This window comes from Cryptomeria japonica, chromosome 11 (assembly GCF_030272615.1).
Source record: "Cryptomeria japonica chromosome 11, Sugi_1.0, whole genome shotgun sequence".
Taxonomy (NCBI): domain Eukaryota; kingdom Viridiplantae; phylum Streptophyta; class Pinopsida; order Cupressales; family Cupressaceae; genus Cryptomeria; species Cryptomeria japonica.
In genome coordinates, this window is record NC_081415.1 from 660,368,959 (window position 1) to 660,441,047 (window position 72,089).

General features: G+C 35.6%; 1 protein-coding gene and 1 pseudogene across 4 annotated transcripts; both read left to right on the forward strand.

Annotated features, from left to right (window-relative positions):
• The first annotated feature begins 22,462 nt into the window (after window positions 1–22,462).
• Window positions 22,463–54,646, forward strand: LOC131065118 (uncharacterized). Of its 4 annotated transcripts, XM_059213957.1 has the most exons (16): window positions 22,464–22,714; window positions 22,792–23,229; window positions 23,323–23,389; window positions 23,476–23,542; window positions 24,157–24,222; window positions 24,668–24,714; window positions 24,827–24,872; window positions 24,956–25,036; window positions 25,197–25,239; window positions 25,532–25,581; window positions 28,375–28,456; window positions 28,566–28,615; window positions 33,266–33,339; window positions 50,412–50,463; window positions 50,574–51,167; window positions 51,303–54,646. In XM_059213957.1, the coding sequence occupies exons 3-16, from the start codon at window positions 23,373–23,375 to the stop codon at window positions 54,048–54,050; spliced, it is 4,017 nt and encodes a 1,338-aa protein (XP_059069940.1). In that variant the 5' UTR covers window positions 22,464–22,714; window positions 22,792–23,229; window positions 23,323–23,372; the 3' UTR covers window positions 54,051–54,646. The 4 variants fall into 4 exon arrangements, with proteins under 4 accessions (XP_057855515.2, XP_057855517.2, XP_057855516.2 ...); XM_057999532.2 differs by lacking the exon at window positions 23,323–23,389 and having other exon boundaries at window positions 22,463–22,714; XM_057999534.2 differs by lacking the exon at window positions 23,323–23,389 and having other exon boundaries at window positions 22,463–22,626.
• LOC131859819 (uncharacterized) lies at window positions 34,996–37,690 on the forward strand (annotated as a pseudogene).
• Window positions 54,647–72,089: the final 17,443 nt, after the last annotated feature.

Below are 72,089 nucleotides of genomic sequence, written 5' to 3' on the forward strand. Positions count from 1 at the left end.
AAATTTATCTAAAAGACAACTAACTTTGGTTTGTGGACAAACCCTCTCTATTAGACTTTTGTATTTTACTCTTGAAATTCATCAACTTCATTCTCAGACATACGAGCTTTGATTTCAATTATTTTAAAAAAAATTGTACTATTTTTTAATACTTTTTGATGGTGTGAGTATTTTCTATTTTTGATGTATAAATTTTTTCTAATTTTTATATTTTCAAAAGTATCATGGTTCTTATTTTGGGAACTTCTAAGATTATTTTAGGTTCATGTACATGCTTAAATTTTGAGTGTAATATTTTTTTAGCTTTACATAGTACTTCTATTGGTTCTTTTTTATTCCTCTCTATTTGTAGTTTTAGTAGTACAACCACTTTTTAAAATTTTCAAAGCATTGAGATCAAGTTCACTATGTGATATTTGTAATTGGAAATTATATTGGCACTAAATATAAATTTCACAAATCATGTTGTGTTGGAGGTTTCATTATTATGTGATTTTTTTAATTAATTTTTTTTTTTTTTTTGGGTGTGGGGGGGCACGAGGTGATGTGATTCATTTACCTTTACTAGTTTGATAGATGATCCATTTAAGTTTGGTAGCCTGATATTAGTTTTATTCATTTGAGGGGACAATCACATGTATTGGAGTTCATCCAAGTCTATTATTACCTTCAATAGAAAAAAATATAAGTTCAAGTGAGATGGCTTCATCTCTTGCCACATCTCTATGGAGATGTTCTTGAACTAGGTTCTTATTGCTAGAAGGACATTAGGGTTGAAAAGAATGCTCACATAATATGATAATTGGTTGTTATATCAAAATTGACACCATGATGGCCACCTTACACATTGAGTTCCATTGTGACCTTTAGACCAAAATCTAGGAGGTGCATGAAGACTCAAAAAAGAACTCCATTTCTATAGGATCTTGTTATATATTGTCTTATACCCCTTGATTAATTTCTACCATATTCTCAAAATATAGTTGATAAACTTCATAAATAAGAAGAGCTTGAACTTCATGATGACATTTAAAGACTCCTATTGATTCTTCTCCTCCTCTACAGTGACTTTGGCTTCTATGAATCCCTTAATGGATTCATAAGGTTCATCCTCTTTATCTCTGAATTAATATCTTGAAGTTGAAGACTATTATATTATAATATTTGTTAATATATTTAGTATGGACACATCATCTAAGGATGATTACAATAGTTGGATGACACATATTGAGACCTCATCTCCATCTTCTTCTACTTCTTTTGATTTTGGTGTTGCTTACAATGTGGATTCCAATGATTTGATGTAGTATGATCATATTCACTGTCTTTTAAGGATAGCTCATTGAGGAAATTCCTTTACAAATATTTATAGTTTATTTTATGATTCTCTTCTTGAAAATTTGTAGGACACCATTGAGGACTTCATATCCCTCTTTGATGATAGTTTCGTCATAATTATTGTCTCATCTTCATAATTGGTTCCTATTCTATATTTTTTGGATGACTAATTTCTTCAATTATGCGTGTGACTCTTGATTTGGTTGTCACTCTTTTTAACGCTAAAATGGTGACATTTGAGGAGTTTCTAGAGAATTGAACATCATTTTGGAGTGGGAGCTTAGTAGAACTATATGGTCCCCTTATTCTAAAATAAATATCTATTATTCAATATGGATGGACTTTATTTATAATTCATTGTGAAATCATCTATGCTTGTAGTCTATCTTTTCTATGTAGATTTATTAATATTATGATGGGCCACACGATCCTTCACTCTTTCCTCTCTTTTTTGGGCCTACATCTATTAAGCATTACTTAACTATTTTGACTCTCTCAAGGAGTAAACTATCTTGAAAACACTCCATTCCATATGAACACGACCTCTTCCATACCAAAATGCTAGTTCCACCCTTATGCTTTGCCTTTAAGTTATCTAAGATACTAGCACACTACGCTCCTATCCTCTTAGATAGGATCACATTGATGTCTCTTTTGAATTCAAAATTGCCTTTTTATTCTTAAATACTTTCCTTATTATAAACCTTGTTTGTAATTTATTTGAACAAATAAATTGGCCTAAAGAATGTTTATTTTAAGTGGTTTTTGCTTGATATGCAAGGAGAGATAGCACTTCTTGCACACATGTAGAATTTTTATTTATTTAGGGAATTGGAATTTTTCATCACCAATACAACTTGTACCTCCATATTCATAGATCATTATGATTGTATTTGCGGCCACACACTCCAAAAAAACTATTCAACTAATTTTGTTTGATCAAGACTAGGGATCTAATTGAGGTGATCCCATAGAGGTGTCACATGCACCAATTTTTTTGTCTTTCAACATTGATAAGGACTTCAATAACTATAAAGGACAATGATTAATGTATAGGTTTCTACTAGTAGGCATAGAGGATGCAATTGTGCTAGTATCAATGGCCTAAAAGGACACAAACTTGAATTACTCAATCTCTAATAAAACCTTTATAGAACCCATAATTATAACTCTAGTTTAATAGAGTAATCATCTACCACCTTCCTAAACAGAACAATTAGTAGTAGAAACCATATACGACTCTTATCCCTCGTCTTTTCACATTCTACTTATCCCACTACTTCAACCCCAACTCCTATGCTCATTTGTTTATATCAAAACATAAAATTATTAATAACTTTATTTAGGGTAAAATAAATATTTTAAGATAGATTAACATAATTATATTTATTTAGGTGTTAGTTGTATAAGTGGTAAAACCCAGCCCTAAATTTAAATTAGACTTACAATGGGCAAGGGCATACAAAAGAAAAATATTTTAAGTATATATAAATAAAAGAGTTACACAAAAATGAGATAAATGTAAATACCACTATCATCAGTTAAATTCCTAACAAAAAATTTAAGGATTCTATACAAGAATGCTTTAAGCCAAAACAACTAAGTCAAGTATGGAGAATAATGTACCTACATTAAAGTTTATTCCAACATTCATTAGATTAAGAATTCATTTGAAGCAATGAGAATATTGTTGATGTGAATTTGGATCTACTCCTCTTTATAGTGGTAGTTAAAATAAGTATAAGGTATTTGAAATCAATAAGAGGTAGAGGCATATACACTAGACACGAGTAGTATAATTAAGGAATTTGTACAAGTAGTTTCACCAAGTTGCCTTCCTATAATATTTAAACTTTCTCAAAGAGTTAACACCCATGATGTTTGAAGTATAATAAAAGAGGGTAGTCAACCTTATATCATAAGAATAACTCTTTAAATGTTCCATTTGATAATAACTACCTCACAAAGAGAAAGGGTGAAACACCTCTAATCTCATTATTGAAAGAATTTATATAATATAATCCCTAAATCTATGTATAAGAAGCACTATGATCTCGCCTTAGTTTTATAGTAGTTAGTGTATTTGAAATTGAAGTTCTAGTTGGCCTTTAGCATTTAAAAGGGGAGAAGAAATATCACATATTCTCTATAAAGTAGGGGCATGGTGGTATGAGATCACACATGGCTAGTCAAAATAACCCTCCATTGTATGAGTGGGAACATTGGTTTATTACATCCTTCACAAAGATAAGGAGTGGGGGGAGGGTAGAATGTTTAAGCTAAATTGATATTAAAATATTAACACTCTTTGAAGGGCAGGTCCAAATAAGAATCTCTTTGTGTGTTCACAACTTAGAATTCTAATTTAGATGTCACTTTAAAAATTTGAACCTTAATGTCTACAATAATAACCCATCTCTTTAACCACTCAATCTTGTTAGAATAATGAAGAAAAATATCTATCATCAAAGCAAAAAATCTTCTACAATAGAGAACTACATTAAAGACTTTCTATATTACCACAAAAAGTCAATAGTATAATAAAATGTAATGAAATGATCTTGTTATAAGGCTAAGGATAAAAACCCCAAGGCATACTAAAATCACACCATGTGTCTAAATCATATAAAATGAGATAAAAGAAAAAGAAAAAAAAGGACCAAGTAAGCTTAAGTGACAAGGTGTGAATAGCTCCTCATGTCTAACTAATTGGATAAAGTATTTTTTTCACATCAACACCCTCCTTACGTACAACTTAGGGAGGCATAAAATAACTTTTGAAAAGAAAATATAAGTCCCAACAAATAGGATTGATGAGGTACCCATGTATAAAGCATATGTCTCACAAACAAAGAAAATAAAAAAACCTTACGGGAATGAAATCCTCTCCAAAAGAGAGAAACAAGCATGAAAATATGGAGGAATTAAAAATCCCCCCCAAATAAAAAAATCCCTTCACCTGAAGCATTAACCATAGTTGAAGATAATGAGGTAATACTAAAGGTTCCATGAAAGTTGTCCACAACCTACTCCTCTATAGGAAAATACTCCAAATTAAGAAAACCATCTTGGATGGGTTATCATACGAAGTGCATGTGAATCTCAAAAATCTTAGTTAGTTGATGTTATATTGAGTTGTGTGAAATGTGAATGGAATTTTGATTGTTACACCAAATAATGGTAGGACTATTAGGAGGAAATATAAAATTGATCAACAACCATAGAACCCAAAGAACCTCCTATCTAGCCAAAATTATTAGATGATACTTGTCCTCTATAGATAATAATACCATAGTAGATTGCTTCTTGCAAGACCATGTAATGGGACAAAACCAATGCAAAATAAAAAACCCAAACTAAAATTTCTAACATCAACATCACCAACCCAATTTAAAAGTTGGTGAATCCAATAATCCAAGAGTCTTCTATTGTATAATGAATACCAAAATGTGAGCTCCCTTTAATATATCTCAAAATATGTTTCACAATATTTTAGTGAATCTCATGTGGATTGTGAGAGAAATGAGGCATCAAGTTAATCATAAAAGAAATATCAAGACATGAATGTGTTAGATGCAAAATAATTCTAATCAATTACCTATACAATATTGCATTAATTGGAGGAGCAGAATAGTTGAAATAAAGTATAATATTTGAAGAAAATCAACAGGATACTTATGTTGAAAAATGCCAATCCCATTTGAAGACTAAATAATGTATAAACTAGGAAAGTAATGCAAAAGTCCAAGATCTATCATATCAAATTATTCCATCAATGCCTGTTGAACTCTCTAGATCATACAAGATGAATTGGCTATAAGAATCAAGTCATCCACGTACAACACAATAATAAAAAGATCACATTCTTGTCTCTTAAGTGTAAATTTTAGGATCATAATGACATCGTAGAACCCAAAAAAGAGAAATAATATATATTATTACACCAAGCCCATGGGGATTATTTGATATCATATAATGAAAGATGAAGCTTGCAAAAAAGTAAAGATTTCTACCCAAATCCTAGAGGCTTCTCTATATAAACATCCTCATGTAAATATCACCATGCAAAGTGACACTCTTTACATCCATTTTATAAGTATACCATCACTATGATGTACCAAGTGTAAGTACACAATGAATTGAATCCATCTTGACAATACAAGCAAAGGTCTCATAATAGTAAATGCCTTCAACCTATGAATACCCCTTTGTAAGGAGATGGCCATTGTAGTTATTAATAAAACCATCAACTATATAATTGGTGCAATACATGCACTTACACTAAACCAACTTTCTTCCCTTAGGAATATGTATATGATCCCAATAACGATTCTTAATCAATTGAGAATAACCCTCTACCATAGTTGTATCCCACTCAAGAATGCCTAGTGTATGTCTATTTTGTTATGATTATTCAAAGTGGCATGACTCAAAATACCAATACCTAATTTTTGTGAACTTGAGTATTATAGGAATCTAAAGGATTACTAAAAAAAGATCTAGTTGCATTAAGAGACATGCAAGTCCATTGGGGAAAAATCAATATTATTGGTAATTGTGGATCTAGAACAACATACTCATCCTTGAGAACTAAGAAATCTTTAAGAGATGAATAAGGAGTGGATAATGAGGGAGAAGTTGGTGATGGAGAATCTATTGAAGGAAAAGTCTCATCAAACTAGATATCACACTTCAAAATACATATTTGGAAACATGTTCAAATAATCTAGAAGCCTTGAATATTTAAAATAACCAACAAATATGAGTGGTCATCTTTCCTCTCTGTGGATTTTTTACTGAGCATTTGGAATAAATGCCCAACCCTCACTACCAAATACTCAAAATGAAGATACATCAAGATTGATCTGGGACCAAGCCTCCTTGGAAGTCATATTTTGTACTACCTTATATGACATGTGATTCTTAATATAATTAACATAGTTGACTTCTTTAGCCAAAAATGTGGAATCTATATTTCATTATTGAACCATAAATTTATATACTTTTTCTTAGCTACACCATTCTTTTGAGTGTGTAGGGAAGTACATGCTAATGTTTAATATCACGCTCATTGTAAAAATATTTGAAAGTTTTTGACTAAGGATCAAATAGGTTTTGAGGGGACCTGAAACACATAACAACAAGTTTTGAAGGGACTTGAAACACTCGGATTTTGCACAGATTCAAAACCCAAATAAGAACACTGCCATATGATACAATATAGACAACCAACAACCTATCATCAACCTAACATCAAAGTGAAATCATTGAACAACTAGCTAAAAAAGAAGAAGCCTGAAGTCATTCTCTAGAAAACTTAGTCAACCATGACCATAGGGGTTTTCCAGGCCCCCTCAACCTTAATAATGGGTTTTGAAAAGGCTCCCATAACCTTAAACTCAAGAATGAACAATATTGCGATCGTCATATCCTCCAATCTCTCCACCTAAAAAGGAGATAAAGGAAAGAAATCAGTAAAAAGACCAGCCTTAGTTACCATACAACCAAGAGATAACACACCATCAGACCCCCAACACCACCTTCCAACATCAACCACAACATCCACCTTCACCTCAATAGAAGATAGGTCATCTCCAACACCTTCCATCTTCACCTATAAAGAGGATAGGGCCACCTCTATAGGAAGATCCAAAGAAAACTAAGGATGCTAAGGCCAAAGCAAAACAAGAAGGGGGAAGCCAACAAAAGGGTCAAAAAAGATATAGACATCCAATACAACCCACATAGAAGGTATTGCAAACAACACTTGGGGGACCAAGCCACTCAACCATCCCATCAGAGAAAATAGTATGCAAGAAAGGGTGAAGACATGAAAGAGGTAAGAAAGAACAACACCCTCCAAGAACAAAGCAACAACTTTGGGAACAAGAACAAGATCTCCAACTTCCCAAATCTCCACCTCAATAGGAACCGCAAATACAACAATGAGGGAACCACTAAAATCAGCAACTCCATTACTGCAAGACACATCTTCTCCTGCTAGACCTGTCTCCTCCTTAATATGAACTAGGACCACCTCCAAAGGAAGACTAGAAGAAGAATCCTTAAAAAGTTGCCAAATTACAAAGAAGCCCACCAACTCACTCTTCACCTCTAAAGGAGACGCAAGGGTGAGACCATTGGAGAGAAACAAAACCTCCTTATGGCTTCCCCAGAAGAAAAAGTCGCTGATATCCATGAAATCCTCCAAGATAGTGCTCTTGAAACAAACATGATTGACCAGAAACAGGCCAGGGGAGCCATGCCCACCACCAACATAAGAGGAGATCTGAAGCACCCCAAAGCCAAAATAGATACCAAGAACCCATGGGAAATAAAACCCCTCTGCAGAAAATAGAGTTCTCTACTCATGAAAAGGACACAAAGAAGGGCCCTCCCCATGATCAAGACCGCAACCTTTCTGACGAAAAGAGAAACACTTCTCAAAGAAAGACCCAAAATATTTGAAAGTTTGATTGACATATTCCCCCATTATTTATGCATATCCTCCACATAAAAATAGTATAATGCTTCTCCACAAATGTCTTGTAGGTCTTGAAAGTATTAAAGACCCTACTCTCATACTTTAGAAAGTGAATCCATGTACGTCTAAATAAGTCACCAATAAATCTAAGCACATAATTTAACCCTAAAAATGGAGTCATAAATGACATGAGATCATTGTGTACCAACTCTAAAGGTGACTTTTCTCTCATGGCTTGATATTTGGGAAAATACTATTAGTGATGTTTGCCAAATACATAACTTCGATAAACTCTATTAGTATAAGAAAATTTAGGGTAGACTTCTCATGAATTTTTGCATGCTCATATATTGTAGATACATATAATTGATATGAGCAAGATGTTCATAAGAAATATTTCTCAAGGAATTTGTAAGAATATGTTCGAATTCTGCCCTCAAAATTTTTAGTTTGTTGGGTTTGACATTTCGTCAAGCACTTTGCATGTATTGTCTAGTTAACTAATTTCTTGTTTGTTGTTTGAATTTGAGGCTTTATATTTGATGTCAAACCACATAATAATGCATATAAATGGTGACCAACACTTGCATATAATTTAAATGATATAAACTTAAATAAATTGCATCATGATAAGCATAAGCATAACTTATTGTACACTAAATTATGACTGTTACACCAAGTTTCAAATTGAATTTTTTATAAAAAGAGTCCTATTCATGCATCAATAAAGCATAATCATTATTTGCATACCCAAGGTTTGCCTCATACACATTTTATGGAAGGTGGGCTCTATACATGATGAGAGGATAACAAAGATGTTGATGACTCCATTCTTCTATCTATAAATCTGGTAGAGGTATACAATAATGCTCCACTCAATGAACTGCGGGCAACCACCTATGCATCATATCGTGGCAAGGGAGAAATCTTCAAAACACAAAGAAACTTGTTTCCTCTACAAAATTGTTGATGATGAATGAGGCACCAACTCTTCGATTTTGAATCTATTCTTACACTTGTGTCATTCCTCGTAATGGAAATCACCTATGAAGGGAAGACATCTTTTCTTGGGCATTGCTTATGGCTCTCGAATCACCATGAACTACTACCCACGTCAAGGCCAGACTCTGCCAAATGAATTACTGCATTCAAGACACTTAGGGTTTCACCCAACCATTCACCACACTAGGGTTTTTGTCCTATGCAAGAGAAAGAACATGCCCTTCTACTAGTTTGATAAAATAAGAGAAGGAAATAACATGAATAATGCCTTTGACCCCAGACTTTCCTCCTTATATTTTCACTCTTTCATGTATCAAGTTTTTCAAATAAAAGAAAACATTTTTGAAGCTATCATATTTACCGAAATTATATTAAGGAGATCACCATCAACAAAATATAACCATCGGGCCATAATATAGTCCTCAATTATAAGCGATTTTGACATATTATGAGTCACTTTTAAGAAACAAACTAATTGGCCAAGGAAAATAAGTCGCTCCCCCATGTGATAAAGTTGGCCTAGGAAAAATTCAAAATATTAATTTAGTGGCCCATTTAAATAACTAAATATGAAATATTAAACATTTTGGCTTTTGTCCCTTCATATTTAATTATATTTTTATTCCCTTATTAATAATAATTTTTTCTCTATTCTTTGAGAATTAATTAAGGCTAGCAAAACTAACCATGATCGACTCTATGTGAAAGGGGACATTACAATCCTCCCTTCCTATGATTGCTAGTCCTCTAGCAATCACAAGTTAGAATATTGTAGAATTTGTTCACCTCCCTGTTGCATCCTAGACTAGTAAGTTTCTCCACCTAATGAGATATTCATGGATCACCCTGTTTCTCAATCTTCTCTCCCTCGTATCAACAATACTATCGGGAACTAAAACTAAATCCCGTTCCTCATCGAGGGATGGAAATTCTGGAGATGAAACTATATGCTAACCTAAAGCTTTCTTGAGGCATGAAACATGGAACACATTGTGTATTTTACTGCCTTCTAGAAGCTCTAGTTCATATGAAACCTCCCCAATTCTTCTTAGTATCTTGTAGGGCCCATAGAAACATGACTTAAGTTTTTTTGCACCACTCTTCTTCAGTGTGGATTGCCTATATGGTTGTAGGCACAAGAGTTTACTAAGTCCCCAACCTCAAAAGATCTCTCAACACGATGTCTATGTACATACATTTTTTGCTAGTTTTGAGTGTGTTGGAGATTTTATTTCAATGCTTTGAGGATATCCTGATAGCTTTGTATTGTTTCTTTTGCTCGAAGGACTTTGTTATCATCAAAGGCCAAATCCATAAATGATAGTGCATCATACCCGTATAACACCCTAAAGGGAGCCATGCCAATAGACATGTGTTAGGTGGTATTATAGCAATACTCACCTAAATATAGCCATTTGATCTAATCTCACTATTGCCCTACGACATAATTCCATAGGTAGTGCTCAATCCATTTATTCACTATCTCTGTTTGACCATGGGTTTGAGGATAGTAGCTCGTGCTCGGTGTCAACTCTGTACCAGCTAATCAGAACAAAACCTGCCAAAACATATTGAGAAACATGTTGTCCCAGTCACTAACAATAGTTTTGGGAAGCTTGTGCAACCTGATCACCTCTCTAAAGAATAATTATGCCACTCGAGGTGTTGTGAAGTCCATAGGTACAACGAAGAAATTTACATATTTAGTTAATCTATCAACAACCACAAATATGCAATCTCTCCCTTGAACATGTGGAAGTCCTGTAATAAATTCCATGGATATTCCTTCCCACTTCTGTTTAGGTATTGACAATGGTTGTAGAAGGCCTACAAGGAATGAATGTTCAGACTTGTTTTACCGACAAGTCGAGTACTGTCTGACATACCACAAAACATCATCCTTTATTCCCTTCCAAGTGAATCTCTTTTGAATCTGTTGGTAGGTTTTGAAGAAACTTGGATGTCTTGCTAGAGGTGCATCATTTAACACTCTCAAAATTTTGGCTTTCAATCTCAACCTTGGTACCAGATAAATTTGTTCTTGTAATAAATGATGCCATCAATCACAAAGTATCTTTCATCTTGTACCTTTCCATCAATCAAATCACAAGCAAATGAATTCTTTGAATATTCAGATAGCAATTGAGATTTCTAGTCATCTGAAATCTCGGTGAGAGAACAAAGGGTTGGTTTTTTGGACATCGCATCGACAACAACATTTTTATTCCCTTTAATTCACTCCACATTGAAGTTGTAAGTCTGAATATTTCTCACCCACTTCTATTGCCATTCATTTAAATTCTTTTGTTCCAAAAAATACTTAAGACTGTTGTGATCAATCCTGATCACAAATTAAGTCCCCACTAAATACTGTTTGAACTTAGCTAGTGCATGTATAATTGCTAGCATCTCATTGTCACATGTGGAGTACGATCTTTCTATGTCTCTTTAATTTCCTTTTCTCATATGCAATCAAATGTTGATTCTACATCAGAAGGCACCTATCCCTTGGCCTGATGCATCACACTCCAAGACGAAGGGTTGTGTAAAATCAAGAAGCGCCAATACTAGACACGAGCTTGTGACTTCCTTAAGCTTATCAAATGTCACCTGCGCTTCATCAAACCCATGAAATGCCCCCTCTTTTGTGAGGTCTATAAGTGGTGATGCCAATTGCAAGAAACCTTTCATAAACCTCTGGTAATAGTAGCATAGGCCCAAGAAACCTCTCAACTCTGAAATGTTCTTAGGTGGCGGCCAATCCTGAATAGCCCAAATCTTCTCTTGGTATATCTTAACACCGTCACCTCCAATCACATGTCTAAGGTAAAGAATATTTGCCATCCTGAACTTACATTTAGAAGCCTTCACATACAATGATTGAGCCCCCATAATACCCAACACCATATACAAATGATGAAGATGGTCATTCCAAGACTTACTATATATTAGGATGCCATCAAAGAAAACCAATATGAACTTACGCAACTGATTCAGAAAGGTGTGGTTCATGCAAGACTGGAGCATCGTCAGTGCATTGGTGAGTCTAAATGGCATGACTAGGAACTCAAGGTGTCCATAGTGACAACAAAAAGCAGTCATATGGATGTCTTCTTCCCAAATTCGTATTTGATGGTAGCCTGAATAAAGGTCAATATTAGAGAAATACATGGCCATATGCAATTCATCAAGTAGCTTATTGATCCTGGGAACGGGGTACCTCTTCTTAATGGTCTTCCTATTCAAGGCTCTATAATATATTCACATGTGCATAGTGTCATCCTTCCTTCTAACCAAAACAACTGATGAAGTGAATGGACTGGAACTAGGTCGAATGTGACCCATGCTCGATAGTTGTTTGATTGTTTTCTTAATCTCTTCTTTAAAATGACATGGGTGTCGATAGGGCATAGTGATAACTATCTTGGCACCCTCTTAAAGCTCTATAACATTCTCAAATCCACCTTCAGGTGGTCTTCTTGGGGGAATTTATCCAAACACCATACTATGCTTATCCAACACTATCTGGATATCAACATGATACCATGACTCACTATTGGAAGTAGGCTAAAAGGAAACAAAACACTGAATTGCTTAATCCATATCTCCATGCTTGAATAGAGCCTCCATCCTCTTGGCTAAAACCACTCGAGAACCACCATCAGACATAGCCTTAAGCACCACCTTCTCACTGTCAACCATAAATTCGAGCTGCATATGGCAAAAATCCTATACATAATGCTCAAGTGACTCTAACCATTAGAGTCCCAATAAAACATCAATATTACCAAGTCCTACAATATAGAAATCATCTGGTAGAGTGTAATCTCCCAACTGAATGCTAACTTGGGGTACCACCCTGGTGCAACTCAGCTGAAATCCATCTATGATAGTCACACTGAATCTTTGAAAATCTTCGACATGTAGCCCATGCTTCACCACTAAACCCTCATCGATGAAATTATGCATGGATCTACTGTCTACCAAGAAAATCATCTATTTCCCCTTAATGACACCCCTCAATTTGAAAGGGCGACTACAGGGAACTCCTGACAAAGTGGCAATGATATTACGAGGGGTTTCTTTAGCTTCAATGTCCTCTAATTCCACCTGTGGTGGTTGATCCTCATGATCACTATCATTTTCCACACTAGCCTCTTGCTCCTCATGCCCTTCATCATCATATATGACCTCAATCAATTGAACTTTGCCTTTTCCTAGGAATAAATGTTTAGGCTCCCATGGTTCCTGACATGAGAAGCATAACTTCTTCCTTGTCAACTCATTCATGTATTCTTGATCTGCTTTTGGTAAAGTGTTCTTTTGCTAATTAAAACCCTTTTTATTTGGTTTCCAAGAGCTAGAATTATTCTTTTGTGGTTGAAAGGATGGTGTAGTCTCAAGGTCAAGAGCTAATCTAATGATGTCACACAAAGTGTTAGGTTTATGTGCCTTGACCAATCCCCTTAATCTGTCACTCAGTCCTTCCATGAACAATATGGTGACCCTTCTTTCTGACATGTTGGGAACCATGACCACAATATTTTGGAACTCATTAATATATGCGTCTACATGTCCAACCTATTTAAGTTGAGCCAAGTCTCGGTAGTAAACCTTAATGTTATTCTGATCAAAGCAAGAAATCAACTTACTAGCAATTTCTTCATAGGAATGTATCATGGCATGATCTTGTGATACTAAACCATGGTGCCACCAATCATATGCTACTCCTTCCAAGTGCAATGTGGAAAATTGTATAGCCTTATCCTCATCCATGGGTCTAAGGGAAAGAAATGTATCAAGCTTGTGCACCCATGATCTGGCACTAGTCTTCTCTCTTCCATCAAAGGTGGGTAATGAGACCTTGTTTAATGCATCCTTATACTCTACAGGTTGAGTGCCTTACCTAATTTTACTTCTAGGCCCCCTGTATTTCCTTTCCAATTTGTATCCGAACTTATCTATTTGTTGATTCATGAACTGAGTCGAATTTATTAAAGTCATAACTTGCTCCAGAAGTGCCACATAGTGGTCATAGGCAACCATGACGTCATCTGTGGTATGCGTTTCTTGAACCTCTTCATTAGGAACCTCTTCCGCTTCATTTCTTCTTGGTAGAAATGTGGGCCTAAGTGGCTGACCAAACATTTTATTTTTCGTTAGAGGCTGCTCCAACATACTTTTCGTGACCTATCTCACTACCTTCTCCATTTTGATTATGCCTGTGGTTGCACCCTTAAATTACCAAATGCATTTAGCAGTTGTTGTTGTGACTGCATGAAGGTTTGCATCATTTGTTGTTGTTGTTGAGCCAAATGACTTGACACATCTTGTATGTTGGGTTGACCATTTCCATCCTCATTCTGATGTTCTACCATGATCAAGGGATCTTGTTCTTCTACTACTTCTTGTTCATGTTGTTCTTCTCTATGTCTAGTGTACTATCTGTGTGGGCCAAGTTCCTGTGGGTTCATAGAATCAAATCACTGCAATGTCTTATCCCTAGTTTGCATTAAAATCTTTTCCATATTTCCCTTATAGTCAGTTGTAATTCCATCAAATAGTTTGCATACAAATTGAAAATGTAGTTTAATTTGCAGATTTGTAAGTGATCGGTTATGTATTTGGTTTCTCTGCTGAATTCCCAACAGGCTGGCAAGATCACCAGCTTTGATATGACTATAAGAATCCGTTCCAATTCTGCTTAAAATTTTTAGTTTGTTGGGTTTGACATCTTGTCAAGCACTTTGCATGTATTGTATGGTTAACTGATTTCTTGTTTGTTGTTTGAATTTGAGGGTTTATATTTGATGCCAAACCACATAATAATGGTGACTAACACTTGTACATAATTTAAATGATAGAAACTTAAAGAAATTGCATCACGATAAGAAATTATTGTACACTAAATTATGATTGCTACACCAAGTTTTCGACTGAACTTTTCATACAAAGAGTCTTATTTAAGCATCGATAAAGCATACTCGTTCTTTGCATACCCAGTATTTGCCTCATACATAGTTTATGGAAGGTGGTCTCTATACATAACTAGAGGATAACCAATATGTTGATGACTCTATTCTTTTATCTATAAATTTGGTAAAGGTATGTGTAGTATCGTAAATTGTACACCCTTGCTAGGGTGGTACAATTTCACACTTAGGTTAGCACCTGCCTTAGTGTGTTTGTATCTTGCATTGTTATTTCCCTTTAAGAATTTAATTAATTAATTAAATTAAATATAAATTCATATTTCATCACTTCACACATTATAAAAATGGGCCCTTTACCCTAAGTGTGGCCCTTTTTATTTTATTCCTCCAATAAATCATTTAATCATAAACCCTAATTATGTCCTATTTTGACCTTTAAGGCCTGATTTCTCATATCAAAACACCTTGAAATTAGCTATAACTTTGGTATTATCTCTAATATCATCATATCTAACAGCCCTAAAAATTTGGTGAAAAGTTGGCCGAACCATGTGCGTTCCCACCACGGTCCTCAACTTTTTTCCTAAAATTTTGGGAGCACAATTCTATGATATTATAATGATTAACCCCAAAAGATTGGTGGGAAATTCAATTCCTAGGTCGGCCTAAAGGCAAAATTAAGTCAAAATTAGGATCTAGGGTTTCCATACATAAAAGCTCTCTTTATTCATTTGAAGGCATCTCATAAAATATAGGAAAAGGTTGTTGGAGTGAGCACAAGGAGACTTCTATGTAGTGAAAGAGAAGTCTACGTGGATTCTTCAACAACATTCAACAACATTTCATCAAGCATTCATCATCAATTGGGAGCCTTGAAGACATTGAAGAGTAATAGGAGATCTAGTGGCAATATCTCTCCCTTAGGGATTGGTATGATTTCATGTTATTTTTATGTCTTTATATGAGATTCTTTACATCAACTTGCATATTTACATTCATGCTGTAGATCACTTTGCATCATTGATTTAGAACATTTACTTTTTCAATTACAAGCAATTAGGGTTTACTCTTTAAAGGGTTGATCTATATTGTTTACTTTCATTTTAGGATCTTGCATGCACACAAGGTTCTAGCACACACATTTTCAGTACATCATCGGCTATTTGTGGAGGTGGAAATCACCAACATAGGGGCTTGACTAAGGCAAAACACTATATAGCCACCCAAACCTTTCCTTTTCTGTTGCAGGTGCAGAAATAGGTACTCGAAGGCACTTTTAGCTTAGTAAGAGGCACATGAACAACCCAGAATCATCAGATCTACCCTAATCTACCTGGGATAGGGGCATGATGCCCTAGTACTTCCTAGGACAGTGGTGTGGTGCCATGGTCCCTCTGCTTTTCAGTGAGTTTTAGCAGGTTGTAGCTTCAGGTCATCAGATTTGCAGTTTTTTAGTTGCAGCCTCTTGTCTGCAGAAACAAGACAATGGCGTGGCACCTTGGTCCAAGTTAGTTTTGTTCAATTTGTAGCATCAGGTACACATCCATAATCCTCCCCCTTTCATGCTTTCAGTATCTCAGTTTCTGATCTGCAAGTTTGTTTAATTTCAAGTTCATTTGTGCTTCATTCTGTATCTCCTAGTCTAGGTGATCATTCAAACACTATTTTTTCTCATCATTTGCAACAAGAGGAATAGAAAACCCAAGAAATAATCCTTGGCTCTCTCTTTCCAACAAGAAGTAGCCAAAGTGATCTATCTCCGTAGGCTCTTTCGTATTCCCAATGTGTTGGAAAAAGTAGGATTAGGTCCTAGTCACTCGATCTCGCTTTTCCTGCTCCCACAGTATGTAATAATGCCACACTCAATGAAGTGCAAACAACCACCTATGCATTATGTCATGGCGAGAGATAAACCTGTTTCCTTTGTAAAATCATTGCTGATGAATGAGGTGCCAACTCTTCGATTTTGAATCTATTCTTACACTTGTGTCATTCTTGGTAATGGAAATCACCTATGAAGGGAAGACGTCTTTGCCTGGGTGTTGCTTATAGCTCTTAAATCACCATAAACCGCTACCCACGCCAAGCCCAGGCTCTGCCAAATAGATTATTGGATTCAGGACACTTAGGGTTTCACTCAACCATCTGCCATGCTAGGGTTTTCATCCTATACGAGAGAAAGAACACACCTTTTTGCCGGTTCAATAAAATAAGAGAAGGAAATAACATGAATAATGCCTTTGACCCCCCAACTTTTCTCCTTATATTTTCACTCTTTCATGTATCGAGCTTTTCAAATAAAAGAAAACATTTTTGAAGCTATCGTATTTACCAAACTTTTATTAAGGAGATTGCCATCAACAAAATATAACCATTGGGCCATAATATAGTCCTCAATTCTAAGCAATTTTGACATAGTAGGAGTCGCTTTTAAAAGAAAACTAATTGGCCAAGGAAAATAAGTTGCTCCCCCTTGTCATAAAGTTGGCCTAGGAAATTTTCAAAATATTACTTTAGTGGCCCATTGAAATAATTAAATATGAAAGATTAAATATTTTGGCTTTTGTCCCTTCATATTTAACTATACTTTTATTCCCTTATTAATAATAATTTTTGCTCTATCCTTCAGAAATTAATTAAGGCTAGCAAAATTAACTATGATTGACTCTAAGCAAAAGGGGACATTACATAGTTTTCATGTGTTACATGAGATAATTTTGTTAAATTATCAAAATTACCAAACTTGTATAGTCAAGATGCATAATCAACACTCTTGAAGTCAAACAATATTAAGATTTTTAAGCTCTCTAATAGCAACATCATGAGGTAAAGAATTAATTATCCTATTAGTGTCAGAGTGATAAATTTGACACATAGAGAGGAGGTTGGGTAAAAGATTAGGAAGAAAAAGTACATCTTAAATACAACCATCCTCAAGCTAGATAATACCTAATCCCAAAATTGAAAGATGTGTAGAATCCTCCAATATAATCTATAAAGACTACAATATGAAAGTGATATGAAAATATCTCATTAATGTGTCATGTGATGAGAAGCACTTAAGTCAAGTATCCAACTCATTAAATAAGACAAATCTTGTGTAGAAATAGCTTGGACTTTACTTGTATTAGTGGAAGAAGGCTTAGAAGACAAAATGTGATGCTACTGCATGACTTATTCTAAAGCCTTTAGTATCTTCCAACATCTAGCTATGTCATGTCCACATTTGCTACAAAAATGTAAGGTTCTATTAATTTCCTTTTTATCTTAGATGAAGATTCACTGGACTCAAAAGATTTATCATTTACAAAAGTGGGTTGTTTTGTGTCTTGAATTTTATTTTATCTTGGAGGGATACTCACCACTTGATAAAAACACTATTTTAGTATTTTTTTTCTTCTACCTTTTCTTTTTGGATGATGATGCTACTAATTCTTGATTTTTGGAATTAGAAATGACATATGTTTGGACCAACTTAACCTATTCATATGTTAGACAATCAACAAAAACCTTAAAAGTAGGCATGATAAAAGTATCACCCAATGCATCCATAGTAGAATACAATATAAAAAATAAAACCTAAAAGGGTCCTGTAAGATTAGGAAAAATCAAGAAAATTCTTTCTATGTTAATTTTGTCATTTGCACAACCCTGCAATAGTGACCTCTGTTGGCATCACTGATATTGCGTAAACTGGTTAATCTAGTGAACCAGTATATTAGCTGAGATTTGTCATTGATGACTAACACTAATCGGTGGAGTGGTGTATCTCAGTAGCAAAGGTGATGACTTGCAAACAACATGGAAGCAACATTGGAGATAGATGATCAAGGTTCAATCGAATCAAGGGAAGACAAACTAAGCTAATTGGTCTGCCATTCAAGAAGATCGGTGTTAAGGTCAGATCTTCAAGTTGGCTGTTATGATGATGATGAAGTCACAATTAGGTGACTTAGGCAAGAAGGCTTGAGGTCTTATGAAAATCAGAACCTCATTGGCAAACAAGAAAAGAGGCTTGATGAAAGTACTGCAAACCGGTATCAAAGGATGAATCGGTAGTGGAGAGTGTAGTGGTATAACAGTAGACTGTTGAAGCAGAAGGAAGATAGGTGGTCACCATAAATATCAGAGTGGTGATCGGTTACACAGTTGCAATGGCGAAAGGTGAGTTTTGAGTTTGTGTCAACGCCAAACTAAAGGTTGGTGAAGTCAACTTCAGCCATCATGCAGTTAAGTAATGATTACTTGTAGATTTTTTGGTTCACATTTAAAAGATTGAACTTGATCCAGAAGACGCTATTTTTGGGGGATGCAGTGGCAGATTTGGATGAGTAGTTGGTGGAATTGTTGTAGGGTGCACAAAGAAAGAGCAAGAAGATTTGAATTTGAAATCTATCAAGATCTATGATTGAATTAATTAAGGAAACACCTGAATGTGACGACAGAGAGAGTATAAAGTGTTTTGAGTTCATACAAAACATTTTGATCAAAAAATTTGCTAAGTGCAAATCCTGTGAGAGGTGATCCAAAGTGCAGAGTGAAGAGTGAGGAAGTGCTAAATGATTTAGCAGAACAAAGTGTGTGTGATGTAGACTGGCAGAGTGCATAGCCGAGGGTATGAGCAGATGATCGGTGTAGTGCAGAGCAGACACAACCAGTGCAAACAAAGTATGAATTTCATTGTGATCTGATCAAGCTATCAGTAGCTATTCCAGTAGATCAACTTCTTGTTGCTTTCTAACCATTGCAACTCAAAATCTCTTAACCGGGTGGACTTTAATAGGTCCCTTTGTAAAACCCCTTAACCGAGTGACATCTTAATTGATGATCCTAAGTCCTTTAACAAGGCTACCTCTAACAAGGTAAAAGCACTAACAATATGCCTTATATAAAATCCCTTAACCGGGTGGCACCTAACAGTGTCTTTGTAATCTCCTAACAAGGATGGCTCCTCACTGGGCATACTCCAGAAGAGTGCAAATTTTGCGAGTTTCTACTCACACCATGGTTTTCTCCCATTTGGGTTTCCACGAGATAAATCTTGGTGTTATTGTGTATCTTTTCATGCATGCATGTTTTCTTGCAAATAACTGCTTGTATTGATGAATATTAAGTTAGTGCAAACTTGAGTAAAAATGTTTTGATTTAGTAAAACTGGTAAAGTGCCAACTCACCCCTCCCCTCTCGACACCGGTTGGGACTAACAACCTCAATGACCTAAGTTTGACTAGAAAGTCCTTAATGGAGGAGAAGGAATCAGATGCAAGTATAATCAAATTTACCTCAATCTGAAGTGCTCAAAACTCATCAACTATACCAAATAGATCCCCGTGCTTGTCCCAAATTTTCTTAGGAGTTTTGCAAGATCAATGGGCAAAATAGAATGTCTAAAAAATGTAGTGAAATCAGTCCCATGGCCTCATTCATCTTGTTCTTGTATGCATATTTCTCACATTCTTGAGTTAACTTGAGTGTTATATTATCCAAGATGGATCACAATTCCTTGGGCATAATATTTTTGGTTATTTAAGGTTTCTAGGTGTACTAATTATGTTGCCTAAGACACTTAACTAGAAGAGGTTTCCATCTTTTTTGGTGATGTTTGATTATTCAAAATTTGGCTAATTTATAGAAATGAAATATTTTCTAATCCCTAAGCATGCTTTAAAGAGAAAATTAACCCCCACAACAATAAATATAATCCCTTTTCATAACTTTTACACTAGTAGAAAATAAGAAAGATTTCACCTCAAATTAAATTTACATGTACCTAGAAAATAATTAAAAAAATCCAAGCATATGCCTATTTAGATTATAGAGTTAACATTTTGGTATTTATCTATATTAAAAAATGGACATCGTACACTTAAGTTATGCTCATTTTTATGAAACCACTCCTTAAAAAATACATTCTAAGTTTAAGCCTTAATCACCCATGTGACCAAGTGTTGAAGCAATAGGGAGCCAAGGATTGAGAATAGGACCTTAGTGATCGGTGATTTGAGGAATTTGGTAGGTGACAAACTAATAAAGCCATGTTTGAGTTGTGGTGACACGACAACTATGAGGTGGTAGCTAGGTAAGGAAGCATCATTAGATGCACTACTGAGGTAATTGAAATTAGTGATACACTACTTTTTTTGTGACAAACAAGGTTAACACTATCGTGTTGGTAGCGTCTTAGTCTTATTGGGGAGCAACGACCATTAAAATCACCACTATTTATATAAAAATGTTAATAATTTAGAAAAGATAATAGGCTATAAAAAAATATTGCTTTACAAATATAACTTGTTAGTAGAAAATTAGTGGTTATTGAAAAATGCACATTGCTAGGAAAACAAATACGAAAGATTCGCTTAAGGATATCATATGTTGTATGGATATGTATAATTGTATACATATTTTTGGTAAAAAATTATAAAAAGATAAAATTTAAAACACTTGATTCAATGTTTGGACATATGATTTTAGGGTTTTGACGCCTTCTAGATGTAACAACTTGAGATTTGTTTCACTTGAAGATGGTTCTTGAAAAAGTTAGTGATAGAAACCTTAAAAGGATGAGTAGTTTGTTGATTCAAAGCTTTGATACCATGTTAAAATAATGAAGAAACATATAAACATAACAATTTATTAGTTAAGATTAAAAACCTCTATATGAAGAGCTATAAGAGATAATTGCTCTATTGCCACAAAACAATAAATTACAATATAACATAGTCTAATAAAAGAACCTTGCTATAAGGGCATAATAAAAACCTTCAAACATACTAAGATCACATTGTATCTAAATCCTATGAAAGTTTCTTAAGTAAGCTTAAGTGAGAAGATGTGAATAACTGCGTTTTTTTTTTGATGGAGGCCCAGACCTATGAGCACGACAACCTAGCAAGGGCATGAAGCCCATGAGCCACCCACCTAGCAAGGCCTTTCACGAAGCAATTTTTGCCACCCGATATGGGGGCACTGAAACCTCTTCGACTAAGAGCCAAGGACTGAGGGGTATCCATTCTACCAAATTTACCCGAGGCACGATCCCGACCTCATCCCTTATGATGTCAGAACCTTTGCATTCAACAAGACTTGATCTAACTATCTAGATAAAATACCTTTTCACAGTAACAATATTAATCGCTTAACACAATACTTCTTACTTTACATATTATTTGATAAATTTTATATTTCATATGATAAATTCTCCTCAATTTGAAAAAATCTGATCTCATTACCTAAACCATTAAGTGAAAAAGTTTGGGGAAAAATATAAAAAACAAAAGGGTTAGAGCAAACTAAGTGGCCAACTTGAAACTCTAACATTCCACCTAGATAATCAATTAAAAAACCAATTTCCTATTCCCACCTAGATAATCAATTAAAAAACCAATTTCCTATATCAAAACCAACTCATGTTACGGTCAACGGATTAACGCGGATCGAAGAAAAATACAATTATAAGATTTTGTAACAACTTAATAAAGCTCTGATCGAAATTTGGACTTTTTCGAAGAGTAAATCTCAGACTGAATCTTTTTTATCATTTGTTTTTGGAAAAAAAAAAACTTGGAGGTAACCGTTTTATATTGAAAGATAGAAGCGGCTACGCTGGCCCTCCATAAAACCGGTCGCTTATGAGATAACGACGTTCTGTTTCTGTTGTGGCAATTAAATACGACGTAACGGAAAAAAATTACGGTGTTATTCAAGTAAGGGAAGTCTCTGGAAATGTGCAGCTTGGCACATGATAATGAAACATGAGGGATCAAGCGTGGGGCCCGCCATTGCTAACGCAGGCTTAATGTTCCCCATCTGCCGGGCTTTATACTCTCTGCTTCTTGTGCAGGATTATCTGAGCTGCCATTAGAGCAGGTACACTCAGATTTTAAACTCTTGGACCAGAGTTTTTTGTATAACCGTGGTGGCGTTAGCAATGCATGAAGTCTTGAAGAGATTAAGTGTAAGTGTAGTCCAAATCCAACGTTCTCACACAAGAATGGCTGCAATTAATGTTGTTTGCTGATAATTTGTTTGCAGAAGAGGGGGTGTTCGATTGTGTCGGAGGAGAAAAATGATGCCGGAGGTCCCGTGTTCGATTCGCAGGGAGCAAAATGATGCCTGGATTTAAATGCTTGTTGTTGCTGGTGTCTAGGATGAGGCTTTAACATCTGGCTACTAATTTGGCCCGCATTGCGGCGGCTCGGCCGGTGATAGTCCGCTGATGTCGCCGCTGCTTTCAAAATCATTGAACAACTTTTTTTCTACATGTTGCGGAATCTTTTGGTGGTTTCTAGGGACACAGTGAAGTGAGATCGAGTGTTAATTGTTGAGGATATATTACTTATAGGTGGAGTAGAGATAATATAGATCCGAGACAATGGAGTCGAGGATGGACCAGTACGAAATAATGGAGCAGATTGGACGGGGAGCTTTCGGGGCTGCGATTCTTGTCCATCACAAGACGGAAAAGAAGAAGTGAGACGTTTTGGCCTTTAAGCTTGCAAATTCAAGCGTTTTTTTTGTCTGGCATTTCGCTGTTTTAAATTGTATTGAAGACAATTCTCTTAGGCTGTTTCTGAGCGAAATCGTCCGACACGGTTTGTGGAAGAGAGAAATTTATGCGACTTTTAACAGCGTACGCTTCTCTTTCTAAACCAGTTGGCGATTCGGAAATAAAACTGAAATTTAAGGAGTGAATGTTTTCTATATTTTTTAATGCAGGTATGTTTTGAAGAAGATCCGTCTAGCTCGACAAACTGACAGATGTCGACGCTCTGCACATCAAGAGGTATAACATTTGCACTATTTGTTTTTTTTATTTTTGAGTATTTTTTATTATCCCTCGTCGATGCTCGGCGTGAATCGTTTTCGTTTTCTTTTCGGAGCAGTTGCTTTTCTCAATTTGTGTTCATTTATATTTTGATCTGATGCCATGGTACTAAAACTCCGTTTAGCCTATACGCTGCCTTTTTTCCACCTACTTTTGATGTCCTGTAGGCCAAAGTGGTCTGCAGGTCCAGTCAAAATGCTTTTACCGGTTTGTAAGATTGTTTCTACAGGAGGTTTTCAGTTTTAAAATGAATTATCTAAGCTTCAGTTTAAGACATTAAGTATATGTAATTTTGTCTTGATTTAAGGTTTCAATGTACTAGCTTATGATTGCAACTATGTGTAATTTGTTGCATTCTTTAGGTTAAAATGTTTGTTGACCTGCGTAAAGTATTTTAATTGTCTTTTTGAGAAATTAGTTTTCTGGTAAGATGTTCATATTCTGTCTTAGATTAGCTACAATGTTGGTTGGATTCACAAACTTTCTTGCATTTTCAATATGCAAATGGTCTTATTTGAAATTGTAGTTTGAGATACTTTTCTTACAGTGATAATTCAACACAATGCCTGCAGATGGCTTTAATTGCACGCATTCAACATCCTTACGTTGTGGAGTACAAGGAAGCTTGGGTGGAAAAGGTATGCTCCATCCAACCAGGATTATCAGTTTGAAATTGCTAAAGATTTGTGATATATCATCCGTGGAGATACGCTCTGCACCTAAACCAGCGTTAAGATGTGGACAATAATGTATTCCAAATAGTACCGTTATCTTAAAAATTAATTCCTATGATCTTTGTGTAATGGCATTTTCCAGATGCTTTTTGTCAATCCTAAATGTGCTCTTTATGAAGTGTATGATCTTTAATGTGTTCCTCATGAAGAATTTCATATACTGAATATTGCATTGCTTGGAGGGGATTTCAACGTTTTGCAGCTATTGCATTTGTGTTTCTCACCATGTTTTAACCAGTCTGTTTACTATATTGAACTACTATGGACTGTTTCTTCACTCACAAGAACATCGTGTATTGTGATAATGAACTCAAGGCTACCGTGTAATAGTGTTTTTATTGCATTTCAGGGATGTTATGTTTGCATTGTAACAGGATATTGCGAAGGTGGAGACATGTAAGTGAATATGCTAGTTTAAATTGAGCAGTTCATTCGTTTTTTCCTTTTTTAGCCCATGGGACACCTGCTGCTTTATTAAAATTTACTTTTGCCATACATGCAATTGCAGGGCAGAGATGATTAAGAAAGCTAATGGGACAACTTTTCCTGAGGAGGTAGGCTTCATTGAAATAAACGTTATTGGAGATTTCTACAGCTTGCCAATATTCTACTGACTTATTCTGCTTCTTTTCTTCAGAAACTATTGAAATGGTTTACGCAATTGCTATTGGCTGTTGATTATCTGCACTCAAACTACGTTCTTCACAGAGATTTGAAGGTGTGTGGTTCTCATAATTTATTATATTGATTTCCTAGAGGTATTTCTGCCATAAATGCTCTTATAATCATCAATCTTTAGGAGTTATAGCTGCCTTGGCTTATGGCACATTGTAGACCATCTCTGTATGAATTTGATTCTGATGCTTTTTTTGGTACAGTGTTCTAACATATTCCTAACCAAGGATCAAGAAGTGCGACTTGGTAAGTGAAGTTTATGATGATGATTGCTAATCACCTATTATTTGCATTATGTAGTGCCTAAATGGAATGGTTTTTCGTTTTCTGAGAGAGCTAAATCCTTTCACCATTATACGACAGCTACAGAAGCCACAGCTGTAATTCATAAAGTACATATTTTCTTTTTAGAATTGAAAAGATGAAGCACAGAGTTAAACAGTCTTCCGATTCTGTTACCATTTATAGGGATACGTATCTATGCTGTTCCAAGTTTCCAGAAACAACAATTTTTTTATAATTTGAAAAATCTATGCAGGTGATTTTGGACTGGCAAAAACTCTCAAGGCAGATGACCTAGCTTCCTCTGTAAGTTCTGCAATACAAGTTTTTAGTCTAAATTCTATGCTCATTCTATCAGTTTGTATGTTGCACAAGGTTTATTAAGTTTTTTTCTGTTTATATGTTGTACATAGAAGCAAACAAGTTGTTATATGGTCTGATTTCTGTATAATTCCATTCTCAGTCTGATTGCAGACTTAAAGAATGATTTTAGAAATAAAAATAGATATTATGCGAGGTTGATCTAATCAGTGCTATTAAGTAAAAGTGCGTGGAAATTTGTATGTAGGAGAAGCCTACACGTATTGTAATATGTCAAAAAGGTCACACAACATGCAATTAAGATTTCTAGTTTCTAGCGATAGATAGTGAGAGTAGTCAGTGATTGAGAGATGGTTCTTAACAAAGCCAAAGACTTGCAAAATACTGCAAGGATGCATTTCATAAATCAAAAGCAACTACAGAAGCTATAAAGTTAAACGATTACTGATTCATTAATGAACTTTCTAATCTATGTTCACAAGGATGCCTATGCATTTCATAACTAAATAGTAACCACTGCAACTATAAAGTTAAATGATTACTGATTCATGAAATGAACTTTCTAATGTATGTTCACGAGGATGTCTTGTGGTGGCCTGTGAGAGGATTTTTGGAAATGTTTCCAAATTTTTGGTCTTGATCAAGAGGTAGTAATATCCAATCATTTAATAGTATGAATCCTTTGTCACTTGCCTTAGCACATTTTCTGTGAATCTAATGAAACTTTTCAATATGCTAATTTTATTAAAAAAGTTTACTGGATTGACATTTAGATGATATTAATACTGATACTTGAGCTATAAAAGAATTTCTTCTGATGTGATCTTTTTAATCGACTAAGATGTGGATAATTTCTATACTAGGAGGCAGTAATATCCATTCATTTAGTAGCATGGATCCTTTGTCACTTGCCTTTGCACATTTTCAGTGAATCTAATAAAACTTTTCAATATGCTAATTTTATTTAAAAAGTTTTACTGGATTGACATTTAGATGATCTTAATACTGATACTTGAGCCATAAAAGAACTGACTAAGATGTGGATATTAAAGCATAATTATCAAGGGAAGTATTGTGAATTTTTTGAATTGTGCAAGATGTTGAACTGCAAAATCAATGTTACTGATGCTGTGTATATCTTGTAAGACAAAAGTCTAATACAAGTAGAATGGAAGATATATGGGACATGGACACCTTGACAATATAATCTGAAATCAGGTTACTTGAGCTATAAAAGGTTCTTTTCTTCCATTTCTGTCTTTGCTTCTCTGCGGTAATTGCTTTCTTCTCATCTCCCGCTTCCCAAACTAACCATTTGTTCCTTCACCCTGATAGACTAAAATGTCCTTTACCTGCTCGCCTACCTAGCATGCAATTCCTTTCCTCCCATTTAGCAGACTATACTAATGACCAGTTCCTCATAGACCGCCCCTGTTTCCTCTCCTTCCTTCTCCCTGTATTCAATATCATGCATACATCCTTAGTAATATGCATCTTTTCTTCTTGAGTATGTCGCTTATCCGCTTGGATCTATTCTGTAACTGGCTTTAAACCATGCCTTGTTATCTCCCATCTCTTAAGCCCTACTTCATGCTTGTTCCTTGCATAAGATTTATTACTACTCTTTCACTTTTTAAGAATTAACCGTGCTTGCAAAATAACCTCCGCCTGTCATTTTCCATTAATCCTGCACAGTCGTTCCACCAAAAGATCATATTTTTTGTTTGTCTTCTACGTTTCTCATGCCCCTTCCCTTTCTTCACATAACATCCTACATATATAACCTCGATCCTCTTTCACTTTGTTCCCTTTTTACCAACCTTGTCTTCATTCCTTGGTAAACACTATCTGATGCCATAGGAAAGATCTTGATAAATTTGGTTCACATTCTTAGCATTTGTTGCAATGTTGTACCATGTGCTTCAAAAGTATCACTACTGTAAATATATTTTACTTGTTGCATTATTGGCCTAGAAATGAAGCTGTGAGGTCAAGATTGAGAGTATTAGTTCCAGTTATGCAGGGAAAGGATGAATGAAACATGGTCTAGGTAAACCTGCTTCTAATTATCCATGTAGGTAGTGTGGAGATAGAAATATTGAATAATATTGATCAGCTCGTCTATGTAAGAGACAAATCAAATGTTATGTGAAACAAGCGATCCATTCATTTATATGCAATGAGTTGTGGGTAATAAGGTCTGCTGCTGAGATTTGATAGCTTGGTAAATCATAATAGCTTTTAGTTTTTTCCTTGTCTGAATATGGTTTTAGTGCTTGCCATGTATGTAAACTGCTGTATTAAGTAGTTAATGTTTGACCAAAGGATTAAGAGCATTGAAGTCGATAATGTACAGTGAGGAAAAACTGTTATAGATAAAATGTAAAGATATATGTTAACGATCTTGATTGGTACATCTAACTAAGAGACTGAAACAATTGTTTACTAAAGCCAAATGGTAGAGAGTCAAAGTGGGGTCATTCATGTCAATTAACATTGCAAATAATTTTAACGAGTAGGTTACAATGTAAAAACTTGAAAACATCGTTTCTTTAAAATTGATGAAGTGCTAATGATGTATATAATAGTTTTGTTAAGAAGTTTTGTCAACATTTGGAAGTAACTGACCACTTTTCTTATCAGAATCTAGCCTGTGCATATAAGTTTGTGTCCTTATATATCAGATAGTGGAAATCAATTAATATATAGATTTTAGAAATAAAAAGATACAGAAACAATTTTTTTTTCAGGTTTCTGACAAATCTCTGAGTTCTGCAGGTGGTGGGCACCCCAAACTACATGTGCCCAGAACTTCTTGCCGATATTCCTTATGGTTTTAAATCTGATATCTGGTCGCTAGGTGATGCATACTGACTTAGTTTTTGCATTCTTTAAGCTTTCTTATTCTGCCTATTTATTATAGGTACTGGGCAATTTAATAAAATGTGATTACGACCATTCTTGAGCAGGTTGCTGCATGTATGAGATGGCTGCTCATCGACCTGCATTTAAAGCATTTGTAAGATTCTCTTTGTAGCAACATAGTATTAGTAATTGATGACTGCTAATTTTGAATCTTGTCTAGCAGTATAATTCTGTTGTATATTTAGACAGCATGCTGAAATTTTGTGGTTTACCATACTACTTGATGGAGCAAATTGAGATTTCCTCTCTGTATATTTTATTATAAACATAATCTCTGAAATGTTTTACTAATGAGAGGCATCTCATGCTATGGTGGAAAGTTATTGTTGAACACGATCCTTATTTTCAGGCGTTGCTCTACTTCTTGCAGGCATTGCTTGCTCTTTTTAGCAGTTACTAGGATGATGATTTTTGCATTTGACTTTCTTAAGTATATTTTTAATTTGTTAACATTGGTCTAGTTATCACTTACCATACATTTTGAAATATGGTTTGGATTTTTCAGCAAGGACCTTGGTTATGTGCATTAAAAGTGTTTATGTTAAGAAAGTTTTTGATGGCACATACCTGTTGCTTTGCTGCTACCTGCAACCTATGGTTTTGTTCCTTCATTCTGATTACTTATTCTTTTTAGCTTGCATATTCTTCTGCTTCTTGCTTACCTGATTCTTCTGTCTTGAGACCATGAAGTGCCATCTCATGCTATGGTGGAAAGTTATTGTTGAACACGATCCTTATTTTCAGGCGTTGCTCTACTTCTTGCAGGCATTGCTTGCTCTTTTTAGCAGTTACTAGGATGATGATTTTTGCATTTGACTTTCTTAAGTATATTTTTAATTTGTTAACATTGGTCTAGTTATCACTTACCATACATTTTGAAATATGGTTTGGGTTTTTCAGCAAGGACCTTGGTTATGTGCATTAAAAGTGTTTATGTTAAGAAAGTTTTTGATGGCACATACCTGTTGCTCTGCTGCTACCTGCAACCTATGGTTTTGTTCCTTCATTCTGATTACTTATTCTTTTTAGCTTGCATATTCTTCTGCTTCTTGCTTACCTAATTCTTCTGTCTTGAGACCATGAAGTGCCAAAAATTCCATTCATTTGCTTGGTCTCTATTGACCTAGTTTTTTTGCTACAGATCTGTTTGCCTCTTGTGCCTTTGCCTTGTTTCTCTACTATCATTGCCTTGCTGATTGTTTGAAGTAATCTTGCTTCAGATTCATGTCTTGTCTTATTTGCTGTCTGTCGAGACCACCACATTTATTTGATGCCGTTATTCACTGCATGTCAAGTGGTTTACATTTGATTTATTTTATATCTCAGATATCTTTGGTCTGGCATTTCGCTGAAGAGGAGTCCTGAAGGAGACTTGAAATGTTGGAATTAAAAATCATTACACTGTTGTATCCAGACAATTTATAATATGTTTAATTGTGAAAGTCTCAAATCTTAATTTACTGGCTGTCTGGCTTGTAGGTGGGAGTAATATCTGGTCAAACTTAGGTAACTCTAATCCTTCTATGGTTACACTATAATTCCCAGTTGCACACAAACCAAATCATTCATTTGGATAATCCTCATCTTATGTATTTTTTGATTGTAACTACATGCACAAGTTTCTGCTGGGGTCTTAGGTTGTTCATTCTTTAGGGGTGTCCTAAGAGTTTCTGGTAGTGGACCCATGTGTGATTCCGTTTACCATCTACCTATCAAAGATGTTTTGACAATTATCATGTGATTCCATTGGTGCCCCTATTGACACTCTCCATTGATAGCTGTATGGCTTTGACAGTGGGATTGCAGTGCTTATCTACTTGATGAAAGGTAAAACTTGGCATAACGGTCTTACAACTTGGGAGAAACAAGAAACCATTCAGTCCATTCCACAACACCCTGCTTGGGCCTTAGTTGGCACTCTTAAATAATATCTATATGTTCACAGACAGCAGGCCCACTTGTATGGAAGGTCTACCCTTGAAACCCCACAAGGGCTTCAATCAACACCCAATATTGGGTTCTATATGTTTGATGAATGTGTGTTCATGCATGTTGATTTCTCTAAGGCATCTTTTAAGGTAGATTTTGGAAATATTTTGACTCCTTTTGGTTGGATTTAACTTTTCCTATTGCCTTATCTCCTTGTGTGAAGAGTAATGGACCCCAATTGGTTATTTGGCTACAGGCAGACCAACACTCAGCAAGATTAATTGTATGCCCAACAATAAGTGCCTATAACCTAACAGATTCTAATTGTACCGTACAGGCTGAGACTCTTTGCTGTTGAGTAGACATGAAATTCAACTTCTAACTTCACAGGAGATTCTCTCTGAAAGAAATGCTAGACAGTCACAATAAACCCAAAATACCCTTTTGTATGAGTAATAGTATGAGGCCCAGCCTAGAAAAAAACTTAGCGACCAGTAGCAACAATACTACCAAGGAGAGACAAACAAAAACCCTGAAAGTCCCTTTGTATGAGCAATACTATGTGACTAACAGAAGCAATACTACCAAGAAGAGCTCAACATAGAAAACTGGGAAAAGGAAGACATCCAATGAGGCAACGAAAAACTAGAATCCCAGTATGACAGTATTAGATATATGTGGGGACAATCAGCTCTCTTTCACATCTGTTTTAAGTAAACCTGAAAATATGAATAAATATGGTTCAGCTGCTGTTCCAATTCTAAATTTTTTGCTCTGACCTTAGCTCTTATGTAGAGGTAGCCTCAAGTGGTATCTCAACAAGGTTTAGAGCACTAGCAGGAACTACTAGAATCCCTTGTTCCCCCTTTATTCATCTTGCTGCAATTTGAGCTCTGCATCTTTTAACCTTGTGTAAAAATTTCTCTTCAAGAATTCTTCTTGTCCCTGCATTTTCCTACTTGTCTTCCCTTATTTCAGCTCTACTATCTGTACAATCTTTTATTGTTCTCTTACCAAGCTGATGAAACCAGCAACTAGACTACCTTTTGGTTTACATTCTTGAGGGAGTTCAACTCATTTCCATGCTTCCAAATGAATTGAATTATTCTACTGATGTAAAGATACCAGGAAAGGGAGCCAATAATTTTGAGTCTCCAAACTTTCAACTTCTTTTACCTGATATAAAAATGCACCAGTAGACTACAGACAGAATAAGGAACTGGAAATGTTGATATTCTGTTACACTTCTCATCAAAATTGAATAAATGGAAATTCCGACTCAAGTATCAGTAGTTCACAGCAATCAACAAACAGATTGTCAGGAAAAATGCTCATTGGAGCAAGCTTCCTCATGGCATTTTTAAACTTAACCTCAACAGGGCTTCTAGAGAGAATCTGGGTTTTGCTAGGGCAGGGTCTATGAGTTGTGATGATAAGGGATGATTTGTGATGTTAAGGGATGTTTTGTGAAAGGTAGTTCTTTTTTCATGGAAACCTGTTTTAAAAATGAAACTGAATGGGCAGCAGCAGTTATTGAAGGGCTCTTCCTGGCCAAGAAGACTGGTTTTAAGAATCTTTTTGTGGAGGTGGGTTCTTAGGCGGTGATTCAAGGGATTTCTAAAATAGTGTGTCCAGGTTGGACAACAAATAGGATAGACAAATCTCTTCTCTTGGTTCTAGTTGGTGAGTGGTCAGAGGCTTGGGATGGATTGAGAGCTCTTTTGGACTTTGACAAGCCTCCTTGAGTCAGAACCCTTGGCTTTGGGACTGGTGTTAAAGGTGGTACCACATGTTTATGTGTTTCTGCATTTCTTTGGATCATTGATCATTAATTGGGTTTTAATTATTTGCTAGGCCTTTTTAAATGATTTCCCTCAAACCTGTATTTCTTGTACTTCTATTCAAGGTGATTGGTTTTTGTCTTTTCCACCTCTCTTCTTATATATTATCTTGGCTCTTCATACATCATTGCTATTGTCCATTGCTTCTGCTGCTGGCATGCTTGATGTGTCTTATTGATAGTGTGTTGGATACGTGTTTCGGATAGTTTGCTTTTGGTGTGTGGCAGATTGGCTTTGCTTCATCTGCGTGGACTTTAGGGAGTGATTAGTTTTTTGGTGCTCTGTTTATTTTGCCTCCTGGTTTTCTTTGCAATGGTTGAAAGGAGTAAAAGCCTGAAGGGTGATTACATTCACTTGTCTTTCCCACTACTAACTCCTAACTAATGCTTAGAGGTGCTTGCGTGCCAAGTCAGTCCCCTTGCGTTGGAATGATTACCAACATACATGAGGAAATAGACTGTCATTAGTGTAAATGACTAATCAAATCTCACAAAATTAAAAACATTAAATGATGTAACTGTTTCTTATGGTATTGCCAAAAGTTGGAGCTTAAAGACTGATATAAACATTTTTAAATTTAAAATTTAATCTTCAGGCCTTTTAAAATCCCTGTAGAGCACGTAAAGCTTTTCTAATTTGTTGATACCCAATCAGATCTGGAAATGCACTGTACAGTTAATAATATGTACAGGTTATGGCTATATAAGCTATAAGGTAGTGATTTCTTGTTTGTTGTCACCGAAATAGATTTTGGATATTTATTTCTTGTTTGTTGTCACTGAAATAGATTTTGGGTTCCTGTGCAAGGTTAGACAAATTGACTGATTCTACTGATTACTAGATATGGATGATAACTAAACTCCTTCTTTGCTTCCTTTTGCATCCAAACTATAGCTTGTGGCAGTAGATTTTCTTGATAATGAAAACACAATTTGCAGATTCCGCTAATATTAATTTATATCTGGATATTCCAGGATATGGCTGGACTGATAAGCAAGATAAATCGTTCAGCTATTGGCCCCTTACCAACCATTTACTCTTCCTCCTTGTAAGTGTGTCTTATCTCTTTGACTCTCTTGCTTTTCTACATCAATTCTTCTTCTTCTTCTTCTCCCCATCCCTATTTGTCAGGTCATTCTTTCATATATCTAGTATTGCAGTTAATTTTAATATTTTGATTTAGGCCTGTAATGAGATAACAAAGGCTGCATATCTGGTGTATCTTGGATTGTATCAATGTTAATGTTTTAAATTTGTCATTTATCGAGAAATCCTATTAGAGATCCCAAATTTTGGACGGTAGAAAGTGAATTTAAATAAATGTCTACTAGTGACTATAATAGGTGGATACACTGGAGAAGAACTGAGACAAATAACAACCTTCATATCACTGGCAGCATACTTGAATGAGATAGAATCAGTTTAGTTGACAGTAATAAACTTAAATCTAAGAACTTACCAAAGAATCTCCTTGATGATTGGTATTAGATAAGGGGTTCTTGATGAATGGTCTTTAGTAGCATCAAATGTTTCCACTATGAGTTGAGATGGTATGGGACATGGAGATCTTGGTGAACAGTCTTTTGTAGCATCAGAATGCTTCCACCATGAGTTGAGACGTTGAGTTGAAGAGAATTACTCCTAACATCCAACATGGAAGGACACCTCATTCTCATCCCGATGATGGGTTTCGAAGGAAATCCTAAATGTTGACAACTCTTTTTCTTTTAACAGTGGTGTACAGAAATATTCTTTACAATTATAATGGAGTAGGGAAGCTTTAAATATTTAAAAGCATATGGTGCATCTGTAAGATGGAGCTTTGTATCTAAATCTGCCCAAGCTGGCCCAGTCCATTGGGTTCTACTTCTGACCCAGTTTCTGAGAAGTTGCCAAAAAAAGTAGTAGCAAACAGATGTTTTCTCATAATAGGATGAAGGTAATGCAAGTGGTCAAATTTGGAGGTCTCTGAAATCAGTGACGTACTCTCTAATGTACAAAGCCAAGCATCTTTGGTCAGCGTGTCTGAAAAGCTAGATTCAGGTCCATTTGAGTTTCAAAATATACACATTTTTCTCCAGCTCTCATTGTCAGTTGGGTGCTTAATGTAAGAACTCCTTTGTTTCCATCCTGTGTAATGGGTGTACCTAACAAACTTGTTACTCCCTAGGATAATGGTTGTTAGTTTCAACTGAGTTGATGAGAGCACACAAAAATGATCGAGAGGGAAACAGAATTCTTAGGAGTAAAACTGCTGGCGTCAGGTATTTTGGATAATGACACCATCTAAATCTGGTAGAAGCTTGATTCTAATACTGAACTAAGGACAAGGCGACCTGGCTGGTGCAATCCAAAAAACTAATTTAAAGGTACTATAAAGACCTCTGGATTGGTTGCTTTGCAGATGCCTATGCCTTAGAAGAGCATTGAACTAAAGAGAGGTATCTGAGCTGCTCTCAGGAAATAACAGTCACCTATATTCGTAAAGGAAAGAAAAGGATTGAAGATGGTCTCAAGATACAGGAACTGTATGTGATGCAATTAAAGGAAGAATGGGTTCTATTTAGTCACCTATATAATCTGAAAATTAAAACATCAAACTTAACAAAATATTTTCTTCCTTTTATTATAATTGTAAAACATTAACAATGAAGAAAACCTCTTGGTATCTTTGATTATTGTTAAATTAGTTCTGATTCATTAGTTGCAGCTAATTCAAATAAGTGCCAATTGATTATAATTTATTACTGTGTTTGTTGCAAATATTACATTATTCCCACATCTTTAGGTTTGTTAATTTATCTTTAGGATACACATAAGTCATTTGTTAGTTTGTTTTAGTTTGGTAGTACTCGTGAATATTTGTTATGGTTTCTTAGGAATTATTTATCTGTTATAGGAACTTTCCTATAATATAGGAGATGAAACTCCTATAAATATGTAATGTATTGAAGAAATAAGGAGAAGAGAAGCCCTATGTAATTTTTTTGATTTGGTCAGCCCAAATCTCTATATGGTATTAGAGCAAAGGTTATGGTAATGGCCATGAAGGGGCAGTTCTGTAATTCCTTGCTTGCCCCAAGCTATGAGATCCTATGAGAGTTATATTTTAGAATATTGATCAGTATTGTGTTTAGTTTGTAGTTCTATAGAGTCTTTTGAATAAGCATGATTAGGTTTACATAGATCTGGAATTCATCCAAAACTCGTAGGCATTTGTCTTTTATTGTTAGCACAACTGCTCACATTTTTTAATATTAATGCAACGATCACTTCAACTTGGTTGCATGCCTAGGTGGATGGATGGAACAATGTAGGAATGAAGTTGGAGGTTTTTAATGAAGAGGATGGATGTGGAGGAGCTTGGTTTGAAGGAACTATCATTGGATTTGGCACGGATGGTTGGAAGCATAGATTCTTTATTCAATATGACTATACCACCCTACAAGTAGATGCCTATTGATTGTTTAGCTGGGGACGTAGTGGAAGCACTTGACAGAAATTGTTGGTGGAGGGGTATTGTTGTCAACAGATTTCTATCGCCTTTTGGTGGGGAGGAGCTCTTTCAAATCTATTCATGATACTCATACTAAGAAATCTTTTCCGTTCTCTAATCTATGCTCAACTCAAGAATGGATTAGAGGAAAGTGGGGAATTTGTCAACTATAGGTGGCATTGCAATCGTATCACTTCTCCATTCCTTCGTTTTGACTCGTTGGCTTTCCTTTTCATTGTTGGACAAGCATGGAAGTGCACATTCTCAATGGCATTGCTTGTTATGGCCTTTGGAGCAATCTTCCATGTTATTTCAACATCTTTATTTGGTATTACTGCAATAACTATGGCAAATATTATTGTTAGAAGAAAATGTCCATCAACTTACATCTTTGTTGCTCATCATTCTTGGTGCCTGTTATGTTCTACTGTTTATTTTTGGAAAAGGAGGTCACAACCATTCCTACAATCACCCAACGGAGAAGATCGTTGTGGCTGGCCTTATACTTGTACCAGCATTTTCACCTTTTGCTACCACTCTTCTAGTCTTGTTGATTGTAGGAAACTTATCCTCAATGATGATACTTGTAGATATAGTATTGTTGTTCAGTACAATCACTGTTATGATTACTCTAGTTGCATTGCCATTTCATTGTGCCACACAGCTAAATTTTTTTTGGGTGGAGCAATCTTATGTCTTGTAGGGATTCTTACTTATGTCTTTCATGATAATGAAGGTGAAGATCATTTTGATAGCAATGCTTTTCACATTGATGGAATGATGAAGTTAAATGCTTTTGGATTTGGATTATTATTTTGTGGAGAATTAATGTGAGATCAAGAGTTGTTAGTTCCTCTCCCATGCAATGCATGCAAGGTAAAATATTGACCATAGTTCGTGGCATGTAAAATTGTTGGCATGAATAGGCAGAAGGATGAGAATCAGGATAATAGTGATCTTAGCTTGATGATGGCTGCCAACAAACAAGAAATTTTAAAAAGCATCATCTTAGGTAAATTTATATTTTGTCAAAGTTTATTTTTTTTGTTTGTTTCTTCTATTAGGTTAGTATTTTGGGCTATTTTGCCTTGGATACAATTATTTATTTATTTTATAGAATTAAGTGTCCATATAAAAGTGTATTTGGAGTGTATGATTGGTGTGCTTGACACTCCCATGGTTTGTAGAAGGAAAGTTCACATCAAGGGGGGAGGCATTCTCAAACTAAGTGTAAAGCCAAATTTACAAGTAGCCTCCTTAGTGGAGGATGGATGCAGAGAAGGTTGGAAGGCATTCAGTGACCTCTTGTCAGTCACTACTGATGGGATTGCAAAAGTGTTTTAGTGACAAAACTACTTGTGCTAAAATGACTAAAGCCAAGACAAGTTTTTAGGTGGCAACGGTAATCATCTCATATAGTTTGTGATTTGAGTGGTAGAGATCAATAATACTGGCTGCATAGGTGACAACGAGGACTTGGTTCTCAAGCTTTTTATGTTGTGATTGGATGTGTCTATCCCCTATCACAATTATTAGTTGTTTGTGGTTGGATGTATTTGTCCCTAACCACAATTGTTGATTGATAGTGATTGGAAGTGTTTGTCTCCAATCAGGGAAGTTGGTGTTATGATTGGAAGTATGTGTCCCCAATCATAATTTTTGTGAGCAGATGTGTTTGTCCCTATCCAAACTTGTTGTAAGACCTTAGATAGACGTGTTAGTTTATATCCTTGGTTCCATGGGTAGATGTGTTTGTCCCTATCCTTGGATAAAGTTTAGAAGCACAATGAGGCAAGTTCCACTATTGTTTGCCACAAGTAGATGTGTATGTTCCCAACTCTTACCTATATTTTTTTATGAACTATTGAACGTGGTGGTCGTCATGTATTTGTTAGTCCACTTATCCCCATTTGAAGAATGATGTAATATGGGTGGGTTGGGGGGGGGGGGGGCTGTTGGGAATATGAGTCATTTGTTAGTTGGTTAGTGCTCGTGAATTATTATAGTTTGATAAGAATTATATATACATGAATTGGGGTTGCTATAGGAACTTTCCTATAATATAGGAGATGAAACTCCTATAATCTATAAATATGCAATGTATTGAACGGAATAAGGAGAATAGAAGTATTATTTCTTTATAAAATTTTCTATTTGGTCAGCACAAATCTCTAATAGCGTTCACCCCCTCAGTGATTGTTAAGTAGTAATAGAGAGCAAATCTTCTAATAAAAGAAAATTTGCAAATAATTATAGTTCACAGTTTCCAATGTCTACCATATTAATTTTATGGTCATCACATACTCTCCTAGACGAGCTTAGCATCTCTTAGACAGATTATTTTTTGGATTTTCTGAGTGATCTCCACTCAAGGGGATGGGAAACTAGAGGTTTTTGTTCAAGACAATTTTCTATGGAAAGGCCACCACATGGTGTCAAGTCTGTCATGATAAGGTATGCTTAATTCGCTTTTTTAATGACAAACATTGGGTTGCTATTAAAAATCTAGCTTCCAGTTGCCAATTGTTTCCGATCATGGTCCCAAGTTATGTTTTCAGCTAGTCGTCTAGAGTAATTTAATTTATTCTTCTGTAATTTGTGTTATCAATATTAGGTAACATTAGAATATTGTTTGTGTAGTGATCAAGTGCATTCATGTTTTCATCATATAATTACTCTAAAAAATTGAGAAGTCAGATTCTGATTTCTATATTCTTTAGGCAGGACAATTCAGAATTTTCAAATATATATACTGTAAGAATTAAACTTCAATACACTTACTATTCTTACAAAACACATCTTCTTGTGAATACATGTGGTATTTAAAATTTTCTAACTTATATATGATGCTAATGTCAAAAATTAAACTTTATTTTTAATTACAATGCTTAAGATGGAATAGGAATCTGCTCCATGCTACGTACACTCTTTATAATCTTAGCAACACTATGGATTTCAATATTATTTGTTTTCTTTCAATCCTTTTGAGTAGCTCAAATAAGAAGCTTTTCCTTTCCTGTAAATCATATGGCTCGTGGGCTTTCTTCTGAGGAGCATGATAACAAACAGTTTGTATCACGCAAATGGAACATAATAGGCCAGCTAAAACCAGAACTTGTGTTGGAAGGTCAAATTCTTCAAGTTTGTCTATAAAATTACCTGAAGAAATAATATTACTTGATCAAATATCACAGCTAGAATCCTCTCTTTCTACACTATCCGCAACTAAACAGTAGGCTTACTGTTTCCACTCAAGAACATGCCTGGTAAAAAACTGCAGTCTTTCCCTTTTCATTGAAAATTTGAAAAGTTCATATGTTATGAATTAATTATTGGAAATTCATAAAGCTAAGATGGCAAGTTCATTGATTCCTTTCCATGCAATAATCCACCAATTCGAGAATGTGTTCATGCATGCCTATAAAACACTGATATTTTCATTGTGACAGCAATACTCATTCGTTAATTGCCAATTGAGCAATGCTCTATGGAATATATTTGATCTTCCAACTTTGCCTTTCTCAATCTTGGTTTCTTGAGTAATAAGATTTGCACTTGGCACACAAGAGTGAGTGCCCAATCCCTTGTATAAAAAAACTGTTATCAGTGAAAACTTGAAAAGGCTGTATCGTATTGGATATTAGTATGTACTAATAGCATGGTCCAATGCAGCTGCAGAGCACTTAATTTTTTAAGGTGCAGATGGTCCCATATAGTTTTTTAATTGGAGCGATACATATCTTGCAATCTTTGAATGAAATGGTGGAGCATTATAGCTTAGGATTTGAAATTGTAGTTGTAGACGGAGGTGAAGGGGGATGGGGAGGCAAGGTGGTGAATTGATGCATAGTGCTCTGCCTATGGGACACTATCATTAATGATCTTTGTCATCCCTATCTAGAAGCCTTTCAAAACGAAACCTTAGAGCCTATCATCAACCAAGAGAATATAAAATTCATATCTCAAGTTGGTAATCCTAAGGTGATCTATAATTGCAAATCCATCACTATTCTTAACGTCTCATAGAAAATGATTGCCAAGGGTCTTGTGTTTTGAATTTGCAATTTGCTTCTACCCATGATTTTATCTGAGAAAATAGATTTCATTACAAGCAAGTATATTCTTGGCAATATTGTTGCTGTTTGGGAAGGTATGGAATCGGCTTGTCACTCTAGTAAGCATGCCATTTTCATTAAAATTGGTTTTGAAGAGGCTTATGGTAGGGTTGAATGGCCCTTTATCCTCACCATGCTTAAGGGGCTTGGATTTGGCCCTAATTTTGTTAAGTTTGTTCAAATGCTTTTGGTCACGAACCATTAATGACACAATTTGAATTGTTTGGGATTTTTATTCTATAAGACAAGGTTGTCCTCTTCTTGCAATCCATGTCTTGGGTAGTGAGGGTTGTGGTTATCTTTTAGCGAATTCTATTTATCAAAATCACGTCTATTGAATTTCCTTTCCAAAAGATTCTTGTCAACATTTGATGAATTTTTGCAAACGACTCTTTTCTCACCCTTATTAAGCACAAGGCCAATGGCAAGCATGCCTTCCAATGATTGAATATTTTTAATCTGGCTTGAGGCTCCAACATTTAGTGGAAGAATACCTAGTGCTATATAGAATCCCTACTTCCTGTACTAGCTTGACTTAAAACTTTTGGCTGGTAATAGATGGGTCATGGAGATCTTTTTCATTTTTTGGGCATCCCCATTGTCTTTCCAGCTTTGCATTGTTCTCTATGGCAATTTACTATTGATGAAGTGGAAAAGAAGTTAACCTACTAGATCGCCAATCCGCTTTCCCTTGCTGACAAGTTTCAAATTTGTTTGGATATGCTTTCTACAGTCGATGTGTGCTATTTTTGTTGAGCTGCATTCAAGGTTTCTTACTAAAAACTAGATAAAGATTCTTGTTGATTTTCTAGGGGCTCACTTGGAGCAAGGAAAACATTTCCATAAGGCTGCTTAGGAATTTTGCTGCCTTCCTAGGGATTTTGGTTGCTTTGGTCCTCTTGATGTTGAGTAGCAAGGAAATGCTCTTTGCACCAAGAGTATTATTAGGATTTTGGAAGGTAATGTGACTTGGAAGATATTGCTCAGAAATTGCATTTCTTCTAGCCTTACTCTTGGTCATACAAATTGAAAACGCTTAGGTCTCTCCTCCATTGTGATCTTGAAGGTGTCGACTAAAGGGAACTTAGTGGCCAAATGCACTGGAAGGTTTGAGAGGCTTTCAACCTTGGCTTTTATGGGATTGTAATTGTTTTCAATCAATCATCAATTATCATGGTGCTTTGCTTGAGATCCCTTGGATTCATGTTAAATTTTTCAAGAGAGGCATTAGAACAAATTTTGACCCCTTTTCAAAAGCTACATGCTAGCACTTGGCTCTCACAGCTAGAGGCTAAGCACGAATTGGATGATTAGAACCAAGGATCCTTTTAGGAAATCCCGTAGGCAATTCCTCCCCACATGTAACACAAGATACAATCCAAACCACACAGCTATGGTGAAGGATTAGACGTGGTATTTGGCTACTCCTTTTCATAATTACACTCCCTACATGTGTTATGCTTGGTTTTCTACACATTTGCCAATGGTGCATAAATTGAAGGAGAGATGGTACGTTCAATCAACTTTGTAGAACTTGGAGTTGCAAGTTTTAAACAATTTGGAAAGCAATTCTAGAATCCAAGCTTTCTCATTTTGCTTGGTGTATTCTTTACTAGGGCTTACTATTGGGGACTCAGTTGGTCCATTGTGGGGTTTCAAATCCCAAGTATCCCTTATGTAGGCACTTGGAGACCTTAAACACTTGTTTTGGTTTTATCTTAGATCTTAGTATGCATGGACTTGGATTCATGACTTTTTCAAATCCTTTCAACCTAAACATTTCTCATGGCACATTGTGCTTCTTGGAGATTGACCCATAGCATTGGCAAAATTCATCTATGTTTGGCACGCTTTTCTATTGTAAATCTTGTTTTCTATCTGGAAAGAAGAGATACCGCATTGATCAATCTTTTCTCTTTGAAATGGATGGCAGAGAGTAGGGGGACTTCAAGCAGAATGGTAGAAATTCTGCTCTTTTCTCCAATGCTATTGTTGATCAATGTTTTTCATTGTATGAAAAATCAATTATCATCTAATGTTCTTTTGTAGATTTAGATCTACATTGATAAAGTGGCCTTGGAAGCTATGTGTTTGCACGTGCTTTTTTATCATTATCCTAATGATTCTTGCTTTGTGGCAAGGGTTCTGTTGTGAGGTATTCACACATCACCCCATTGCAAATGGGGACCCCCACTTCTCGCTTTCTAGGGTTAGTCTTTTTTTGCTCAGTCCTTGGTTGTCTTAGGGTCTTAGCTATTAATCTTTGCATTAAAGGGATAGAATTTCTTGAGTGGCCAGAGAATTCATCAACTCAGGTGGAAAGGAATTGAATGAGGAGTCTTCCCTAGGGTCATTTTTGAAGATTAATTTGATATGGACATCGAAGTGACTCAAGAATTCGAGGTTTCGATCAATAAAGTATAGCCAAGGGCGAATGTCCTCCCAAAGGTCTGAGAGCTGCACTTTAGGTCTTGTCCTCATCAAGGTACTAGAGCGAGCTTTGTCTTTGAGCCTTGTCCTTACTAAGGACATAGAGCGAAATCCTCATCTAGGTCATGAAGCGAGTTTCTTCACTTGATCATATATATTCCATCAGCTTAGACCTTGAGAAACCATGAAGTGAGATTTGATAGGGCTTGTCCTCACCATGGTCATAGAGTGAATTCACCTCAAATCTTGTCCTCGGGCCGGTTATTAAGCGAACTTGATCATATAGGTCATGTCCTTGGAAAGGACATTGGGTGAATTTACCTACCTTAACCTTGTCCTTGCTGAGGGTCCAGAGCGATCTGCTGATGGTCATTGAGTGAATTTGAACACGTCTTTGCCTTGTCCTTGCAAGGGTCTTAGAGCGAATTCTTTCTATGTACCTTAGAGAAAGCTTAGAGCGAATTTTCTTAAGAATATGTACCTCACTCACCACTTGAAGTGAACTTCTCCATCAAACCATGTACCTTGCTGGCCTTCCACAGCGAACTGCCTTATCAATCCTGTCCTTAGGAAGGACACAGAGCGAACTGTCATATCAGTCTTGTCCTTAGGCTGGACACAAACCGAAATACCTCTTTTAGGTCTTGTCCTTTGGAAGGACACAAAGCGAAGTAAATGATATGTCTTGTCCTTGTCCTTACCATGGTCATTGAGCGATCTGTTATAGGGCCTGTCCTCATCAAGGACATAGAACGGATTTTGTTTCAAGCCTGTCCTTACCTTGGATCGAGAGTGAAATCAATCATGTCATATTCTTAGAAGAGTCATTGAATGAACTTGACCTGTCCTTGGGCTGGTCATCAAGCGAAAATAGGATATAGGTCCTGTCCTTGAGAAGGACGATGAGCGAGCTTCTCCATTTTGGACTTGTCTTCCTAAGTGGGCGAATTTGATTATAGGGCCTGTCCTTGAAGAAGACATTGAGCGAAGCCCTTGCTTTGAGTTTGATCATCAAACATATGAAACAATTTGATAAAGAATACATTTTTTGTAAGGGGCTGACCAAAGCGAATTTATTATAGGCCCTGTCCTTAGGACAGACATGGAGCGAAAATACAATTTAGGTCATGTCCTTCCTAAGGACGAAGAGCGAATTTTCATTATAGGTCCTGTCCTTCCTAAGGACGAAGAGCAAATTTTCATTATAGGTCCCGTCCTTGGCAAGGACATAGAGCGATTGCATGAGATCCAAAGCGAAATTCAACAAGACAAGTATTTTGGCACCTAAACAAATTCAAAATTTCAAATTGCTAAGAAGAGATCAAGTCGGCCAACACTTTGAAAGTTATTTTTATTCATACTAAACCAGGTCAGCCTTGTATCTTTATCCTAGATCGCATATAAAGGGAGGTCAAAGCAATCATTCTAAGCATCAATTCAATCATTTTTCTCTCCATCAGTGGCAGGTCAGCGAATTACTCCAGCAGGACAATGATTTTCATCAGCATATTTGCGAATTTCATCCAGCATATAGGTGAAATTTATTATTGAAGATGCAGGTCTGATGTCTTGAGAAGGCAAATTTATCATTTAAGTATTAAGGAAGAGCAAATTTGCCCAGTTAAGAGACCTATCAACCAGCAGAATTCATCATTAAGATACCCCAGATTTGCCCTAGGATATTAAGTTCACCTTCCACACAGCGAATTCACTGATTATTGTCATTCCTTTGATCAGATTAATGAAAAATCACATGAAATCAGAATGAGAGTTCAGGTCAAAATAGAAGTACGAAAAGGTTATAAATCATATGTGTTGATGCTTATTTGTTTATTTTGCAGAAAATGAAGAAAGAAATGAAGAGAATCACGTTGGAGGAAGATCAAGAAAAGACCTCAAGGAGAGAATGTCAATATCAAGATCAAGTTACAAGGAAGATATCCTCAAGGAGACTTCATGAACGAGCACAAGTAGATGACTACACAAGAAACATTTACTAATGTAAGAACGAGATCTACAACCAGAGCATGCCTAAGAGGAAGAATCTCAAGTATTCTTACCACACCCTGGAGGCATGAAGAGATCAAAGGAATGTTATACAGTCACTCCAAGGCAAGCAAGCGAGGATGAAAGAAAGACTTAGCTACATCAATACTCCCATCGCCACTACTTTGGGCGAACTAGAGAATGTTGAAGAGATCAATCAAGTCAACTCTACAAGTGCAAGTTAAAGCGGCGTCCTAGTCATCATCCTAGTCACCACTCACCAGTCAGGGAAGGTCTACCTCAGCATGTCTAGAGGCAAAGTACCTGACTTACAAGGGATGGCACAAACTTCGAGGCACCTACCCCTAATATCTATTGGTCTCATGAATTGTAATTTTCTCATTGGCTAAGGAGAGTTTGTTGTAACAAACCCTAATTAGGGTTTTCATTGTAAAATCCTGGCCATTGATCTCAAATTGATCTGAGCCATTGAATTGTATTGAGAGCACTATAAAAGGCTCAAGCTCTTCATTTGTAAAGGGTTAATAGTTAATAATAGTTAATAGCTAATAAGAGTAGCTAATAGTCAATAGTAAGTAGTCAGTAGAATAAGCAATTAGAGTAGAATAGGAAGAGAAGGCAATAAATTGTTGCCTTGATTATAAATGAACTCATTTTCATTGAAGTTATGGCGAAGAGTGTTTTTTTTCTTTGCAAAATGCATGGTTTCTTGTTGAATCATCGTTTTAGATGGTAAATGATTAGATTGAATGAAAGAAGTTACTGAATGCACTCGCGTGGAATCCACCTAGTCCAAACCACTAGCCTCTTATTGATTGTAAGTGCGCCTTGCGTGGTCAATTGGCATAAAATGAGCTTAATCTCGAGTCGTTACGCGTCTATTGTTCATGCATTAACCTGAATGGTGATCAGTGTTTGATGGTGTAACGATTTGAGCATATTCAAAGCGTTCCTTAGAAGATTGCAATGAGCTGGTGTCAGATTGTTCTAGTTTGATGGTGAGACCTAGCCCAGTAGGACTCCACCTAGTCATTCATCTATCTTCTCACATTCTAGGTCTTAGAGTAGACTTTCTGAGCCCTTCACCTTTTGCTATTTCTTTATTATCTTGGTGAGTAGATAGGACTTGAGTCTCAGCAAATCAAGCGCTCAGGCATTCGAGTGCAAGTCCCCTTGTGATTCCAACATAATCACATCATACCACAAGAGCTTATCCACACGTAGAGACTCTACATATAAGAACCTTGGAGTTTTCACGAATGATCCTTAGGCGAAATCTTCAGCATTCAAGGAAATTTTGTTCAAGAGAGGATAAGATACCTTGGTATTTTATTCTGTGTTCGCATGTGCATGAAAAACACATCAACAGGTTCCTCCTAGTTTGCATTCTCTAGTTGGTGCTTGTTCTTTGTAGGTCTTTGTTAGTTCCCTAACATGTATTCTAGTAACTTCTAATGGTTTACCTAATTCTTATGCTTAAAGCTGCTTGAAGTTAGGCCAATGAATAGAAAACACTTTCAATCATGTTTTCCTCTTCACTTTAGGCTTTGCAAAACCTAGGTGGGTTTCCCTTTATGACACCGAGTGCAAGTATGCAACAGATCTATAACTCAGCACCTAGTAGGTTGATTCTCATATGCTTATGACAAGGATTTGTGAATTAGATCTTAAAAATGCAAGCTCCTTGTGGTCAATTTGTTTTAGATACAAGGATTGTAAACAATTGTGGAAATATAAAATGGTTGATTTAAGATTTAATGTTTTATTATCAATTTTGAGGCTATGGGAGAAATTGGATTGATTGATGCCTATTCAGGACGACAAAGTCAATACGACATACATACTCATTCACAATACATTAATATACTCCAATAGTCAATTGAGAACTATCAACTTGTAATAGTGTGACCTGCAGAGCACTAGTAGTGCAATCCTTCTTCAAGATCCTTTTTGTAACAATGGTATTCTTTATTATCTTCAATGAAAGAAATTGTAATGTTGCTTGAACAAGACAACATAGGTGCAACAAACGTGCACTAGTGAACATCATAATACTTGGTTATTTTGCTCAAAAGAATACTAAATCACAAACTAGATATGATAGACACTAATAGCATGTATTCATATGCACTTAGGTCAGAGTATGTCTAATTATTATAGAAAATTGCAATCATTGACTATGTACCTGAAAAATGAAACACCCAAAAAATCAAGTCGTTACCCAAAGTCTTCTCAAATACCTCAAAACCTTTTTCAGCTCCTTAGTAAATGGTATTGAATCCCCTTTTAAAGACAAGAGATTCCAAATCGAAGTTGTTGTGAGGAGAAGTTGTCTTCAAATTGAACAAATAGCACTAGGCATGCAAACTCGGTGTTTTCTATCATCACAGCATGTTGTAGTTCAAATCTGCAGTGAAACTTGAAGATTTGGTTGTTAATCCACCCATGCAGGCACTAATTCCAAGATTTGGTGTGAACTCGTGCATTTGCATGCCTTGAATTGTAGTTATGGAGCATTATCAACACTTAATGATGATGAAAAACACATTTCTCCAGTAAATTGCGGAAATAAGTGCCCTTCTACACCATTGTGTAAATTCAGGGTCATTTTCCATTTTGGAGATTTTGGGGTCATTTTCCCTGTTATGGAGATGTAGTGGTGCTGCAGTCATTTTCCATTGTGGAGATTTAGGGGTCATTTTCCCCACTACAGAGATTTAGGGGTCATTTTCTCCGTTGCGGAATTCAAGGGGTATTTTCTCAATTGCAGGAATTCAAGGAATATTTTGATTTTCTCCATTGCGAAAATTCAAGTGTCATTTAGATATATCCCTAATGGGGTATAATTTTCGCAGTTGCATAACTTTTTCAATTATAACAAGCATCCCGAATAATGTCTTCTTAGATTTCCAATCCCATAGCTTGGTTGATCTGCATTTGTTTTGAAGCATGTATAATCCTTTCCATCACCCTTGTATCCTCTTTGCCTATAGGCCTCCCAATTGAGGTTGTTATGGAAGTCAAGGTGCAAGCATTTGTAATCATTTACCACTTGTAAGGGGCTTCCCTCAAACTCAAACTTGCTTTTTTTTTCTCAAAGTAAAATTCATGAATTTGGTTTTTCCAATGTTCACTTGCATTCACACTTCCTGACAAAAGGATTCTAGAGCTCTTAGGTGTTCTTGAAGATCCTCAACCGTTTTAGCCAATAGAGCAAGGTCACCAACATACAGCATTAACTTTATCACAAAGTTGGCCAAATGCACACCCTCACCATGTGAATTGACTATCCAATCCTCTAATTTGTCTATGTAGAGCCCAAACAAAGTGGGGGACAACAAACACCCCTGGTTGACTTCAATGTCACTCCCAAAACTCTCGAGAACCCGTTCTTAGTTCTGATTTTCACCTGAACTGGTTCATAACTTCATACAACCTATGGACTGCTACCTTATAGTGTTCTGGAACTCCCAATTATTCCATCCTGTGCCAGATTTTACTTCTAGGAACCATGTCGAAAGCCTTTCTGAAATCGATGAAACAACAAAAAACCTCATCACCCTGCTTTTCACAAACCTTCTTGATCAAATGCCCGAGAGTCATGCAATGGTCAATAGTAGAGTGTCTTGGTCTAAAACAAGCTTGACCATTCACCCTTGTCCTTTCTTTCTCAGGCCAAAGGCTGATCCTATGTTCCACCATACTTCCAAAGAGTTTATCAAAAAGGGGGTTGATCATTATAGGGCGATAGTTTTCTGAATTGTTTACATTGCCATTTTTGAGGAGAGGGATGACAATACTATTTGTCCAATTTGCCAGAAATCCTTCTTGAATTATTGGATTAAATATTTTTGTAATTCCATGCCCCACTTTAGGAATTTAGCAAACCCTTCTTGAATTATTGGATTAAATATTTTTGTAATTCCATGCCCCACTTTAGGAATTTAGCCTGAAGTCCATCCATGTCTTGAGTTTTGCCTCCAACCAACCTTTTAATTCCCACCATTATGTTCTTAGTAGAGGAGTTTAGTTTTAGTGTTAATAATCGAACAACATTGCCCCAAATTACTTGGTCTATTGGAATAATCTACCCATTGAGGATGCTACTTGGGAAGGGCTAGAAATATATGATCCTAGCACTACATTGCTTGTGGGCAAGCAACTCCAAGAAGGGTGGATTTGTAATCCCCTCTTTTTAGTTGCAACATTGAGTGAGCGCTCTGTCAGCAGCTAGTTAGGAATGTTTATTTTTGAAATAAGGTGGTTGAGTCTTCAATCAGAAAGAAAATGTTTCTTTGTGTCTTCTGATTGAGCAGTGGTTGTGTCTTTTAAGCTAGGTTTGGAATAAAGATCGATGTGTGGTTAGGGATTGCCATCAAAAAAGGAGAGGGCTATATAGTTAACTGATTGAAACTGCCTCCAACGTGCGATAACTGCCTAAGATTGTGGAATTTTACTTTGAGGAAGTATAGGAAGTGCTACGGGAAAAAAGGAGGTTTTTTTTTGGAAAATTAAAAGTAAAATTCACTTTGATGCTTCTACAACAGCTTTGGCACACGGCATAAAAACCTCAGGTGTATCTTTGGCAGTTTGTGGCGCAGAACATCATCAAGATTATTAGGGTGCGCAAATTATCATTAGCATCAGCAAGGTGTCAGATTTGGTTGTTCTTGAGTATCAATAGTGTAATTCTTCTTTTCTCTAGAGTATAAGATTAGATAAATTTACTATGTCAGAGCTAATTTTGTATGGCAGTGTGGATTTGTTAATGTCATTATCTAAGTTTAAAGATTATAAAGTTTTCTCAAAATTAACTAGTTTAAGATTTTAGCACATTAATATATATAAAATTAATATCCAAAAATATGAATATTATCAAAAGGAAACAAATAACATCTTTAGTGAATTAAATTAAATTTACTCCATCCCATTTATTTATAATTGTGAATATCTTTGAATAATAAGTTCAACAATACTTGTTTGAATCACAGCACTTGGAAATGTCACTCTCACCCTAGGAATATTTCAATGCTCTTGGTCCTCATAGTTAAGGCACATCCTAACAGGAAATAATTCTTATTAAGAACACAGCATGTAAAACATGCACGACAACACAATCACTCAACAAGCCCTGGCCAGGACAGTCCCAAGTGTACTCTCTACCCCAAGTTGGAAACACTTAGTGTGCCTCTTCTCCAATGCCTATAGCCAATGAAAACCACCTTCTTTCTTTAGTCATCTCCATGCCCTTTCCAAGTTTCACATGATGCTTTATATAACCTTTTGAAGGGTGGTTTCCAAACCATCACACCCTTTCAAAATGGTTTCCTTCTATAGTTTTTTAATAAATACAATTATTCTTTCTATTTAAAAGGGTTTTTGTAAATATTCTATATCAATCCTCAATTCAGCCAAAGGGTCATAATGACCTTTTTCTATCTCCCTTATTATTCCAAAGGGTTATTCCATGGAAGACTAACTTTCTTTTCTCTTTGGGGAAAAATCCCATAACAACCAGGAGTGTCAAGAAGTCCAATCTGCATACTGGGTGCACCCAGTCAGCATATCAGTCTAGTATAGTTAAGTGCTTTTTGTGTGTTTGTACAAAATCCCAAATAAATAGAAAAAATATTTATTGCTAGAATATTTATGGGTTAACTTTTTGTATGCATTTAGCTTATGACATTACAGTAAAAAAGAAAAGTAGGATTTTGTCATTAAGAACTAATAGTTTAAGCACAAATTTAAAAGGTTGAGTTAATTTGTAAACCCACAAACACAGTAGTAAACTAGTTGCTATTTGCAGATATTTTAGAAGTGTGCTTGCATGTCAAAAGATATAACATGTATAAGTGTTCCACAAGTGGAATAAGTACTAGAGTTTATATTAAATAGCATATAGAGTTGGAATTTCGTTGGAAAATGTTTCTGTCAGGTTAGATAGTTTGAAGGGTTACTGAGTACTGGAATTACTGTTTTAGGTGCACTACTTATAATTTTTTTTCCAAGTTTCTCAATTCTGTGGGGCCTAATAATTATAATAGCCTTTAATGTTTGATATATTGCATGCAGAAAAGGTCTTATCAAAAGTATGCTCAGAAAAAATCCAGAACATAGACCCACGGTAAATCCTTGCTTCTGGAAGAAAAGGCATAAGACTTGTAAATGCTAGCATTGTATTGTTGTAATTTTTAAGCATAACACTCTTTGAACTGATCTTGGTAGTTCATGTAGGCAGCTGAAATCTTGAGGCATCCTCACCTTCAGCATTGTGTTGCTCAATGTCGTGCTGAATCTGGATTCATGACTTGTACTTCTCCTGATAGACCAATTTGGAAGGCACATCGTGTTCGAGAGAGCGTCGAGGATAGTCCTCGTATCCATTCCAGTGGCAACAGGGAAAGCTTAAGTTCAAATGGGCAAAGTAGTCCAGGCATTTCCCATGACTGTGAAGGAAATAATGGAGATACATTTCATAGTGATAATGTGATTGATTGCAAGGAGGCTGAGGATCAATCATGGGCATTTATCACTTCCGAAAATCAAATATTGAAGGAAGAAGATGAGACAAAACTGTTACAACTGCCACAGAGAGAAAACGTGCATAAGTTTGATGGGAAACAACTGAAACCAGAGAAACGCCCATTACTTAATTTAAAAGATGATGCAAAAGTTCCAGCAAACTCCTCTCCATTGAGAAGCAATCGTATAACCCGAGCTGTAGCCACCACTAACCCAAGGGACAATTTAGACAAGATTGGGACTCCACCAAAAGTAAATGCAGATTCCACTAAGAAGATCCAGCCAACACCATCTCCAAAGCATTTGGTGAGCTGTTAGTGTGCAATTAATGTTTCTAGATGAAAGGCTTACAAAATGCAATATTTTTTTCTAGAACTTATTTTTTCAAATTGAATTTATGCATTTATTTTAAATTATGGCTCCTTTCCAATTCTGGTGCAGTCACCTAACATAGAATCATCCCCAAGGAGTAAACTTAGACATGAAGTCACAGTGCCGTTGGAGCAGACTGCACAAGATAGACATGGTGCTGGAAACACAAAGCAGCGCCTGCCATCCACATCTACAGCTCAACGAAGGTCACCACTTGCAAACCCCGCAAAACCATTGGGTCCTGTAAGGAGTTCATCCCCACTGAATGCTCGTAGATCTCGTCCTTTGAATGAAATTAAAGCATCTGACAAAGACGAAGTCTCTACTGTAGCTAAAATTCATTTTCCATATCCTAAAGCTCAAAGGATATCCACAAAATCACCTCCACAATCTCCAAGTTTAGATTCTGAAGAATTTTCAGATGTTCAAGAGGTGCATCAAGATCCAGCAGAAAACTTTCATTCACTTGAGTCCCAGAGAACGCCAAGACACATTGGTCTTCTTGTTAATGCTGCAGTTTCCTGTGAAAATAATGATTATCAAATGGCGATTTCTCAGGCTATTTCAGCTCAGAGGTCATTACCCAAGGAAACCTTTGTGTCCAGAAGAGCAGAAACTGATCCACATCTTTCTGTAAATCAGGAAACATTGAAGGAGCCTTACCTTGCATCTACCACAATGATTCCCAATGAGATGCGTGATTTACATCAAATGACTTCCACTGATGTCTCTGGGAAAACAAGAAAAGAAATGTCTCTGCATCCTCTTGAATCTCAAGCAGTGTCTATCAGTTCAAGCACTTCTGCTATCCCTGCAATTTCTGCCTTGAGTTGTGTACAAATTCAGACAGAAACTGTAGAATCATATCCTCTTGTTTGTAGTGAAAATAACCAACCTGATGTACAGAAGTTGTCATATAATGATGTCTTCATTGCAACAGAGAAAGAAAATGTCAGTTGTGTAAGTCAGGAAATACCATGTTCTCCATTTTCTAAATTTGCTATTGGAAAGCTCCAATTTGTTTCAGAGCCTACAATAGTAAAAACTATTGAGGCACAGGAAAAACTCAATGACCAATCTCCTCAAATGCAAAATATTGCTAGGCAATATTGGGGTACTTTGAACTCTCAAAGTGCCAAAGCAGTTCCTTGTTCGGTAAGGACATCAGAAGATATTCTAGCACAAATGGAGGTAAATGACCTCACTCCGGCATCGAAGAATATTTTGAAACGGTTTCCTTCAATGGGAAATGATGCAACAGCACAAACAGTCCCTGTTACAGAAGACAATATAGATCTACCCATACCAGCGAGGGAAGGGAGCCAACTACACCCTGAAATTTTGGTGCCATACGGACAATGTCCTCTTGATACCTGTACAGATTCAGTTGTCACTCATTATACTCAAGGATATATTTCAAAGGATATGCAGAAAGATAATGTAAGGCCTTTTGAAAATAAAGATCTTGCATCCCAATCTTGCCCTTCTACTGTTAAGAATTCTCTAGGAATTTTTCATTTACAGAATGAGATAGCTGAAACCACATTTACTGTGAAAGAGCAAGAAACTAATCAATCTGTGAATGAGCTAAGTAATGCAAAAGATTGCGTGGTTCCTTCAACTGGGAATGTGAAAGTATGTTCTAATAGCCTTGAGGAGGGTATCCAGAAACGTAGTCCAAGGTTTTCTGAGATTACAACTCTTCCATTGCAATCTCTGCTGCCTTCTACTGTTCAAAAGGGTACTGGAATTCCTGATATACAGGAGATAGCAGGCACTGTCTCTACCAAACATGGCCAACTATCTAATCAACATGTTTGTGTATCTCAAAATGAAAAGTTTCCTGCAGTTTCTACTAATGAGAATGGAAAAGTATTTCCTGATGTACGGGTGCTGTCTAATACCATGGGTGTTCAAACTGAACAGAAAATGTGTGCAAGCAATGGTGATTGTGTAACACCAGAAAGAGAACCATCATATATGTCAGCCCATAAGCAAGATCAAATGCATGTGATGGGAGATGACCAGTCACCTGATGTATCTGTAAATGCTCCAAGGTTGGATTTAATGCCGGAATTCAAACTCTCGACATCATCTTCTTGTGAATCCAGACCACAGGATCATGAAGAATTTCCAGTCAAGGAAGTTCCTGGATCAAAGTCGGATAACTGCATGGAATTTCACAGATTTTCTCGATGTGCCAGTGAAAGAGACAATGAGTCATGCTCATCATGTTATAGCAGACAATATTCTGATTGTGGTACATCCTCAACTTCTACAAGTCATGATAAATTGCCAAGATCATCATATCAAGAAAATGATGAGGAATACAAAACCCAGGAGAAAGGAACCATTCAGATTAATGAGAAGTTGCCTGTAAATGTGCAGCAATCCTTCAACGATGTGATACATGTGATCAGGCACAGCACCTATAGGATTGGTGGAGACCAAAAGACAGTAGAGTCTGTAGAGATGGATGTGCCCAACTCATTTCAAGATATGAAAAGGGATGCCATGGAAGGAAAGAATATTCATTCTGTTAATAATGTGTCAACTCATTCCCTTTCACAGCATTCACAGAATACTCCCCGCAGAGATGATGATTATCAATTAAAGAGACTTGATGTACGATCTTATCGTCAAAGGGCAGATGCTCTTGAAGGTCTGTTAGAACTGTCAGCCCAGCTGCTTCAGCAGAATAGGCTGGAAGAACTTGCTGTTGTGCTCAAGCCTTTTGGAAAGGATATTGTTTCATCAAGAGAGACAGCTATTTGGTTGACTCAGAGCTTGAAAGCAATGAAAGGTGATGAGCAGTAGAGGGGATCTATTGGCACAATTTCAAGAGAGTAGTTTGGAAGAACTTGTGCTCAAGCCTTGTTGGAAAGGATATTGATTCATTAAGAGAGACAGTGATTTGGTTGACTTCGAGCTTGAAATTAGTTAAGGGTGAGGAACACTACAGTAGAGCTGTAGCCACAACTTCAGCAGTGGGTTGGAGGAGCTTGTTTATTGTTCAACTAGAGAGATGGGCATTTTCTTGACTCAGAGCTTTGTAGCTGTGAAGGGTGAGGAAAACTACAGTAGATCCAGACTGGGAGATGATTCCAGGTTGAAAATGATGCCAAAATTTTTATTCATGTTATACTTTTAGCAAATTGCTGAAAGTCCTGAATTCAATGTACCTATTCTGATGGCAGATGGGGTTCTTGTATCCTGCATCAGATGGATGGGGTTCTTGTATCCTGCATCACGTCATTGTCTAGAATTGTGACAATAATGTGTATGTACAGAAACTTGTTTTATTACATTGATATTTTTCTTTGTTTTGCATTGTTCAAAGCAGAGTCTGTAATGTCTGAGTGATACTGCCTCAGGGTTCTATTTTAATTAAAATGCACATACGTTCTTGCTTATGGCTTTTATGATTAGTCTTATCATTAAATGTGTTGCTTGCAGTTTCCAGCGTCTCATACTGTGTGCAAGTATGGAGGAATTTTTTCTACATTGATGATTCCATTTGAATTTTTTAGCAGCTAGGTGAAGTATTTATGTGTCATGGTTTGTGAGAAGTGATAATGATTAACAATGCCGTCATCCCATTTGCTTTGTTTATTGTATGACGTTTCTTTTAAGCTATTTTGTTCTTCCAAAACCACTAGTGTCACTGATTCCATCATTGGCCTACTACTGTTGGCAGTGAAAAGTGATTTTATGACTAATTATGCTGTATGCTGTATATTCTCTGTGAAGAACAAGTCACAAGCGTTGAGTATCATCTACTCCAGTAATACTGTTGAACTTTGCACTTACAATTAGGGCTCATCTAATCTGGTATGTAACATGAGCATATTCTTTCTGCATTTGGAAAATCAGGAGCTTGTACTTGTAGTTTGAGAGGATTAATGTATGTTGAAGTGTGCCATGGCTTCTTTTCCCAGAAACAGTTGATAGGGCAGCAGGTCATTATTGTCATCTATATTATGTTGCAGTTCCAAAGCAAACTGACCACTTCATGTATTTTGTTTTCTGTTATTTGGAACAAAATGTGACTGGGAAAAACACGAGCATCTCAGATCTACAATGTGCATCTCATGCATAGTGGAAGCAAGTAAATAAACCTTAATCAACTTTCATGTAAAATAATTAATTTTCTTCTGAACAAAAATTGCCGCTTCATATATTTAGTGCCATACTAATGTATAAGAATCCATCATCAGGAGAAGTATCTTATGTGATTGCGATATTCCTACAAGAGCTCTCAATTTTTAGTATTACATTTTAGGATTTAAGGTATTTTGGAGACTCTTTGCAAAGTATTATACTAAATTTCAAAATTTATGATCTATTTTATTATTCTGAATTATTTTGCCTTTTTATTATTTTTTAATATTTTCTAATCTAATGTTTGATATTTGATTATGAAATGTGATCTAAAATATTGATGTAAAAAATACTCAAAAAGCTAAAATCTAGAAATATACAGGTTAAATTGAATTTTATCAGAAACAAAAATGACTTGCCACTTATACTGAATAGAGTGATACTATTTTGATGTTGGAAGAAGAATTACTGGAATTGCCTCACATGTATATTAGAGAGGGATTATATACAATTGTTTCCCACCATTTTCATCGGCCATATTAGTGATACGATGAGAGCATTGATGGTTATCATTGAGAACTTTACATTTGTGAAATATTGAAGAAATAAAATATTTGAAACAAAAAAAAATTGCAGCAAATAAAAACACAAATATATTGTATATTATCAGCAGACAAATTGGATATCAGTTTACTTGTTTCTTCTTACCCTAGTGGTAGAATAACTGCTGTATTTATTGATTTCATACAGCTTTAGAAGAACTTACAATGATTTGTAAAGTTCACTAAGAGAAAAATCTAGAAAGAAAGAGAAGGTTACATTCAATAAATATATATTATCTCCGTCATACCCCCATAATGTTTATTTGGAGAATATCACAGCATTTATTTTATGAATAATTATATAGCAATTTTCTTGTGATATAACATATGCCAAGTTTAACAAATTTTACTTAGGCAATGCTTTGGCAAATATGTCAGCAATTTGATCTTCAGTTCAACAAAACTTTAACTTCACCACTTGATTTTCAATCAAGTCACGAATAAAGTGATGATGCACTTCCATGTGTTTGGATTTAGCATGATATACATGATTTTCTGTTAGCTCGATGGTGCTTTGATTATCACAAAATATAATAGTTGGACAATCTTGTGATGGATGTGTTCCTTCAAGTAGTCTTCTAAACCACAGTGCTTCTTGAGATGCCTTTGGCAAACCAATATGTTCAGCTTCTGCGGATGATAGTGATACTCTTGATTGCTTCTTACTGCTCCAAGAAACTAGTCCTAAGCCAAGATGATATATATGTGTGTTAATTTTTTGTCATCGATGTCACCTGCATACTCAAAATTTCTTTACCCTACTAAAGTAGACGCTCCTCCATATTTGCATTCAATTCCAAGTTGATAATTACTTTGAATGTATTTTAGTATTCTTTTAGCTGCTTTCAATGTTCAATGTGTGTATCTGCCATGTACCTAGATACAATGCCAAACTGCATATGTAATATTTGGTCTAATTATAGTGAGATGCAAGTGAATTCTAATAAATTGCCCATACAATTTGCATTCCACCTTTTGAGTGGAGTTAGCACTCAATTTTAATCTGCTTTCATATGGTGTACTAGATGGTTTACACTAGATCATATTAAATTTTCTCAATACATCAAAAGCATATTTGTTTTGAGAAAGCATGATCCTTCCTTTATGTCATACTTGCATACCCAAAAAATAGTCAACCCTTCATCAGTTATTTTAAAAGCTTGTTTGAGTTGACCCTTGGTGTCTTCAGTATATTGTGTGTGATATCTTATAATGATTAAATCATCTACACAGTACAATAATAACAATTTTAGCATCACTATGCTTTACATACACATTTGAATCAACTTTGCTTCTTTTAAATCTTGCGTTTATAAAATATCCATTTATTTTTGAGTACCATACCTTAGAAGCTTGTTTAAGACCATAGTGATATTTTTACAAATCTTGGTGGTGTTGCATGCAATTTTCTTCCTTTAAACCATCATGTAGAAATGCACTGTTTCCATCCATTTGATAAATTTTCCAACCAAATTTTGTAGCTGAAGCAATTATTGTACAAATGGAAGTCAATTTAGCAGTTGAAGAAAAGGTTTTAGTATAGTTAATACCTTCTATTTGTGAGAAGCTTCTAGCCGCTAGCCTTGTGTTTTTCAATAGCTCCATCTGATGTAAACTTTATTTCGTAGGTCTACTTGCAACCAACTACAATTTTACCTTTTGGAAGAGTTATCAATTCTCAAGTTTCATTTTTAATCAAAGAATTGTACTTACCTTGTATAGTTGCTTCCCATTCATCTTTTCTTTTTCCTCCCTCATATGTACTTGGAGTTTGAACTTGCATCAACATAAGCATAAGAGAATAGTTAACAAAAAATATTACGAGGGCCTTCATGGTAGATTCCTTGAATGCTTCTATTCTTATGCCGTCGTGATTACTTTCACTTGATACTTAAAGTTGTGTCCCTTCTCCTATAGAAGATGGCACCTTTATTTGAATCATTAGTATAATAAGACTTATCTTCTTCAAACAAGATAGAAAAGGAAGATGATGTAGGAGTATTATCACTTTCAATATCTTCATCAAACCATAAATTCCTTTTGATATGTATTTCCCTTGTTTTAGGATTATATAACCTACATCCTTTCGATTCCTCACTATACTCAATAGTTATGTACTTCTCACTCTTCCTATCTAACTTGTTCCTTTTTTCATTAGGAATGTGGGCATAGACATTACATCCAAAGACCAGAACTGAGACACTACATGCTTTCTACCACTCCATGCCTCTTTTGGTGAAATGCTCATAATTGCCTTAGGAGAGAACAAAATCTATATTGTAGTTTGAATTGCTTGAGCCCAAAATTTAGTTTCTATATTTCTCTAGTGTAACATGCATCTAGCCATTTATAAGATAGTTCTATTCTTTCTTTTTATAACTCTATTTAGTTGGGGTGAGTAAGAAATAGTTGATTTCTTCTTTATTCCATATTGCTTTCAAATTCTAAGAAATCTTTATTTATATATTCAATACCTCTATCTGTCCTTATTATCTTTGGAGATCTTCCACTTTTCTTTTTAGTCAAAACCTTAAATTCTTTTAAGTTATCAACCACTTCATTCTTATTTTATAGAAAATATGCCTAATTTCTTCTAGTATAGCCATTTATGAAAGTGAGAACATATCTTGATCCTACGAGTGATGGTGTTTTAAATGTACCCATTATATCACTATGAGCCCAATGTAAAAGAGTTTTTGCTATCCACGATTTTCCTTATGGGAAGCTTTCCATATGTTGCTTTCCCATTGCACATCCTTCACACACCTTGTGTTTTGGTGACATTTTTGGAAGTCTAAATACCATATGTAGCTTCTCTATAAGCTTGAGGCTTTGATAGCTAACATGTCCAATATTCTCATTGCATAACCTACTCATATCAACATGTTTGGCACTAGAACAAATGCTCATTTCCACATTTACAAGTAAATCGCTGAAATTTATATAATCCATTTTCCACTAACAATTGTAATCACTTTATAGTTATCATTCACATCCTTGAATAAACATTTGTCATTTTAGAACTCTATCTTATATCCTTGATTTGCAATTTGAGATACTAAAAGATTTGTTTTCAATTTTGTAACTAGCTTCATGTTTTTGAACACACCATTATCAACTTGTACATTTTCAATTCCTTTAACTTCCAAAGCATTACTATTTCCTAGATGTATTTTCTTTATAGTGTTCTCATTTCTTAATGATTTAAATTATTATTTCTTATTGTGAGACATGTGTTGTGTAGCACCATAATTCATAACCCAATCATCATTATAAGAATTATTTGCTTTAAGTTCAACATAAAAAGCCTTGGTGGAAGGACACTACTACTAATCATTCGATGGTCAAAGCTGCTAATACTGATGACTCCTCTTAGGCTGATGATGACTCCTCTCGGGATGAGGTAGTGCCTCTCATTGTTGTTGAAGCAACTGTTGAACCCCTCAATCCTATTGACTTGGCCTCCTTTGGCCCTATGACTGCTGCTCCTGCTCAACATCATCGATCCACTCTTGTCGTATCTGCTCCTGATGCTGTTCTACTGCAGTAGCCTGTTGCCATTATGTTGTAGCAACCTGCTGCTGATGCTAACTATAACTCTACGAGGCCCTCCCCACCCAATCCTTCTTTTGATGGTCTTAATGATAGTATTGCCTGGACTATGGTTCGTCGCAGGTGAAAGGGAAAATCTTCCCCCCTCCCCCAAAATTTCCTTGGCTCATATGATTCTCCCCATCTTTGAGATGGGTTCTGGGTTGTTGCAGGTTTGATAGGTTTTTCACCTATCCCTATTTTGTTGTTTCCTTTACTACCTTTGGGCTGTGTTTTTTAAGGGTCAGCACCCTTGTCTGTTGTTTGTGTAAAATTGATAGTCTTGGCTATGTTAAGGGTCAACGCCCTAGTTAACATTGCTTTATTAATCAAAAACATAAAGAGCCTTACTTTTATAGTTAAAGGTTTTTGTAAACTTGCTTTTCTTCCTTTACATATCCCTAATCCTCTTATAAACTCATTTGCTTTGTGGCCTAGCTTACCACAATAATTTCATTTCTAATTGTATTTGTTCCTACTATCATTATGTTCCTTAGATGGAGTGTACTTGGTTTCATGCTTTCGATTCCTCTCTCTTGGTTGATTATCTTGTCTTTTTCTAATTTCCGTAGTTCATTGTGAAGGCTTGAGGCTCATCACTAAATGATGGCTTGACATTTTTCTTCCTACACTAGCTTAAAAAATAACTTTTCATATTTTATATTATTTATTAGAATATCTAGACCTCTTACAAATGATTGATAGGATCCTCCAATATTTTGTAAGATTATCTGCACAACATCTTTATCATCTATATTCTTTCCAAGAGAAGTAAGTTCATTTTTATTTTCCTTTAAATTTCTTAAATGAGGGGCTAGCTCTTGTGAATTTGATAATATCATATTATACAATTCTGTAGTGAGAGTTAGGATTCACATATCACCTAAATTTACATATGTACTCTTCAAAATAGCCCATACTTTGACTTCAATCCTCTCATTGTGAACTTATGGAATAACTCTTAGAAAGTGCAAGTTTCATCATTGTTGCTACCTTTTTTTCTCTTTTATCCCAATATTCTTGCCTTTTTTCAAGGCTTTCTAGTCTTTGTTCACTACCATTAACAATTTCATATAAATTTTGAAGTGTTAGAAAGTCTCCATACGAGACACCCAATCCTAATAACTTTTTCCATTTAATTTAATTGTAGTTAAATAAATTCCAATGGTGGCCTGTTATGCTAAATTTCGTCTTTTTGAGATGAGAATATAATAAAAAGTAACCTTTAGATTCCTTTATGCACAATTTTTTGTTTTAATAAAGCGACTTTTAGAAAACTTGAAATTTCTTACCAATTTTTATATTGATATTCTTTTATTTTCTACAATCTCACTCACTTCCTTTGCCAAAAAAAATGCTAGTCCTAATCACAATTGAATCACGACCTATATAGTTCATAGTCTACTCTACAAAACACACATATTACTGCCCAAGATTTAAAGATGCTCTGATACCATATTAAAGAAAAAAAAAGAAAAGAAAAAAAAAGTGGAGCAAATTAAAACACAAGTAGATTGTATATTATGAAGTGACAAATTGCATAGCAATTTGCTTGCTTCTTACTATACAATGGTAGAATGGATGTTGTATTTATAGATTTCATACATAACACTAGAAGAACCTACAATGACTAATAAAAGCCTCTATGAAGATAAATCTAGAAAGAAATGGAAGGTTACATATGTTGAAATGTTTTTGATTAAAAAGTAGCATTGACTAGAGTGTCGACCCTTTACATAGTCGAGGACTATCCACAAAACAAAAATACAAAACTAGCTAGGCAGACAAAGAAGGCCTGCAAAAACAACATAAACACAACCCAAATCGAGGGGGGACAGAGATATTTGAGCCAATTTTGAGGGAGAGAGGGCCTACCCTTCTGCCATCTACGAACTGCCGTTCAAGTGATAGAATCATTAGGGTCCTCGAGATGGAGATCTTCCGGAAGGGAGTCAATAGAAGGTGGACTTGTAAGAGTATCCATGGGCTACAAGGAGGTCTGATGGGGTTTATCTAGTTTGCTCAACACTTCACCTAGCTGGTGTTGCTCAATCGCACCAACTCACTAGGCCTAGTTGCTCTCTAGACCTTCAAGTCCTTCTCAATCTCTTCTAGGGCTTGATTCTTGTTCTTTCTAAGGTGGTTGCTTCAATTGTCTTGACTAGGAACCCTACCAATTCACTATGCTTCTCAGGTACTCAATTATGGCTTCTTGGCTTCAAGTTGTCAAGATGACCTCCTATCATTGTGAGATGTTGCAGAGGTGTGGAGGTGTCTACTAACATGTTTTTTATGCATTTGAAGTCCATTAGTGGCTTGCAATCAATAGGTTTCTTACCGATCTCAAATTCTTGCCTAGAAAAGGGCTACAAGGAATTAGCCCTAATTAGGCCTCCAAAACTGGTTTTCTAGGGCTTGAGGGAAAACGATTCAAAGGACCCCCAAAAAAGTTTGGTTTTTCTTCAATAATTCATCCAGCCCTAAAGTATTTTTGTGGTTTTAGGCTCTTGTTTGACCATACAATGTGTGAACCCCAAAATCAGGGTTTTGAGGGTTTATAAGGCCTTTAACCGACAGTGAATGGACAAATTGGGGTTTTGGTATTAAATGGATTTTTCAAAGCTTCTCCATGCATAGACAAGTCTGCCTCAACTCCATGAACCCCTCCAAACTCTGAAATAGTGATCTTGCACTCACCCCTGCACTTTACACCACTTTTTCACCTTATTTTCTCTAGCCGGGTTGCTCCTGGACTCGCCTAGAATAAGGTGACACTCACATTAAAGCTCTTCTCTAGCACTTGAACCTACATATGTACACTATACAGAGGGTTGCCCATCATATTCCAACAAGCTGTGATGGCAACACGTGTGGAGCTCATGGGGCAACCATATTTACAAGAAAATTGCTAATTACAAGCCAAAACTGGCTGTTTACAAACTTGAACAAGAAAAAACCTATGTACAGTATCTACAAAGCTCTAAAATGAGACAACAGTACAAAAACACACAAGAGTAACTCAATCCATTTTTGGATCAATGGATTCAATCCATATTCTATTGCAAAATTTAGTAAAACAAGCCAAAATGTTGTCCATAAGATTGAAAATGAGTAGTTTCAGTTGTTAGACTTACAAAAAACACTTCACCAACCTTGGTAAACGTGAAAGAGAGGGTTTATATATATTTCCCACGTGTCGAGTCCTTCCATGGCATTGGGAAATCCCTAACTCCACCACTAATCAATTTTAGGACAAAAGTTGTCATGACAACTTTTTACAACTTTGTACTTTTGCACTTTTTGGTCTCTCCAACTTATAAGACCTATTCCAAATCATCATAAATAACTTTTCTAACATGTCTAAGACCTATTTAACCCTCTCTAATGCTTTTACCAACTTTTGACACTTTTGACCAACAAAAGGCCAAATACCTACTCAAACTCACTATTTACACAAAAATGCAAACCTAAGTAAAATGAACTCAACCTAGACCTACATTGACACAACATACTCACTCTTGGACCCTCCTAGAGTCCTTATTCACCACTGAATTGGCTAGGGTCAGTACAAGCCAAAATTGTGAAAGTTAAATTGCCTAAGTCCTAGGTGCTCCTGCACCAAGGTCGCAAAAGATTGAACATCAACCACATTAGGGGAGACACTAGTAGCGTCCGAAGATTGCACATGATGCAAGGGAGCCACGGGAGTCCCTGGTGGGGCACAACGATCAGGTGGTGACCCCTCACCCAAACTGTTAGAGAGTCCCTCCAAAGCATAAACTGTTAAATGGTCCAGACTAGCATCCTTCCACCAGGTGGGGACCCCTTGTCAACGAGAAAATGAATAGTTTGAGGCCAGGTGACCAGTGACAAAGAATTTTCAGTAGCAGAAGGCGAGGCCCTCAAAATTGAGTCACTGCGTCCATGATCAATCCCCAACCATGAGGACCACATCACAAGGGAGTGGCGAAGCAAGATCAATGTCAACCAAGATATGGGTGAATGTGGAATGGCCCATATAGGAGGAGTCATCATCCACCATCAAGACCAATAGAGTTTCCAATAGCATTGTAGCAAGACTGCTCCCAAAAATGAAGGGGGAGACTCAGAAGACATATCACATATGTTGAAATGTTCCACATACATTCAATAAATAAATATTATCTCCAACATGAGATTATACATTCTCATGTTTGGATAGTTGTAGGTTTCGTGACACCAACTATATAAGAATGTAGTTTTTAAAATATAAGCATTGCCATTTTCTTCATTTAGGAGCACACAATGTTACTAAATCTCTTTGGTAGAAGTGACACATTCCTACACTGGTAGAGGGGGGATCACTGAGTGAAATATTTCATCCATTGCTATCTAGGTAAAGTTAACATAGATGATCAAATATTTAGATATTATAATTTTTCCTATTTAAAATTAGAATTTGGATTGTATTATAGTAGATTATTGGGTGGAGGTAGATTGACAAATTAGACTTAACTATTGCTTGGTTATGTTTTTCAAAATTTAGAAATAGTAGTTTGTTATACTTTTGTATTTTATTATGTAAACGTTTCCTTCATTTAATATCACACTCCATGATCCATCATTCTATTTTCTTTCCATCTCATCTCGATGATGGATTATGGAGTATTATCTAAAATATTGATGAAGAAAAAGAAAATTACTGTAATGTCCCCTATTAGGAGATAGCCTATTTTCCAATAATTAAACACATCTTGTCATGCTTATTATATTTGATTATGCATTTGTTAGCTCTAGGGAACATTTAACATACATCATACAAAGGATAATCAACATAGCCAGGTCTAATCACTAACCAATCCTAATGATCAATCTTAGTAGAGATTGGGAAGTATCTTTGTCAAGGTGCCTGAAAAACTATCCTCCACTAGTGCCTTTGTATGATGTAACATATGCCCATTCCACCTCAAGCCTTATACATTGCCTTTGTATGATGCAACACATGCCCATTCCACTACATGCCTTATCCATTGCCTTTGTATGATGTAGCACATGTCCATCCATTTTAGGTCTTATATACCTTGTGAGGTATTAATACCGCCCTTCCCTAAGAATTCCACATCCAATCCTCCATGTGGGGCAATAGGTAAAGATTAAGAATTCAGACTAGTAATATACTCATGTATCTTGTATTGCATGTGGTCCCTATTCCTATTTATTAAATAATTCAACATTGATTATATAATTCTCTATTTCAATATATATATATATAACTCCATATAATGGATAATCATATTTATTTATCATTCATCTATTTTTATTTCTTAAATTAACAACTTATATATATGAGCCATAATGCATACCACAATTATGTTTAGAAATGGATGGCCGCATAAAAAGCCAAATGCCAATATTTATGTAGACTTCCCTTATAACGACTGATTCTAGATTTGTTCTTGATCAATTTGCCTTTCCCAACTCTAATCGATGCTTGAGAGCCAATTCTTATTAGCTGCTCTTCTATCTTATTTGACCCACGATGATGTTAATGGATGTTTTTTATTCCTTTCCTTTATATCTCTCAATGTGAGGGAGAGGTCATACCTCCTCATCATGTATGCCCTTTGGCAAAAGACACACCCTTTCACCATTACACCATTTGAAAGAGTGCAACTCTTCATTATTTATACCCTTTGAAAGGGACATAACCTTTCACTTATTTAAATTAGATCTTCACTTCTAATTCCCCAAATTATCCCCCCTTCAAATAAGTCCTCTTCTCCCTTTTATACCTCACATTTGGGGGAGTCACAACTAATCATTTCATACCTTTTGACCATTCATTGAATTTAATCAAATTTTAATTATATTCTTTTATATTTTAATTTAATTTCTATTCTTATTCTTTTGTATTTTAATTTAATTATTATATATTATTAAATTATATCTCAAAGTGGGGACATTACAGTCCACCTCAGCCAAGATTGCTTGTCCTCAAGCAATGATCATGGAATGTTCAAAATGACTTCCAATATGAAATGGCTTTGGAAACACACATGGAATAAACATGTTGGATACATATTCGACAAAAAACACTAAGCATACAAATAGATATATGCAAATACGAGGCATACACACAAATACATGTATTGTTAGATTCCTTCTTATTGACTAGAATGATCCATTGATTCAAGTTTACCTTGCAGGATGGAAGGATCAAAGCTTTGATACCATTTGTAATGTCCCCTATTAGGATATAGCCTATTTTCCAATAATTGAACACATCTTGACATACTTATTATGTTTTATTATGAATTTGTTAGCTCTAGGGAACAATTAGCATACATCATACAAGGGATAATCAACATAGACATGTCTAATCCATAATCAATTCTAATGGTCAATCTTAGTAGATATTGGGAAGTATCTTTGTTAGGGCACCAAAAAAGCATCCTCCACAAGTAGTGCCTTTGTATGATGTAACATATGCCCATTCCACCATAGGCCTTATTTATCGCCTTTGTATGATGTAGCACATGTCCATTCCACTGCGGGTCTTATCTACCTTGCAAGTTATTAATATCACCCTTCCCTAATAATTCCACATCCAATCTTCCATGTGGGATAATAGGTAAAGATTACGATTTCAGACAAGTAATATACTGATGTACCTTGTATTGCATGTGGCCCCTATTCATATATATTAAATAATTCAACGTTAATTATATATTTCTCCATTTCAATATAAATAAGAATATTCACAAATAAAAACACACACACACACACACGTACGTTCATGCTTATATATTTACATATATAATAAACATACTTATATTCATTATTACTCCATATAATGGATAATTATATTTTTTTTTCATTCATCTATTTTTATTACTTAAATTAGCAACTTATATTTATGAGCCATAATGCATACCACGATTATGTTTAGAAATGGACTATTGCATTAAAAGCCAAATGCCAATATATATGCATACTTCCCTTATAATGGCTGATTCTAGATTTGTCCTTGATTGATCTGCCTTTCCCAACTCCAAATGATGCTTGAGAGCTAGTTCTTATTAACTACTCTTCTGTCTTATTTGATCCATGGTGATTTCAATGGACGTTTTTTATTCCTTTATATCTCTTAATGTGAGGGAGAGATCACACCTCTTCATCATGTAAACCCTTTGCCAAAAGACACACCCTTTCACCATTAGCACCCTTTGAAAGAGTGCAACTCTTCATTATTTCAGCCTTTTGTCAACCTTTCACAATTTGATCCACAATTCTTATTTTAATCAGATCTGCACTTCCAATTCCTCAAATTATCCCCCTTTAAAATAAATCCTCTTCTCCCTTTTATACCTCATATTTGGAGAGTCACAACTTATCATTTCATGCCTTTTGACCATTCATTAACTTTAATCAAATTTAAATTATATTTTAATTTTTATTCTTTTACATTTTAATTTTATTATTATTATTTATTATTAAATTATCTTTCTGGAGACATTACACCTACATGGTCAAATATAGAAATATGCCAAGCTAGTATTATGGATTGTCAAAATTCTATGTTAACTTCGTCCACTATGGATGGATCACATGACATGAGTGCAGGGTTCATAGTTTACTATTGATTGTAATCTTCTAATGCTCAAAATCCAACATGGAAAAAGAACATTCAATTTTATGTTAACTCAAAAGCACTTTATAATTATAATGCATTATGCATGCACATGCATTGTTGATGTGTACAACATGTGAAACCAAACACATGAAAAATACATGCTGGAAAAGTGCAAGGAAATACGAGAATAAAATAAAATACTTGGATAGGTAGCACATAAATTTGTGCAACACACCCTATGTTGTCAATATGCATGTGATGTCTATGGAAGGTAGGATCCTCATGACAACCACTCCTCCAAGGTGTTCTATATATAAGGAAAAGAGCTACACCCTCTTAAGATGAAGGTACTTAATTCTACTCAATGCATCTAATCAAATAAAAGTTTAATCAAGCTATATTACTAAGCGCGATGATAAGCATTTTCTTTTCATTGTAATGCATACTCAAAAGTTAGTATAGCATAAGTCTATGCTCTCCCTTTTCATTTAAAACAAGATAAGGCTAAATTTATATTAATGAATAATTATGTGAAAACATTTAACATTCATAAAATAGATTCAATAAGAGGATGAGCGTGAGATCATGATGAGTCAAATAGTAGCAACAACAAAAAAACTCTTCTAAACTCAATTGAAATTGTAAAACTAATTTTTAACTTTTTCTTGGCTTGACTAAGAAGTTTAAATTTGAAAAGTAGGGGGTATTTTCCAAACATTATAAGTTCATACAACTTAAGTGGAAAGATCATATGTTCACACTTAATTTATTAGTACCCAATCAATACAACCATGTTCTAGACCCTCAACCGACAAAGATATATATTTAGCTTAAGACAAAAATGGATATAGAAAATATGACATCTATTTCATAGAATCCTCCTCACTCGTCTCTAGCAAATGAGTGGTCTACATCTTCTCGACAATTGGTTGACTTTTCACAAAGGTAATTTTCTTGTTTTATCTCAATTCAATTGAATTTAAAATAAATTTAAATTGTTTAAATTAGTTTGGGGTTTTCAATTTGATTAAATATATTTTATGTTTTTATTACAACATGACTTTGATGTATTTTATTGTGTATTTCATGTGTATATCTATTGTTTTCACGTGTTTAAGGTTTTTCTAGTAAAGTGAACATAATTAAGAATTTATTTTTTATTGTTTGTCTTAAATGTTTACTTTAAATTGTATTTGTTTAATTAAATATTTTAAATGTTAAGTTTATACATTTTAAATTTGAAATATACAAGATGGTTGAACAACTTTTTGCAAACCCAAAACCCCCTCCCAAATCCCCTCATAGAAAATTGGACAATAAATTAAAAATAAAATTAATTAATAAAACAACATTATAAAATTTTATCATCACCACCCTCAATTATCCTTTATGAATCTCATTCTATAAGCAATTATCAACCATGTCCATGCCCCTATGAACTAATATGATATGTCATGATAATTATGAGAAACCAAGAACATTGAATATTCCACTAACCTATCTTATAATCAAGTAAAAGAAATAGACATTGACAAATTCCACCTTACAACTCATTTTGTCAACTTTGTAACCACATCACCTATTAACATATGTAAACCTATATGTTAAATGAAGTGCACACATCAAGGTATCATTAATTATTTTTGGGATCATTGGTGGATGGTTTGTTACAAACTACCCAACAATAATCTTGTTGTGCTCCTATATTTCCTTCATAAATTATGTGTAGAGTTTGCATTAGGTCATAATATGAACTATTTTGATTTTAAATATTTTTATATTGTAGGTAGAGGAATATCTCAACATAGAATTGAGATAGTATTATCTGCAAGGCCCATTTATTGCCACTCTTTCTATCCCTTCACTTCTTGTTCAATACCCAATTATGTTGCCCATGCAACATGTTAGAGAACACATTTAGTTTGAAATGGTCGTCTCTACCGCTCTGCCCAATGACTTCCTTCTTTGCGTGCGAATGATGCTGTTGTCAGCTTTGTCCTGCGTTCGTTTGGGCCTCCTCTGCTATTCCGGTGTCTTCTCCCTCCTCCTTAGCGACACCGGTGGCCCCTTTGCCTCGATATGCCATTGGGGTGGTGGACGCCCTGCCCGACGGTTCTTACGTTGTGGGTGAGTTTCCTCCACTTGTGGATTTGGCTGCTATGAGTGCTGGTGTTGTGGTTGCTCTGTTTGTTGCAAAGGGAGTTTTTGTTGCTATGGACGGTCCTTCTACGGTTGTGGGTGTTGACGTAGGGGGTTTGGTTGCTTTTGTTGTTGCTGGTGCCAAGATCCCTGTTGTTGGTGATCTTGTTCCTTCCAAACCTCCTTTTTTATTCTTTTGGGAGAAGCTTTTCCCACATGGTCAGATCTGTTGTTTTTCCTCATAAGGGAATACATCCTCTTCCTTGTGTCAAGATCTCCCCTGTTGCGGTTTGTGGCCATGAGGTGGTGGAAAATGTTGCGTTTTATCAATGTTGTGCTTTAGTTTGCAGATTTACTAGGTTCTAGCCTTCTCTTCTGGACCTTAATCACCAGGTGAGTGATTCCTAGAAGCCTTTAGTTTCTCATGGCATTGAGATTTTTCCTTGTGCTAAAGGCTTCTTCATTGCTTCCTTTACTTCTACTCTTAATCATGATTTGGTTATGGGTAAGTTGTGGGCTTGGGGAGATCATTCTCTCTATTAAGCCATGATTAACTTCCTTCAACCCCCTTACTAAACCCCTTACTGTTTGTCTGGTTTGGGTTCGTCTTCCTAATCTTCCCCTCCATTTCTGAGAGCTTTCTTGTTTCGAGGCCATCAATAACTCCATTGGTAGCTTCTTGAAGGTTGATGATGCCAAAACTTCTATGGGTCATTCTACCTTTGCCTGCTTGTTAATTGATATCAACATATCTCCACCCCTCCCTAGGGATGTGGTTCTAACGGTTGGGGATAGGCCATAGACTAAATCGTTGGATTATGAGGGCCTCCCCTTTCACTACAGAAGATGCTTCTCAACGGGTTACTTAGCTTCAAACTGTTCTCTCTCCCATTACAGAGGTGTTGCTACTTGGTGGAAGGATGCTACTGAAGATCACTTGACAGTCAATTCTTCTGGGTCTGATTCTGTCAACTCCTCTTTGGAGGATGATGTCTCCTCCCATGATGAGGTGGCCCTTATTGTTGATGAAGCCTTTGTTGATTTTACTGCTGTTGTGGACTCTTTTGTCTGTTTGGCTCCTACATCTGTTTCTCCTGCTCCACAACTCCGCTCTACTCTTGGAAATTATGCTCTTGTTGTTGTTTTGCAACAACAATTTGCTGTTGTTCTGTAGCAACAGTCTGACAGTAACTCAGGAGGGTCCTCCTTGATCGATTTTTCTTTGAATGTCCCTAATGATAGTGTGGCCTGGATAGTTGTTTGTCACAAGCAGAAGGGGAAATTTGCCCCCCTTTCCCAAACCCCCCCTTTGCCAAGTTTTGAGCATTTCTCCCCACTCTTAAGTTGGGTTTTGGGTTATTGCAGGTTTGACAGGTTTGTTCGACCTGTTTGACAATGTTTGTTTGGGGTTTGTACCCCTGCTTGGTCTGTTTGTCGCCTTTGGGCTGATTTCTTTTTGATATCCTTTTGGCTATGTAAAGGGTCAACACCCTTGTTAACATTGCTTTTTAACCAAAACATGTCAGAGCCTCTTTGTTATAAACCCATTTGATACATATGCCTCTAATTAATTTTGGTGGACCCTCTTGTTAGCACTCATTTACATGCTTAATTATTATAGAATGCACAAGTTTTTATTAGTTCCTCTTAAAGAGACACTTGAGCCATCCTTAGATATAATAGAATGTGACATCCCTTGTATTTCATTTACAAAACTCGAGGTATCAAAGATTGGAGAACATGATGATCCAACCTTTCTTTGAAGTAAAATTTGAAGTTATATCATGATATTCCATTAGAATTCAATATTAACAAAGATTAGTACCAATATAGAAATTTGATAACATTGGAGGAGGATGTTACTAAAATTCATCAAGGTACACTATTTATCATTCAATTTGGCTTAAAAATTAATATTGTGATTTTTCTACACATACTTATTTTTGCTTCTATACATTTCCTTTTTCGTCAGTAATTACATGCCAATTTATATCAATGTTAGCTTACTCTTATAATCTATTACAAGTGTGAGTGACGTGCTATTGTACTTATTATCTTCAACATGACACTTGATCATCCAACTAAACTATCAATTGCCTCAACTCTTTAATCATTGACAATAAAACAAACTACTTTAATTGTATTTTTCTTCAATAGATCATTTATATTTATATAGTTAATTGCACTAATTAGATGTTAATTAAGGGTTTTATGATTATGTACATAAATATTACATTCTTGTCTTTTTTTTTATAGAGGAACTCTTGGTCCATCTTTGCCAACTCTTTAATTAATACTAGAGGGCTCATTGATGGTATACATTTAATTTGTTTTACGAAAATTCTATGTAGTAGTCTAAACTATTTATCTACCATTTAAATAATTGACCTAATTTGTGTTTTGACTTGTTGCTACAGTTAGATTTTCTTTCATCAACTAGTAGGTATCGTGACACTAAGATACCACTTTTTGAGGAACCAATACAAGTTGAGGTACTACCACAACCAACCAACTCACCATAGTGCAACAAATATTTTTATTTTTATTTTTGAGCATTCCCTTTATTTTATTTCAATTTATTATTTGTCAAAGTTGAAAAACAACCAAGCTATTGGATTATTAAGCCTCTTTCTTTGGTTGGAAAATTTAAGGGCCACTCTAAAATTTTGGCCACTACTCATGTTTATTATTGCTTTTGTTGGGTCCCTTCTAAGGCCTCTTATTTAAAAATTGAAAAGATTCACATGAACTTTGTTTGGGGGCTCTACTATTAAGAATAAAAGGTTCCATTCCATTGCTTGGAAATTTCAC

What these genes read in the sequence shown, in the direction of transcription:
- LOC131065118 (XM_057999533.2), top strand. Translation starts at nt 23,132, where the DNA reads ATGGAGTCGAGGATGGACCAGTACGAAATAATGGAGCAGATTGGACGG. An exon ending in TTCTTCACAGAGATTTGAAG is followed by an intron (nt 25,037 to 25,196) that starts GTGTGTGGTTCT and finishes TTTTTGGTACAG; the next exon opens with TGTTCTAACATATTCCTAAC. An exon ending in ATCCAGAACATAGACCCACG is followed by an intron (nt 50,464 to 50,573) that starts GTAAATCCTTGC and finishes TAGTTCATGTAG; the next exon opens with GCAGCTGAAATCTTGAGGCA.